Source organism: Vanessa cardui, chromosome 29 (genome assembly GCF_905220365.1).
Source record: "Vanessa cardui chromosome 29, ilVanCard2.1, whole genome shotgun sequence".
NCBI lineage: Eukaryota > Metazoa > Arthropoda > Insecta > Lepidoptera > Nymphalidae > Vanessa > Vanessa cardui.
The window spans coordinates 4,984,794-5,056,882 of record NC_061151.1 but is presented as its reverse complement, the minus strand read 5'-3'; the positions used below and the strand labels follow the sequence as shown (position 1 = coordinate 5,056,882).

General features: G+C 34.5%; 1 protein-coding gene across 1 annotated transcript; it reads left to right on the top strand.

Annotated features, from left to right (window-relative positions):
- Positions 1-43,980: 43,980 nt before the first annotated feature.
- Positions 43,981-70,648, top strand: LOC124542000 (MAP kinase-activated protein kinase 2). The gene is made up of 8 exons (XM_047119950.1): positions 43,981-44,311; positions 59,772-59,897; positions 63,979-64,116; positions 64,613-64,819; positions 65,784-65,915; positions 66,302-66,424; positions 67,912-68,064; positions 70,040-70,648. Exons 1-8 carry the CDS (start codon positions 44,219-44,221, stop codon positions 70,109-70,111), a joined length of 1,044 nt encoding a protein of 347 aa, XP_046975906.1. The 5' UTR covers positions 43,981-44,218; the 3' UTR covers positions 70,112-70,648.
- Positions 70,649-72,089: the final 1,441 nt, after the last annotated feature.

The following is a 72,089-nucleotide window of genomic DNA, read 5'->3' as shown; positions in this document are numbered from 1 at the left end:
AACAGGCAACCAATATAATTATATGTATAGATATAAATTTGACACTCGTAAATTTGAACATATTAAACATACATATTTTTGGGTTTTCTAATTTACAAAATGGCGTAACTTAAAAAAATGTATATCTATTTATGTTAATAAATGATACTTATTTTGTAATGCCTTACTAAAACTTCTAAACCAAATACATTTATGTAACGTATCTCTAATATCTCGAGTATACGAATTTTACGTATATAAATAGCGTCGACTAATAAAAATCACTATTGTTTATCGATCTATAATGGTGGATACGCTTTTCTTTCGGGGCTTATTAGACCCCGTAACGTTTATGAAACTAAAACTCTATGTGATGTGATCGAATTTTACTTATGTACTCCATAACATTCGCCTTACAATAAGCATATACTAATCACTTTCCTACGATATATCAAATATATGTTACGGCCCCCGCTACAAAGAGAAATCTATGTTTTACTTAGCCGCATCGCAAGGAAGACACATACGGGGTCTATTAGACCTCGCTCCGCATTAAACGTGTTAATATAGAAGTTATATTATAAATAAATAATATTGAACAACATCACATACATTACTCTGATCCCAATGTAAGTAGCTAACACACTTATGTTATGAAAAATCAGAAGTAACGACGGCACCAAACACACCTAGACCATCGACTCGGTCGGAAACCGAACCTGGGACCGTAACCATGAAAACCGGTGTACACACCACTCGACCACGGAGGTCGTTAAGGTTATATCAACAACAACAACAACAACAGCCTGTAAATTCCCACTGCTGGGCTAAAGGCCTCCTCTCCCTTTGAGGAGAAGGTTTGGAACATATTCCACCTCGCTGTTCCAATGCGGGTTGGTGGAATGCACATGTGGCAGAATTTCTATGGAATTTGTCACATGCAGGTTTCCTCACGATGTTTTCCTTTACCGCTGAGCACGAGATGAATTATAAAGACAAATTAAGCACATGAAACAGCGGTGCTTGTCTGGGTTTGAACTCGCAATCATCGGTTAAGATGCACGCGTTCTAACCACTGGGCCATCTTGACTCTTTAAAGTTATATCAATAAACATTATATAAGGATGATTTATACATGTGAGATTACTGGTATTTGTTTACGCCATTCACCAAAAAAGGCTAGGTCATATCTCCGAATTTATGTTTAAAACGATGATACCGTCTTATAAGGCGACGGTGGATAAAATGAAAGCTGCTGGCGTCTTGTTTTGCTTATGACGTGATTTGATTACGAAGTTTCTCTTAGGTTTAAATTTGACAATGAATTAATAATAATAATATAATATGAGACAACATCACATAAATTACTCTGATCCCAATGTAAGTAGCTAAAGCACTTGTGTTATGGAAAATCAGAACGAAGGTACCACAAACACCCAGACCCAAGACAACATAGAAAACTAATGATAATCTATATCGACTCGGCCGGGAATCGAACCCGGGTCCTCGGAGTGGCGTGCCCTTGAAAACCGGTGTACACACCACTCGACCAGGGAGGTCGTCAATCGACGAATCAAAATGAATAAAAATCTTTAGTAGTATCGTATCATCATCATCATCCGCCCTTATCCCAATATTATTCGGGGTCGGCGCAGCATGTCTTCTTCTTCCATACTTCTCTGTCTGACGTCATCTCACAAGTAACATTCTTTCTAACCATATCGTCTTTCACACAATCCATCCATCGTTTCCTTGGCCGTCCTCTACCTCTATATCCGTCCACATCCATGCTCAAGATTTTTCTCGCAGTATGTTCCTCATTCCTCCGCATTACATGCCCATACCATGATAGCTGCCTTCCACATAACTTCTCGGCTGTCGATGTATTTAATAGTATAGTAATAGCCCGTAAATTTCCCACTGCTGAAAACCACATGTCCATTTGAGGATAAGTTCAAGCACATATTCTACCATGCTGCTCCAATGCGGGTTGGTGGATTTACATGAGGTATAATTTCGTTGAAATTAAACACATGCAGGTTTTTTCACGATGTTTTCCTTCATTTCCGAGCTAGAAATGAATCATAAACACATATTAGACAAATGATAAATAAAAGTTTTAACAAAAAGAAAAACCGACTTCAAACAAAAAACTATTTTAAAACAAATAAATATGCACTATAAAGTAATAAAAATAATTGCGTATTCAACATATTTTTAGTCCTCACAAGTAAAATGAAATTAAAAATATTAGAATACTTAAAAGTCGATTTACGATTATATAACGTACTTATAGTTATTGTTATATTTGGAGCCGGTGTCAGCCAAAAAATTCAGTGATGCTTGCCTGGGCTTGAACCCGCAATCATTGGTTAAGTTGCTCTCTAACCAAAGGGCCATCTCGGCTCTATAAATCTATAAAACTCTTTAAATGATTAAATCAGACGTTTCCAAGTATATTTGAATTGACAAAAGTTACCATCAGTTACGCAATTAAGATGAACCAGAAAGAAACTCAATAGTTACCGTTCAACTGTTCGCCATAGCTTAATTAGTCATTCAATGACTAGCCTAGCCTTTTCAGATGCTGTTCAACTAGTGGCCTATATGGCATTTTGTCATTACGTTGATTGTAACATATTATATAGCATTATAAAAGCTAAACGGCTGTTAGGTTTCTAAAATGGCACACTAATATAAACAACTCTTGGATTGTAGAAAAAACGAAAAAAAAATGTTTAAAAAAAATGTTTTTTTCCGGATAGCATTATCTTTTCGGGCTCACTCGCCCTTAAACCGGAACACAACAATACTGAGTACTGCTGTCTGCTGGCCTTGCACAAATTGATATAGTATGATAAAAATAGAATGTTGAAATTATTTGCTTTTCTCTACACTAATATGCATTTATTATACAAATAAACCTTCACCTTGAATCACTTAGTCTGTTTATTATAACCGCCTTTAAAATCCGTTTCGTAGTTTAAAACGGAGGCGCAGTTATATACGACTTCGTTTTATACTATGTATGTATGAGAGCTGAGATGACCCAGTGGTTAGAACGAGTGCATCTTAACGGATGATTACGGGTTCAAACCCAGGCAAGCACCACTTTATATATATGTGCTTATTATATTGTGCGACGGTGAGGTAACCTGCATGTGTCTAATTTCATTGAAATTCTGCCACATGTGCATTCCACCAACGCGTATTGGAACAACGTCGTGGAATATGTTCCATGCCCTCTCCTTAATGGAAGAGGAGGCCATTAGCCCAGCGGTGGGTAATTTACAGGCTGTAAATTTCCCACAGCTGGGATAAGGGCTTCTCTTTCATTAAGGAGAGGGCTTGGCTTTTCCTTCACCGCCGGGCACGAGATGAATTATCAACACAAATTAAGCACATATATATAATGGTGCTTGCCTGGGTTTGAAACCGAAATCATCGGTTAAGATGCTCGTCTGCTAACCACTGGGCATTCTCGGCTCCATAAACTAAACTAAAACAGATTCAATTCCACTGTGGAAATTAATCTAATTCAATTAAGCTGAACTATACAAACAAACAGACAAACACAACAAGTTAAAAAACGCTTATAAGATTATGTAATATATTTAAATGACATATTAAAAGTCGTTAAATTGCTTGCAAAATGCAGCGACGTGTTTAAAATGACACAACTTAGATGTAGCATCGGCTAATTCAATAAAACCGATTACTGCCGATTTATACAACCAATATAAATAGCTCCCTATCGCGCTGTTCGACGCTATTCGTCGCTATAGATTATCGCGCCAGTTCGACCCGAGAAATTAAGTGCATGTAAATCAACGTTTCAAATTGATGAATATATTAGGTCATATGATATTACAAGTTATTAAGTTTGTTTAAAGATCATATTCACATAAGAAATAAATGTTAACAATTTAGGATAGCGTACTCAATTCGGATGTGATCGGTTTTACGAATTTTACCGATGCTACATCTAAGTTGTGTCGTGCTATATCTACGTTTCTTTTGTAAAAAAAACGCATGAGAGAAAGGCGATGCACTTGCCAATTTCTGATAGCATCGGCCATTCTAATGTTGACAAACGATTATAGACTTAATTCTAGAAGCATTAGAAGTCAAAATCGAGTTCAATTAAAAAGAAATACAAAAAATCGTAATACAAAACGGTACTGCATCTTGAATTTTAATCTGTTGCAGTTTTTTTTTTAAATTGTTATGTAATAATTATTCGATTGCTCAAAATTATTTCTTACTTAAATGATTTGATATTTTGATGTTATGTTTTTTTTAATGAATCGTGAAGGCAAAAGCTTGGTTTGATTTGTTTATTTTTATTTTTAATGTTTCTGTGACAGCGGATGTATCCGCAGTTATTTCAGTTTGAAATAAAATAAAAAGAACATTATTAAGAAGATACATTATTAAAAAGCCTTTTTTTACTCAATGCATGTCTATACACGGTACATATACCAAAATAACATTTTTACAATTTTTGTTTGTCTGTCTGTTTGTTCCGGCTAATTTCTGGAATGACTGGACAATTTTTTGACGGGACTTTTACTTGCAGATAACTGATACAATAAGGAGTAACTTAGGTTTTAATATTACAAACAGACACTCCAATTTTATTATATGTATGTGTGGATCGATCTAACAGATACAGATTTTATGTATTTCGAAAAAAAAATATTCTTAATATTAGTATATAAGAATCGACCGTATTATTAGTCTATCCCCCCATCTATAGAAAATACGTTTTACATTTCAAATTTCTTACTTCAAAACATAGGCATTTCATACAAACTAATCGCTTATTAACATAAGAATTAATAAAATTAAATGCTTAAATATATATATATATATACATATATAATTTTCGTTTTTTGCCCAGAGGATCGGAATTGCGATTCAACAGGGAAATGCTGTTAGCATTTTTGCCACTATTCCACGCGGTCAAGATTTATACAGTAACTAGTTTTAGTTCATAAAAACTGAAATACCCCATTATTTCCCCTCAGGGGTAATTCTTAGCTAATGTCTACAACCAAAAAGGAACCTACCTAGGTGTTACAGTTTGCGAAATTGTCAGTAAGTTCTATTTCGCCACTATTCTGTTTTAGTATTGGTTGGAATTACATAATAATAACTAGAATGAAAAATTCTACTTGAACTAAAATGACTAAACGTCCTAAAATATACAAACGATCTGCATGGCTTATACCCATTTGAAACTATTGACTAAATTAATAATATACTTTATTTATTTATGAATTTTGGCAATACATAAGGAAAAGAAGTAAAAATTTCTGCGTAACATTTCAGGTTTAACTTTTGGGTGAATATTTTAGTTAAAATGACCAAAAATAAAAACTCATTTAAATTCAAATGTTTCCTTTTGATATTTTTCGTTTATTTAACATAAACAGCCAGCTAACTGGCCCGCCACCTTTTGACCATTTCAATCGCGTTTTAAGGATTGATTGTCATGTGTAACCTTCTTATGTGTTCAAGCTTGTTATATATCAGATTTTATCAAATTCAGACCAATAGTTTGGCCCTGAAAGCGCAACTTCCCATTTATAATATTAATATAAAATTCCCTTACTCCACCGACATGCAGACTAAAACGATTCATGTGCCTGTAGTTACATTACTTATTTAATCTTGTTTCTAGGACGCGACAATACGAAGTGCTTGGTGGTTAATTTTTTTCCCACTGCTGGGCTAAGGCCTGCTTTCCCTTTGAGCAGAAGGTTTGGAACATATTCCTCCACAATGCGGTTTGGTAGAATACACATGTGGCAGAATTTCGATGAAATTAGACACATGTGTTTACTCTCGATGTTTTCCTTCACAGCCGAGCACGAGATAAATTATAAACCCTTTAACACATTGAATCCGCTATCATCGGTTAAGATGCACGCGTTCTAACCACTGGGCCATCTTGTTTTGGCGGTAAATATCTACCTAATAAGATATATACACAGCGAACAGTCACTGACCAAGAAAAACGCCAGCTGTTTATTTATAAACAACGTAGTTGTTCGACGCAATTACAAATATCAGTAGACTTGAATCAAGTAAATTGTTAATATAGGCCAATCGCAGCGATCGTTTGTAATCGAGATCACCGCTAAGGTTACAAATATAGATAAATAGGACGATTGTATAACGAAGTTGTTTGGTAGCCTATAAAATGTTAATTACCTGCATTTGATATTTACATAACTGGATACGGAATGCTAAGGAAATTACTTCATGTTGCTATTTGGGTTTTGATGGTTTATCCTAAATTTTTGGTGAAGTGTTTGATGGTACATTGGCAATGATCACCTTCAAAATTACGAATTGTTAAGAAATAATTAGTACAATACAAATTGTGCTAATTATAATACATGCTAATCCAAAATATGGCAGATTATTATATTTTACATTTTCACAAAATGTGGAAATCTGCTTAACGATATGAGATAAAATTATTAATATTAATTTAACAAAAAAAATATTGTAGCCTATACTCCTTATTATATCAGTTATCGTCCTAGAGATTAGCTGGAACAAACATACAAACAGACAGATAAAAATTGTAATTTTTTTTTTTTTTATGTACCGTGTGTACATATATATGCGTTGAGTAAAAAGGACTATTTTAATATTACAAACTGACACTCCAATTTTATTTATATATATGTATATACTCCAGCCAAATTCGATGTGGAATGTTTAATAACAAAGCGTTGCTTAGCAACCAACGTCAGGCAGATGCTCAAAACATTTTTAGAAATATGTAAAACAATTATTTTTGATATTAATAAAAATTAAAATTGATGATGAATAATAAAATATTTAAGACAAAGGACTAAGCGCATTCTTGGTTATAATTATAATACTTATGATCATCTGGAATAATGTAGATCTCAAAAATAATACCTCCAATTTTAAAATGATATCAGAAATTACCTCGTAGTTATATAATTTACTTTATTAACTTTATCTATCGCCTCCCAAACGACAGGTCTCAGTTAGATTAATTTTGTGTATATTTGAATGGGGTCAATGGGAGGTTTGAAATTACAATTGCTCTAATACTGGAAAAAGCAACGTCTGTTGGTATTCTAGTGTATTAGTATGTTTTTTAAGCATTAATATTTTATACTTTATTAGGAATGCGCGATAAGTATATATTTTTATTTAAATTTAAAATTATGTGACTAAAAATATACACCACCAATTACGAAGATGCTGTATCGCTATTATATACCTTCCTAAATCTGCCAATTGCTTAAAACACACTCCAAATGTTACAAACCTGCGATTTCTTTACGTCAATACTAAAATATAGGGTTGTTAGTTTTGTAGTAATATTATAGTGGTAATTAAAGATGTTTAAACTTTTATTTTAAGCAAATTTTCATATAAATTATGTATTGACTGGCTAAATAATTTTTTTGGATTCTGTATTAAATTAAATTTTTTGTGTTTAAACAGGAAATTGTGTTATAATGAATATAGTTGTAATTTTAATAATAATTATTTTTTATTAAGAGTGTATCAACCCTAATTATGATGACACATGGTTTGTTTACTAAAATTCCAGATCGAATGTGGCTGGAGTATAGATGTAAAATTTTTCTGTGTTAAAAAAATACTATCTTACTAAATTTGTGGTGAAATTGACTTTCAATTTTACTCATCAGATATCTGTTTCGATTTGATGGATGAATAAGCTAGTACCTAACTGCAAACATTATTAAGTATTAAAATGTGATAATAATGTGAAACATGATCGCCAGACTTTTCTTCTTTTTGTATTTAAATTGGGGTTATGTAGAAATAAATTGTACAATTTGGTGTGCATAGAGAATTAAAGGTACAGCCGGTTCAAATCCATAAAAACAACACTTAATTATCATGTGCTTAATTTGCGTTTATAATTTGACGTTCACGATGAAATCTGTATGAGTCTAATTTCAATTTTATTCTGCCATGTTTGTACCCATAGCTCATAGAACTGAACCACTGGGACAAAAAGTTCTCGAAGGACCACCAGAAAACTTAGCATGGTCGAAAAAAACTGACGATCTTGTAAGGGTCGCAAGAAGGCATTGTATGCAGATAGCACAAGATGCCATTGTAGAGATCATTTGGGCATATTTTTGACCAGCAGTGAATGTCTTCCGGCCAAGATTATGATGTATATAAAAAACTATAAATATTTTCAGCGCATCTAACAAAACTATGAATATCATTTTGGTACGTCAAAGCATTCAAAGTACGATAACATTAAAATCATGAAATGTTCGCCCTATCTCTATTAGCTTTACAGAATTTGCGAGAAAGAGATGAAACGAATGTTAAACCAATTTCGTTATCACATCCTTCATTCATGCTTCATCTCTTTCTCACATATCGTACAATGTTAAGTTAAACAAAGACAGCGATATCTGAAATTGGATGTCAACACCGTTATTTAATTCAAATATCCGTTACACAACCGATGTCACAAAATTCGAATATCGCACATGCCTAAAAACAAAGCTCGAGTGTAAAAAGATAAAAAAACATAGTTTTGGTGGCCTTTAAGTAAGTACAATCCACTCATCAGATATTTTACGGCCTAACAATAGTAGATAGTATTGTTGTATTCCAGTCTGAAGGGTGAGTGAGCCAGTGTAACTACAGGCACAAGGGACTAAACATGTTAGTTCACAAGATTGATGGCGCATTGGGGGTGTAAGGAATTAATGTTTTTTACAGCGCCATTGTTTATGGGGGTCTGGCCACTTACCTTCAGGTAGCCCATATGTTCGCCAAACTATAGCAAAAAATCTAAAAATCAAATAGGTATTTCGTGTTTCGAAGACACTTTAAAACAGTCTCGAAAATTACAAAACATTACCTCTGCAAATCCGATTATCAACCTCAAGAACAAGTCATCAACATTTTCGAATGTGTGGAACATTGATTTGAGATCAAAGATTAGGCAATAACGCCATCCGTCACATCCAATAAATCGCTCGCAGTATACCTCATTGCACATGACTTTGGCGAAATCTGTTGTTGTATTAACTGCCTTTCACCGTTTTATTTCTTACGGCATACTTTGGGGTAACGCTCCATTATCCGTCCGATATTTGTATTGCAGAAGAGAATTTACGACGTCCATCATGTATCTAATTTTTTTACGCTATTCTATGGTGAGAGTTGGACGAACATATGGGCCACCTGTAGTTAAGTGGCCACTGCCCATAAAAATCAAAATTAACCATTCCTTTCATCACCAATGTTCAACCAACCTTGGGAACTAAGATGTTACGTCCTTTGTTCCTGTAGTTGCACTGGCTTACTCACCCTTCAAACTGGAACACAACAATACCAAGTACCGTTGTTTGGCAATAGCATATCTGATTAGTGGCCCCATCACCAATAAAAGTTATTAGTCCAGTCGTTTGTTATAGGGCTACAACTCCCAAGGTTCTGTACCAAAGGTTCAGTAACAGCTTGGAGAGTAGAAGATGGAAGTGTGCCTGAGAAAGCAGATGATGCCGTTGATTCTGTGAGTTCTTGAGAACTTCTGCACTATAATATGCCCTGCATAATGTCAGTAACTCTTTTATAAGAAAAACATATACAACAAGATATACATTAACAACAGGATCTCAGATAATGCCGGAAAATTTTCTTAAACACTAAAAGTATTCATAGATGATAGCATATTTTTGGAAATAAAGGATGGCTTCGTTGCCTGTTAGTGTTCCACTACTGGACTAAGGCCAGAGCAGTTCCTTAAAGGATATGTTTGAAGCTTATTCTGCCATTACGTTTACAGACACTTGTAGCAGAATTTCATTAATGGTCAAGGCAGGTATCCTTACGATGTTTTCCGTCACCACTAAACACTAGATGAATTATCAATACAAGTCGAAAACGTTTACAAAAATAGATGAAAAAACCCTCTGAGTTTCTTTCGCCAGTTCTCAGATTATTATTTTCTTTTCGAAACATTTAGTATCTTTAACTTTGATTTTCAATGAGTCAGTGTTATACTTCTTTGGTGATCAAAGAAATTTGAATTTAATATAAATTATCTTTTTCAGAGATATTCTGTAAAAAATTTAATTGAAACACGTCGCGGTAAAGTATGCTACGTTAAATACTAGTTGTGGTCATCGGCTTCTCTCGAGTTTTACTAGGCAAAAACGTACCCTATGTCCTTCCTTGAAGATCGAGTTTGCTTCACAACAAATTTCATCAAATTCACAACAACAACAACAGCCTGTAAATTCCCACTGCCGGGCTAAAGGCCTCCTCTCCCTTTGAATAGAAGGTTTGGAACATATCCAACCACGTTGTTCCAATGCGGATGGTGTAATACACATGTGGCAGAATTTCTACGAAATTTGTCACATGCAGGTTACCTTACAATGTTTTCTTTGAGCACGAGATGAATAACAAAGACAAATTAAGCACATGAATCAGCGGTGCTTGCCTGGGTTTGAACCCGCAATCATCGGTTAAGATGCACGCGTTCTAACCACTGGGCCATCTCGACTCTTCGTTTTGTCGTGAAAGAGCCACAGACAGACAGAGTTTCACATTTATAAAATTAATATAGATTAGTATACTTCATTTGTTTCTCAATATTGTTCTAGATTGAGTTGCTTAATTATGTTAAATGATAATTTGTAATCAATTGACGATCGCTTAAGTAAAATATTTATTTACTAACACACCACAAATTCCAAGCCAATTTTTACATATTGTGACCTAAATTCACGCGTTCAAATTTACAAGCTAATTAATAGATTATACTAAACAAAATTACAACCCGGCTTTGCTTGAAATGAATAAAACAAATTTAATAACTTCTAATATAATGTTTTTATAAGCGTTACGTTCATAAAAATCTATATTTTTTTTTTGTTTAAGTGGTGAAATCTAACAATAATAATTCTTTGCACACACTGAACGCACCCGTAAACGTCAAACATGGCCGGCCCGTTGAACTTTCATGTCATTGAATGTCATGGATTTATTACCAAAATATTTCGATTATACGAATTTTACGGATATATGTTGTCGACTTAAAATTATTATATTTTAACGATTTATAATTGTGGATAGGTTTTGATCGAGTCTATCGCAGACTTGCACGAAATTAATCAAAATCAAAATATACTTTATTCAGGTAGGTTTTTACAATCACTTTCGAATCATTTAACAACTATTTTAAGTGAATCTACCACCGGAAGAAGAGCCGGTAATAAACTCAGAAGTTTTTCACCATTTAAAAATAGGTAACTAACAGTCATGTTAGTTAAACACAATTATATATTCTACGCTTTTTTATCGTCTGCATGATCCTGCACTGAATAATATGCCTTCTTCACCAATGTATTTTTTACAAATAATTGAAATTTATGAAACGGCAAAGATAAAAATGTCTGTGGAATTTTATTATACAAACGGATACCTTGCAACAAGAATGATTTATTGACTTTGCAAAGTCGGAAACTTGGCGTTATAAGCTTATCCTCACTTCTTGTGCACTTAGAATGATTATCACAAATTTTAAGTGATCAATATTATGAATATACATATTAGTATAGATAAAACAAAACACATAGATTACTTAAAAAAAGGCTCAATACATTTAACCCTGTGCAATTGATTTTCCAGCACCAATACTCGTTCACATAAAAAAAACAATGTCCAACTTTTTTGTTGACGGTTCAATGAATCGTGACGTCACAATAGACTGAATGAACAGCATCATTCACGGTACAGATAGCATGTGGGGCGCCTTGAATTGTTCTCTAAATTTACGATTTTTGTTTACTGTGTTTTGAGTGACAATGTTTCATTAATAACAGTGCAATATTAATGATATATTTTTATGATTTCATCAAATTATTAACATATGAACTAAAACTAGTTACTGTATAAATCTTGACTGCGTGGAGGTGGCAAGAATGCTAGCAGCGTTTCCCCGTTGAATCCCAATTCCGATCCTCTGGGCAAACGAACCAGCCCTCCTGTCTCCAGTGGACGCAATAAGGCGAGGTGTTATAATTTTGATGAAGCTTTTTGTCCCGTTTCTTCGAGGGCCAAGGGAATGGGACAAAAAAGTAATTTGACGTAAGACGAAGTTGCTTGTGCATCTTTCTTGAACATGACTAAAATTTGCGTTTATTGGTCGTAAATAATAATTATTTTGATTTAATTTATAAATAAATTAAATGTTTATTAGCATAAGAATTAATAACATTTAATTTAAGCATTATATTAAAATATGAACTATAACTAGTTACTGTATAAATCTTGACCGCGTGGAATGGTAACAAGAATGCTAGCAGCATTTCAAATTTAAATTTAATTTATAAATAGAAAATTAACACAAGTTTAATTGTGATGCTGCCAGGAAATCAAAAGCGTACAGTAACTCTAAATTAAGTTAATCTTAAAGGTAATTCAAGGTCACGGAAATCTCTATGGAGCTAAATTATATAAAGTAACAATCTCTCATTGTCAGAATCAGCCTTCTCACCTTATTAAGAAGATAAGGACGTTATTTCGCCAAGCTGCTCATGATTGTTAGTGGGGTCAGGTTTCCTCACGAGGTTTTCCTACATTACCAATCACATGGATACAGTATATATGTATATTTGGCTTGCTTTATTAATTGTTAATATCCAACCAGCAGTATGATTCCGTAAGGATAACTTCGTATCTCACTTTGATTTGATACGCTATTTTGATAGGTAAATCGAATAAATTTTATAATTGATAACATCTGTGCTTGTGTGTTGTGTACACCGGTTTTCATGTGTACGCCACTCCGAGGTCTAGGGTTCGATTCCCGACCAAGTCCATGTAGAAAAAGTACATTAATTTTCTATGTTGTCTCGGGTCTAGTGTTTGTGGTACCGTCGTTACTTCTGATTTTCCATAACACAAGTGCTTTAGCTACTTACATTGGGATCAGAGTAATGTATGTGATGTTGTTCAATGTATATTATTTCTTATTATTATAGTTATTAAGGTCAATATCGTATATCATACAGTATTAAAGAAGTTTAGTTGTTAATAAGTAAATAATTACACGGTACAAAAACAAACACAATTATTAAGAATATTTTTATATAAAATATTTACATTATTTCATTTTTTTCTTACATTAATAATTGCTACGTATTATAAATGTTTTAATCAAACAAGACTAGTTTAATTCTTTTACCTCGCTTATCGAATAAACAGTAAATTAATGGAAATTAAATTTATTCTACCGCCAAAGAGTATTTCTCAGTATTGGTTTTTTTCTAGTTAGAAGGGTAAGCTAGTATAACTACAGGCAAGGGTCATACCATCATCATTTCCAAGGTTTGTTATACAGCACGATTTTTGATGTGATAATATTGACCACCTACCATTAGTCGATCCATTTGCTCGTTAGCCTACATATACATATAATTCAAAAGAAATTGTATTTGTTAGTCAACCGGATCACATCAACCAAACTGCATCACACCAGCCATGTACAAACACGATGTATGCAAAATATATATTTTTTTAATTTAAGGCAAATGATAAATCAGCCAATTGGTAAAGGTTACGTTCCCTCATAAAAGCCAGTTGTTACCGCCCCCCCCCTATTCACCCTCTATTCCGTAAATGAAAACACAAATCTTTGCCACACGTTACTCGCCAGATAATTGAGAGCTAGGTCGATGTAAGGACAGGATAATATGGTTTTCCCTGGATTCAAACTCCAGACCTAACCTAAACACCAGACGAACAAAGCATTACTAACCCCATAGATTGTCCTATTGGTAATTAATCCTTGTTTACTAACATACTCTATAATTAAAATGTTAGGAAAGAGTAACTACTGATTTTCTTGCTAATTCTTCTCTACATTTCGAACCGACGGTAGTTATAAAACAAGCCTATTTGAATAAAGAATATTTTGATTCCAATTTTAAATTCGGCACTATTCCCACAAACACAACATAAACACTATATTTATATAGTTTATTTGGAAAAGAGTTACTACTTAGTTTCTTTCTAAGTCATCTCTACATTTCGAACCGACGGTAGTTTTTATATTTTGAATCTTTTTTTTATGGTATAGGTTGGCGGACGAGCATATGGGCCACTTGATGGTAAGTGGTCACCATCACCCATAGACAATGATGCTGTAAGAAATATTAACTATTCCTTACATCGTCAATGTGCCACCAACCTTGGGAACTAAGATGTTATGTCCACTCACCCTTCAAACCAGAACACAACAATACTGAGTACTGTTATTTTGCGGTAGAATAACTGATGAGTGGATGGTACCTACCCAGACGGGCTTGCACAAAGCCCTACCATCAAGTAAATTTAAAATTATAATTTTAAATTCGGGACTATTCGCACAGACACAACATAAACACTATATTTATATAGTTTATTTGTTATTTATTAATGTCAATGCTGAAATAAATATGTATCAAGCTCTTGAATACACAGCCTTGTATTATTTCCTGCTTTTAAACCACTCCACTGAGACATTTTATCCATGCAGATATTATTACATATAATTTAATTACGTGGTTTTAACTGTAACAACAATAACATAGATTACATCATTCAAATAAATAAACAAAATGAGTTTGTATGTTATTTGCTACTTGTCTAAATAATCCATATGTTCTCAGCAACAAGCCAAAACTTTAGTGATTTAGTTAGTTTTTTTAAAGGAAAATTATCCACCAATATTGGACTAGACCTCACTTTTCCAGTCCCAATATCAGTGGTGACCATTTTCTTATTTGTCTTTCAATTATTAAGTCCTATTAAACATAAGCAAGAGCCTGTTAAAATCTGACTGATGGACTAAGTCAGAGTCAGATTTAAAGGTCTGGTATTCTGGGCTACAAGGGTGTAGATGCCCTAGACTAACAGAACAGTGATGATCCTAATAATTATATTATAAATAAAACAGAATATTTTACATTTAATCAGTAGGCTATAATTTGTTAGCTCATATCGGTAATTTTTGAAATATTAATTAATAACATAATTAGAATTTGACTGTATCAAACAAATTAATCGGAATCACTCTTATTATCTCACGTGCAAGTTTCAGGGCAGTCGCCCTGATTGCCTCCCCTAAATCAAACCATGGGAAAAGTCCTCCTTTTCCTTTTGAGGAGAAGTCGGACTGTCATGATGCACGTGGCTAATACACGTAGTTTATATTCGACAGCCACTTAAAGGCTTCAATTATAAATACAAATTAGCACATGAGCCCAATAGTGCCCCAGGTTTTGAAACCACTCAGCTATTACGGTCTGAAACTAATTGTTCGACTCAACTCCGAGTTTCCTATTCTGCAAAATTAATGTATCCTTTCTGGAGTAATGTATACAGTTCTATAATAATCCTATACATACAGACGTTTATATTTTTTAATCTTAATTACTAATTAAAATCTAATTTTAGAAAGATATATATATATAAAACATACTTTTCTATAAAAGATTCTAAAATGATAAACTTAAAATTTGCTTATATGCAGGATATGTAAATTCAATTGTACATAATAATTATAATTATATATAATTTAAATGCTAAAATTAAATTTAACTTGACTTCCTGTTGTTGGTGGTACATTCCGAAACAGTAAGTGTTAATCTTATATTTTCATAAGACTATAAAATGCTTGTAAGTCCAAAACGAATGTACAGTCGGGCTAAGAAAAGGTTCGTCACCTCAAGATCTATTTTCGTGTGCTCAGTGTGAGCGATTATCTGCTTTACCGATCGACAATTACATATTGTGTCACAATAATTCGATGTTTAGATTCAAAAGGTACTAAGAGTTTAAGACTTGATAAAGGAATTTGAAAACTGACGAAGGTTTTCTTACTCTGACTGTACAATCTAGATTGCAATAGAACGGTAGAATAAGATCAGATCTTTGCCTTTTACTTTTTTACAAGATCAAAAACGTATAAAGAAAAAAAATATTTATATAATTCCTTTCATTAATTTACGTCTCATAACAGTTGTCGCATATAATTAATATTTAAAATATAATCTTTGGCCTATCTATATGGTTATAAACCTATGTTCCATAAGGAGTTCCTGTACAAAATTTAATTATTTTTGATTCAAAGTTTGTTGTTGTATAACGTAATTTATATGTGGTAAAAGGAAGCCTGTTTGGTCAGATACCACCAACTCATCCGATATTCTACCACCAACCAGCAGTACAGTATTCTTGTGTTCTAATTTGAAGGGTTAGTAAGTCAGTCTCCACGGTTGGTGGCGTATTATTATTGTAATAAACGTTTATATTTCTTATGGTCCCAATGTCTTGGGGCGACGGTGACCAACCCATGACCCATGTGCTCATCTACCTACCACACTTCAAACAGCAGTTTATTATTAAGAATCGTTTTACTACGTAGCATAATTAATCGGCCTTGAAATTTCACTTTTAAACTATACAATTAAAATCATTAATATAATATACATCCTGTTATTTTTTTTAACGATATTTTTATTAATTACAGTAAAATATATATTCAATAATATATTTCTTTGACATTTAATCGATGTCTTTTTAAAAACAAAAACATTTTAAACATTCATGTCCGTTGTTTTCGTAAAAGTCAATTAATGTTAGGAAAAATTGAAAAGTCTATCAAACGTTTATAAATTATTGTTTCTATACATATAATAAAATTGGGGTGTCTGTTTGCAATATTAAAATAGCCATTTTTACACAATGCATATGTACACACGGTACATTTACCAAAATAATATTTTTTATTATTTTTGTCTATCTGTCTGTTTGTTCCGTATAATCTCTGGAACGGCTGGACCGATTTGACGGGACTTTGACTGGCAGATAACTGATATAATAAGGAGTTACTTAGGCTACAATATGTTTTTGTTAAATTCAAACGCGTAGAAGGTCGCGGGCACAGCTACTATATAATATGTAAGTCACCGTAAAATTGTAGATACTGTTAGATTATAATCTATGTCGTGTATTGTAAACTGTTGGAAGACTGTGAACGTTTATTTAACTTATAATCCTTACATTGTATAAAAAAAAAAAAGTCGCTTACAGTTGTCAGTCCCTATGTATGCTGAGATGGCCCAGTGGTTAGAAAGCGTACATCTTAACCGATAATTGTTGGTGATCCAGATCTAACACTACTGAATTTTCATGTGCTTAATTTGTGTTTTTAACTCAACTCGTGCTCAAAAAACATCGTGAGGAAACCTGCATGTGTCTATTTTCAAAGAAATTCTGCCACATATGAATCTAGTCATTCACACTGGAGCAGTGTGGTATAATATGCTTCAAATCTTCTCCCCAAAGGGAAAGTAGATCCAGCAGTGGGAAATTTACAGGATGTTGTTGTTTGTTTATAAAAAAATACACATAAGACAAAATATATTTTATTAATTCAAGTATCAATAAATATTTACGATTGTTTTTCTTTTGTTTATATATATACGATTTATTATTTTTGTCCAATTTCGACTTCCGCTGATTAAAAGCCTCGTAACCTTTACAAAACCTGTCGCATTGAATGCAGTCATCGACTACAATGTAATCCTGTACCTTAACCATATATAGTAACCACATATAGTGCGACACAACTTAGATGTAGCATCGACAAAATTCGTAAAACCGATCACATCCGAATTGAGTACGCTATCCCAAATTATCAGTATTCATTTCTTATGTGAATATGATCTTTACACTAACGTAATAACGTGTAATATCATATGACCTAATATATTCGTCAATTTGACGCGTCGATGTACATGCACTTGCTTTCTCTGACGTGTGAATCTATAGCGACGAATAGCGTCGAATGGCGCGATAGGGAACTATTTCTATTGGTTGTGTAAATCGGCACTAATCGGTTTTATTTTCATTCCATTGCATTTTCCGATGCTACATCTAATTTGTGTCTTACTATACGCTATTCCGAATTATCGATATTTATTGCTTATGTGAATATGATCTTTACACAAACGTTTTAACTTGTAATATCATATGACCTAATAATAATATATTTGTCAATTTACTTGCACTTGCTTCCTCGGGTTGAACGGACGCGATCTATAGCGACGAATAGCGTCGAATGACGCGACAGGGAGCTGTTTCTATTGGTTATGTAAATCGGCAGTAATCGGTTTTATTGAATGTGCGGATGCTACATCTAAGTTGTATCGTACAGTACGATTGTAAATAATATATATCATAATATATATTTCAGGGTCAGATGCCTTAATACAATCGTATTGCGCACTTATCTTCTTATGTATATGATGTAAGGTTGCATACATAACATTTAAATGTAATTACTTGGGGTTTTAAACCCGCCTGGGTTGGTCCCATCCAGATATAGTCATACTTAGTATTGTATATTGTGTATCTTTGGACCCAAGGTTGGTGGTGTATTGGCGATGGAAAGAATAATTAACTTACTTAAAGTCTTAATTTTTATAGGCATATGATCCACTAAACTTCAGGTGGCCTATAAAAACGTCCGCCTACATGTCATACTAGTAGTCGCCCGCTGTGTTTCTCGTGTTTTAGGGTGTTGGTTGTTATGTGTTATGTGTAAAAGTAGCCTATGTTCGTTCTTGGAGTTCAAGTTGCTTCGTACCAAATTTCATCAAATTCAGTTCAACGGTTTGGTCGTGAAAGAGCAGTCAGACAGACACACAGAGATACTTTCACATTTATAATATTTAAATAATAAAATATAATAAATTAACCATTCTCAAAATTTAAAAAGATTATTAAGACTAAATTAATTATTATTCATTAAAAGAGTACTTTTTTTAAGAAACGCCTGGAGATAGGCTCGGGTTCCATCATAGGACACTAATTACTGTCAATTGTACATTTACAACAGCATTGTAAATCTGTTGATTTAAAAAGAGCAACTATGCATGTTTCTTGCCGTTTCTTCTCGCTAGAAGCTGCTTTCCGAAACGGTGGTAGTATTTAATTGTTGACGATTCAAAAACGCTTCTTTGTGAAGTTTACTCGAATAAATTGATTTGATTTGATTTGATAATAATATAGATTATATCTCTGTCATCATAAATATATTATTTATTATAATAATAAGAGAAAAACATTTATTTTAGCTACATAACTCTATGATATTCCTTACATTAATTTAATAGTTTTCTAAAAAATTTAATGAGCATTTGTTTGGGCGTTTGACACGTCTCAGCGTGTCGGCCATATTGTTTTCAATGTCACACTTGTCATCTAGATTTTTGAATGTCTAGTCTATAAATAGATAAATAGATATTCTTCTATTACACTAAATACATAAATGGTACACGGAAGCGCTTAGCATGATAAACACGTTTGCACGTTAGCGGGCGTAACGCTTAATAAAGATTAGTTCTACCATAGAGTTATATATTCTTTTAGATTTGAAGATGGTCAAATGTTAAATGAACTATGAATATAGGGTCAGATAGATAATCCTACTAGTCCAGTTTGGGTTTAGTCTCATCGTCACGGTAGCATGTGTAAGCGATCCCGTGATGATCCCCGTAAGGGAAGAGTGGGTACCACTTATTCTTAGTGCATATTCCGGCGCCTTCAGTGTTGACGAATCCCACATACCCCCCACTTTACGTGGGGAAAATCGAAAGAGGATTTTTTTAGCAAATAAAATTGAGCTAAGGCTCGCCATCAATAGTACTTGGCTTTGTACCCAAATGCTTAAGAATCAAACACCGTTAATGTTGTTTACTTTGTGGTAGGCCTTTGTTCACGTCAATTTGCCAATATGGGTAGATACTCACTCATTAGACATTCTACCGTCTAATAACATAGAAGCAGTTGTAACCACTGTTTATTCTTTAGTAGATATTCCAGCGCCTTCAGTGCCAGCGAGCCCGACATTCAATACATATAAACATGTAAAGAAATTGGACTAAAGCTTGCCATTATTTGTACTTGGATTTGAACCCAAATGCTTAAGAATCAAATGTCGTAAATGTTGTTTAATTGGTAGTAGGCTTTTGTTCATGCCAGTCTAGGTAGGTTCACCTACAATGTAGGTAGGTTCAGCCGCTTAAAAGATATTCTGCAGTCTAATATTGTAAAAGCATTTGTAACCATTCTTTAGTCTGACTCTCCTTAATAATTTTCATTAATTTTAAATCTCATACATATATAAGAATCCGTTATCTCAAGAGTATATATAGGTAATTTGATTTCATGTGAATTTCTCTAACAGAAATCCACTTAGCTGTATACAAAACAATCGTTCTCATCCTCAATAAAAGATCATTAAAAATTATATGTACATCACTGAATACAACTAAAACAGAAATTCTGTGATAAATACATTTCAAATGAATATTTATGACGGTTTTTAATTATCAGATAAGTATTTTTTCATTAATGACTAATATATTAAACAAAGGACCCAGTACGTTGCCTTGCGGTACCCCGAGCTCGAACAATAGAATAATGACCTGACGGGGTCGAGTTTTAATGCGATCGCTGTACAGCAATCGACATTGTTATAACCTTTTGTTTGTTAGATTCGTGAGATTCATTTGATTCGTATAATTAACCAAAACATTCACGATTTACTTGGAAATTCGCTAAATATATTCATATGTATATATTATGATACAATTGTATCAATTTTGTCTGTTTATGGAGTTTTTATTGAATGATATTTCATGATTTTAATAAATTGGATTGAATGTACTATACTTCTAAGTAATTTAGTTTAGAACAAAGTAAAAGTCTGGTAAATTTCCCACTGCTGAGCTAAGGCCTTCGATCCCATTAAGGAGAGGGTTTGAAATATATTCCACCACGCTGTTTCAATGCGGGTTCGTGGAATGCACATGTGACTGAATTTCAAAGAAATTAGACACATACAAGTTTCATCACGATGTTTTCCTTCATCGCCGAGCACGAGATGAATTATAAACATATATATAGATACTCTCTTTCTAAACTGGAATCCATTCGAAACTATTATTTCCAAGGAAATCTTTGGTATTTCTGATAAACTAATTTCTCTTCTAAGTTTACTTTATTTAAATAAACACGACATTTTTTTATGGTACTGGTTCGTGCACTAGCAAATGGGCCACCTGGTGGTAAGTGGTCAACACCACCCAATGAAAATGGCGCGGTAAGAAATATTTATCATTTCACACATCGCCAATCGGCCATCAACCTTGGGAACTAAAATGTTATGTTCCTTATACCTAAAATTGCACTGGGTCAGTCACCCTTCAACATGTACACAAAAATACTGAGTACTGTTGTTTGGTAGAATATCTGACGAGTGGGTGGTACCTACCTACCACCTATGGTGATTGAAATCGACGCAAGAACTTGTCTCCAAATATTGTGACTAATTGCTTAAAATTTTAACGCATTGATTCTCATGGAAGTAAGTAAAATCTAAACTTACAAATATTTATTTTTAAATATTCAGACATGGTCTGTCCGTGACTAATGTAGCGAGTTTATATGACCGATGACTGTTATTAGACATTTCTTTTTTCAAATAGAAGTATTCGACTTAAATCTTGCGTTGCAAATTGAGACCCATCAAAATATAATTTGAAATAATCGTCAGGAAATATTTATATAGAATGAGCAAGATTAAGCTTTTTTATATATTGCAACACTAGACTTCTTTTTTAAAAAAAATAAAATCAATTAAATGTATTCGAACTTGAATATAGTAACTCAAATGAACAATTTGAAACCGTTAAAATCTTTGTCACAATAACTTTTCATATTATAATTCACTTTCGAATCGTCAATCGAAAACATTCGGAAAGTAGATTCTACCGAGGAAAACCGACGTAGTAGTTACTCTTTTTCAAAAATAGAGTCATGTTGGTTAAATACAATTATATATGTATGTATGTAACATATCCTGCCTGGAAGTCGACAAGAATTAATTCCACGCTTTTTTATCGTCTGCATAATCTTACACTGAATAATATGCATTCTTTACGTATGTATTTTTTACAAATAATTTAAATTTATGAAACGGCATAGTTAAAAATATCTGTGGAATTTTAGTATAGAATCGGATACCAATATATGAATGTAATAAACCCTACTTGGAAGTCAACAATTCCACGCTTTTTTATCGTCTGTACAATCTTGTATTGAATAATATGTATTTTACCCTGATTTGATACCAAAATATTTCCTTAAACACGTGTTCAGCTCAGCAATATCATTGGAAACGATTCATTATCTAAATTGATTATGTTCATGAATTACAAACAAATGAATTTCAACCAAGGTATCCGTTACGGTCAGTATAAATTGAAAACTATCATTACGATTCTCGAGATGAAAAAAATTAACGATCGTACTTACTTCCTACGGAGCGTTAATTACATGCTATTAGGCCATAATCAGCGAAATAAAGACCATCTGAAATGATCTCGTACAATTTTAATATAGATGGTTTAAGGCCTTTTTTCGGACGCGACCATGTCTGATAATAAGTATTGTATTAATGATGTTATGATGGAATTTGTTTTTATTATAACTAGTAATCCGCCCGGCTTCGGCTGCAATGCTGATACTATATATAATACAGATACAGAATGTCTTACAACGTTCACAGTTATTCAGTCATTAGACAATACAAAGCTCTATGACCAGATCTATATTAAATGCGCATTGTATTTAAGGTATTTAATGGGATAAGGATTAATGCTGTATTAGATTTTAAATGAACATGGTTATTTTTATTATTAAAGGTATTAATTTCGGGATATTTACTATGTTTTTTTATTTTTGTTCGGTAGAGGTCGATATTTCGACATTATCTACGAATGTCCTGTTCATGAGACTCAAGCGAGAAATATCGAGGTCCACTGAACAAAAATAAAAAACATGGCAAAAATCCCGAAATGAATAACTTCAATAATGCTGTATTGCTTAAAATCGCTTCTTTCTTCTTCTTCTATTATAAATATATATTTAATAAACTCATATTTTTGTTAGTGTATCCGTTTTCGTAAAAGTGGTTTTTTTCGTTTCGTTCCCGCGCAAACGGATTATTAAAAAACAAAAGAGAGTCGCTCATGGAACGACATAAAAAAAATATTGTAAAATTAGATTGTTAATCTTACAGCAATAATATACAAATAAAACCAACAATAAATATATACTATACATTCTACTGGCGTATTTATTAAATGTAAAGATACACCCGCTTTTCAAACTGGTTTCGAAGAATCAGCAAGAAACTGTGGAGATACAATTTTTTCTGTAATAAAATTACATATTAAATCACCTACAATTATATATCCTGTATTAAAATCGACGAATACTAATCATACGCTTTTTATCTTTTATATATATTATAAGAGTCGAGATGGCCCAGTGGTTAGAACGCGTGCATCTTAACCGATGATTGCGGGTTCAAACCCAGGCAAGCACCGCTGTTTCATGTGCTTAATTTGTCTTTATAATTCATCTCGTACTCGGCGGTGAAGGAAAACATCGTGAGGAAACCTGCATGTGAGAAATTTCATAGAAATTCTGCTACATGTGTATTCCACCAACCCGCATTGGAACAGCGTGGTGGAATATTTTCCAAACCTTCTCCTCTAAGGGAGAGTAGGCCTTTAGCCCAGCTGTGGGAATTTACAGGCTGTTGTTGTTGTTATCTTTTATATTATAACAATTTATTATATAATGAGTCATATATATATATATATGTCGCAGCGTCAGATAATTAAGTACTTTGATTGAAATCACATAGTATAGAGATGTAAGCCTATTTACTCAATGAAAAAAATAAGCGATAAGGAATAAGGAATAAGGAACGAGAAATAAGGAATAGCGGAATCCAGCGATGGCAGCACCGTTAATCAATTCATAATTCAAAAATAAGGAATAATAAATAAGAATAAAATTTCCTTCGCGGAGGTAATTTGTTTCTTATTTCTTATAGCGAGCCAATCGCAGGGCATTTTTCAACGAAGTGTCGTAAAACTAACAGCAGCACGTAACTAGTAGCAGGTATTCAATAGCTGTGATTGGTTAAATATTGTAGCCTATTGCTTATTGTGTTTTGTTTGTTGTGATTTTCCTTATTCCTTGTTCCTTATTCATTATTCCTTATCTCTTATACCTTATTTTTTTCAATTGTGTAATGGGCTTTAATTCTTGATGGCCAGTGAGAATCGTGTTAGAAAAGCAAGAAATGTCAGCTGTCAAAAAGGATATGACATAAGGGTATAGCGGCTTATAAAAATATTGTAATAATCAGTATACGAATCCCGCTATAGATTTATTGTATTATTTCGTGAATATGTATATCGAAGATGATGAACCCAAAACGAACCATCTTCGCGTCTATCTGTCATATACATATATATGTTGTTTTACATAAGATTGAAGTTTATTAATGATAAAAGGTTTATCATTTCGAGCTTTCTATTTCTGATCCGGCTCGAAGGACCATTATTTATTCTGTTATCGCTTTTAAAAAACAAAATTCTTTATCGTGTATAAATATTTACATTAATATATTTGAATATGACATTTATATCCGTTTTATAATAGATAAGTCCGTAGTAGTCGTAAGATAAAAAAGTTAAAAATATATAGACATGCAAATTGATCTATATGAACGCATGGTTACTTGTTGATGAATATGTTACTTATATGTTATATCAAGACTAGTTGTAACCCGCGTCTTTATTCGCGTTTTAGTCGGTTGGTTGTCACGTGTTTGGCAAAAAACGTAGCCTACGTCCTCACCATATGTTCACACCATATTTCATCAAATTCGGTTCAGCGGTTTGGTCGTGAAAGAGCGACAAACACACAAAAATAGTAACTTTAACATTAATAATATTACGAGTCGAGATGGCCCAGTGGTTAGAACGCGTGCATCTTAACCGATGATTGCGGGTTCAAACCCAGGCAAGCACCGCTGATTCATGTGCTTAATTTGTCTTTATAATTCATCTCGCGCTCAGCGGTGAAGGAAAACATCGTGAGGAAACCTGCATGTGACAAATTTCATAGAAATTCTGCCACATGTGTACTCCACCAACCCGCATTGGAACAGCGTGGTAGAATATATTCCAAACCTTCTCCTCAATGGGAGAGGAGGCCTTTAGCCCACCAATGGGAATTTACAGGCTGTTGTTGTTGTAGTAATATTAATCTAGATTATAGACTTAAAAATCATTGCAGAATTCCAGTGTATTATTAGATCAGAGAAAATAATAAATCGTTCGAGCAATATAGCGGACATACCGCTACGAAATTATATATATTTAGGAAATGAACTGAGTCACAATTAATAGGTTTTGTTGTGAAATAGAACACATAAATCTTACCCGAGGCTAACGTTCTAATTTGGGCAAGCATCACTGAGTTTTGATTGTCTTATGGTAACAGTAAATTGGGTGTACGCTTCCCTACCCTTTGCGGAGAAAGTTAGAAGCATATTCCACCACGCTACTCCAATGCAGCTTGATCGATTCACATTTAAAATTAAATACATGCAGATTTCCTCATGATGTTTACCTTCACCAACGATCACGAGATGAATTATAAACACAACGCGATTTGAACCCGCAATCATCTGTGTAAATGCACGCGTTCTAACCACTGGGCTATCTCAGCTCCTTGAAATGTCTAAGTATACATTTAAATGTTATATCAGATTAAGTATTAAGCTACTTACGACCAATAATTAATCATCATAATCAAATGTCAGATCTGTTAAAATTTTAAACTTTCATTCTCAAACTTGTGCCATTTATGCTGACATTGGATTTACTGTTTTGACATTTTAAATACTAGTATATATTTATGTACTGGGTTTAATGGTAGTTTTTTTTATGAGTAGTACAGGTAGTATGACACAACTTATTTATTTATTTATTTATTTAGGAACACCAACAGTACACATATGCAACATTTATATATAAAACTACAGTCAAAAGTATCAGGTCTTCATTTATGTACACCTATTACAGGTATTCACAACATTGTCTGAGAAGTTTTATAGCAACGATAACACCTTAATCTAACTAAATTAAATTACTACTATATAAAAAAAATAAGTAAAGAAACTACACTATATAATTATATAAAGTTATTTAAACAAGTACACATAAATTAAAAGTGAACAGTTACAGTTTTAGAGAGTATGGTATACACATGTGGCAGAATTTCTATGAAATTTGTCACACGCACTTCCTCACGATGTTTTCCTTCACCGCTGAGCACGAGATGAATTATAAAGACAAATTAAGCCCATGAATCAGCGGTGCTTGCCTGGTTTTGAACCCGCAATCATCGGTTAAGATGCACGCGTACTAACCACTGGGCCATCTCGACTCATGCTGGTAAAGAGTTCCATTTTTTTGGAGGTGCGACAAAGAAAAGAGATAAGTGAAAACCGAATGAAAATCGGTTCAGTAGTTTCGCAGGTTATCGAGAACATACAGACAGATGTTCGCGATTGATTTTGTTTTATAATATGTTGATATTTGAACATTTCACAATTGTATAATAATGTATTAACATATACAAACAAACGCATTATCCCTCGTCACAACTTAATCACGCTATACTGACATAATGTCATAAATATTCATAATTATTGCGTTATGTATAACAAGACTTCTTTAAAACAGTATAGAAACTTGTTTTTTGCATAATATTTGAATTCATAACACGCGATGAATGAAAATTATACTCAATCAATTTTTAACTCTATTTATATAGCTTTAAAGTACATATTTGCGAAAAAACGTGCCTGGTAAGACTTTGTGCAAGTCTGGTAAGTGGGCTCTTGGAAGACACTCAAGATAGGTAGTTCAAGATAGTAGGTATGTTCTTTGGTGAGTATTCATATATTCTCCTGACAGTAGTGAGCCAGTGTAATGTCATAAGACTTCAATCATACCGAGATTTAATATGAAATTGAATTGGTGATAGAGCTTAGGGTAGGTACCACTCATCAGATATTCAACCGCCAACAACAGTACTCAGTATTGTTGTGTTCATGTTGAAGGGTGAGTGACCCAGTGTAATTTCAGGCACAAGGAACATAACATATAAGTTCCCAAGGTTGGTAGCGCAGTGTTGATTTGGGTTGGTTGGTTTAAGAACACTTCTTAAGGCGCCAATTAGGTATTGATAATTACCTTCAGGTAACATAATCAAATCAAAATATACTATTCAAGTGAGCTTCTTCAAGCACTTTTGAGCAAGTGAAGCTACCACCGTTTCGGAAAGTAGATTCTACCCAGAAGAACCGGCAAGAAACTCAGTAGTTACTCTTTTTCAACATTTAAAAAAAATACAGTCATGTTAGTTAATACAATTATTTAAATTAATATATCCTGCCTGGATGTCAACAGCTATTAATTCCACGCTTTTTTATCATCTACAAAATCTCGTATCGAATAATACCTATGATATATTATATATAGTATATGTAATCTATATTTATATTAATATTATAAATGTGAAAGTAACTTTGTCTGTATGTCGCTCTTTCACGACCAAACCGCTGAACCGGATTTCATGAAATTTGGTGCGAAGCCGAGATGGCCCAGTGGTTAGAACGCGTGCATCTTAAACGATGATTGCGAGTTCAAACCCAGGCAAGCACCGCTGATTCATGTGCTTAAATTGTCTTTATAATTCATCTCGTGCTCAGCGGTGAAGGAAAACATCGTGAGGAAACCTGCATGTGACAAATTTCATAGAAATTCTGCCACATGTGTATTCCACCAACCCGCATTGGAACAGCGTGGTGAAATATGTTCCAAACCTTCTCCTCAAAGGGTGAGGGGGCCTTTAGCTAAGCTGTGGGAATTTGCAGGCTGTTGTTGTTGTTGTTGTTGTTGAAACTTGAACTCCAAGAAAGGACATAGGCTACTTTTTTGCCGAACATATGTCAACCCTGAGATACGATCGAAACCGCGGGTGAATACTAGTCCAACATAATTACAAAGAGTTCCAACAGCTTTGCGTGCTGTCTGAGGCATATAAATATAAGCTGTTAATTTCCAAGTATCAAACTGTTAAAAAGATTACCCTAAATCAAATAACTTTTATTGTTCCGTGATTCGAACCAGGAACCTCGCGATTTATAACTACAATACATTTTTTTATGTTATAGGTTGGCGGACGAGCATATGGGCCACCTGATGGTAAGGGTCACCATCACCCAAAGACAATGACGCTGTAAGAAATATTAACAATTCCTTACAACGTCAATGCGCCACCAACCTTGGGACAATGCTGAGCACTGTTGTTTGGCGGTAGAATAACTGATGAATGAGTGGTACTTACCCAAACGGGCTTACACAAAGCCCTATCACCAAGTAAATTATTAAAAAACAGACTTAAAAAACGTCTATTTAATATTATTAAAAGCTTAATATTTAAATAATATAACAATAATAGCAATTACATTTTAATTAAATATCTAAATTGTAGTGTTCGATAAAATCTTTGTGCTATAATAGTGCAAGGTATTTCCTTATGGACAATTCTAGTCCAATTATTTATTTATTTTCAAAGACTAAATCATGTCTGTGGTTTTACCTTCATATACCTTCTTTTCTGAATAGTTTCCCACATACCTTCTAGGTATTGTTTACCAGGATATGCCTCAGTTCAGTGAAATACCCTCCAGTGGCGTAGCTAGGTAGGCCAGAAGTCCAGTGCATAAGAAAATAATCGCCGCCTTACACCTTTCCACCCCCCCTTTAATTTACGTTAATCTTCAAAATTATAGAGAGAAAATAAACTTGTAAAAATGATTGAGGTTGGATAGGATAGAGGAGGATAAACACAAAACTGAATTTCACGAAATTTGTTATGAACCGAGGAAGGCTTATATGCATAATACCTTTAAGTTAGTTACAGCCTGTGAATTTCCTCCTGCGGGGCTAAGGCCTCCTCTTCCAATGCGGGTTGGTGGAATGCACATGTGTCAGAATTTCGATGGAATGAGACACATACAGGTGTGCTCACAATGTTATCCATCACCGCCGAGTACGAGATGAATTACAAACACAAATTAAGCACATATATATAGTGGAGTTTGCCTGGGCTTGAACCCGAGATCACCGGTTTAGTAGCACGCGTTCTAACCACTGGGCCATCTTAGCTTACACCTTTAAAGCAGCTTATTCAAAGGTGTTATGACCTTATTTCACTAGTAAATATTATCAATATCGACTTAAAAAATCTTTATTGAATATAAGGTAAAAATTATACTATATATTACCAACAATAATCAAATTTATATTTCCGTTATTTGAAATAAGCCTGGTCGCGAGCGTCATTCCCAAGGTGTGTAATCAAAACTCATTAGTTTTGTAATATCCTTTAGCACGCAAACTCTTGAATCGATCCAACGTAAGAAAACTTTTGTAAAACCGTATACATTGTCCCACAAGGGAGTTAATAACCTTATAATTTACAATTAACCATACCATACCAAAACAAAAAAAAAATGTAATTTATTCCAATTTCAGATTATCCAGTCGATATGAGATAAATATGCTTTATTCAAGAAGGTATTTAGGCCCCTTTGAATCGTTTAACAACTCTATTAAGTGAAGCTACCGATTCGGAAAGTAGATTCTATCGAAAAAAACCGGCAAGAAATTAAAAATACAATCATGTTAGTTAAACACAATCGCATTAATTATCATTGATACTTAAATTTAAATTAGTAACATTAAATAAATTTACAAATAAATAGTTATGTACTTAAATAACTGTTACTCCACTAAAATGAGATCTTATGATGTAATTATTGTAAAATTATAAAACTAAAACGTTTATAAAGCTAAATGTTGTATTAATTCGTGTGATATACTGTGATGCGTAATGTCGTACCAGTTTAAAACGTTGCTCAACAGACATGGAGTCTGCGAAGAACGATATGGTCACGAAATCAGTGACTTAGTAATCATTTATTATGAAAATGGTGTCTGGATTAAACCTACATCAATAAACCTATTTTGTAAATGTAAAGGTTTGTTTTTGATAAGTTTTTTTTTTTTTATTTTGAGTTCCTCGTTCCGCTCTGTGGCGTGAAACCCACCTGGATCAGATACCATGGATAGTAATCCACCCAGTGTCCCGACTGTAGTTGTAGACGGCGTTGCCACCACCGTAGGGGGCCATCGCCCCGGCCTATAATCCCAGAGCCCATGCGGACCTTCGTGGATATCTCAGTGTTCTTTGTGGAGTCTGACCGAGATGGCACAGTGGTTGGCCCAGGCACCTCTGAATTTTCATGAGCTCAATTTATATTCATAATTCATCTCGAACTCGGCGGTAGATGAAAACAACGAGAGGAAACCTAAATGTGTTTAATTTCAACGAAATTCTGCCACATGTGAATCCATCCAACACGCATTGGAGCAGCTTGACGGATTAAACTCCTAGCTTTCTCATTAAATCGGGCTGAGGGCTTAGCCCAGCAGTGGGAAATTTACAGGCTCTTATTATAATTGTTATATTAAAGTTTATTGATGTGTTGAAATGCATAGAAAGCACCACTTGTTTCATGTGGTTTTGCATTTATATTGCTCGAAGCGAGAAAAACATAACTAATACATTTAAGGGTATGTAGGTATAGTACGACACAACTTAGATATATCATCAGCAAATTCAATAAAACCAATTACTGCTGATTCACACAACCAATACAAATAGCTCCCTATCGCGCCATTCGACGCTATTCGTCGCTATAGATTCTCGCGTCAGTTCAACTCGAGAAAGCAAGTGCATGTAAATCGACGTGTCAAATTGACGAATATATTAGGTCATATGATATTATTACTTATGTACAGATCATATTCACATAAGAAGTAAACATTGATAATTTGGGAGAGCGCAGTTAATTAGGATGTAATTTTACGAAATTTGCCGGTGCTACATCTAAGTTGTGTCGTTCTATATGTCGTTATTTATCTATACTTACTGATATTATAAATCTAAAAGTAACGCAGTGGAGCAATGATGTACGGAAGATGTCTGGTAGAACGTGGATGAAAGGCCGAAGGTCAGGATCAGTGGCGCCCTTGAGGAAGTCTACGTCCAACAATGGAATAATACAGGCTGGCCACGATGATGATGATGGTAACTATTTCTTTTTGGAGGTAGTACATATGTCATAAATTACACAGGCGGGACATAGAACTACAATTTATGCAGTAAGCATTTAAATCATTCCACGTTTAGTGATGTAAATTAAAACATCATAAATATATTCAATATTTATTAATAACCAATTTAATCATAGTCGTTACAATCTATATTATTAATATTATAAATGTGAAAGTAACTCTGTTTGTCTGTCGCTCTTTCACGACCAAACCGCTGAAGCGAATTTGATGAAATTTGGCATGAAGCAAACTTGAACTCTAAGAAAGGACATAGGATACGCATTTCCTGCATAACAAATGACAACCAACACCCTAAAACGCGAGCGAAGTAGCGGGCGGCTACTAGTTATACATTCAATAGGGTATTTGATAATGCGAAAAATAAATTGTGAATTATTGTATGTATATTATGAGTTTGAAAATGATTATTTACTTACGAAACTTGAAAATAATACTTAATTTATTCAAAAATCAATAAATAAAAATGCAATTTTTCAAACGTTTGTCACGTGACACAAAACGCTCCTGATTGGCCGAGTTTATGATGAAGTCACTTTGTTGTAAACCTTGCTTTTCTACTATATGTACCACAGATTAAAATACAGCGAAGTGACGTCACCGACTCCATCGCATTACCATATTGTCCAAGTAGCGTTTTCGCGCGTTATTTAAATATGGAATTTTTAATATGATATTTTTCGGCAAATATGTACTAGAAATAAAAAAATCAACTTATACTGGGTTCCTTAACCTCTACTAAATAATATAAAATGGCTTTAAAAACCAGTCAAATAGCCTATTATAGCGCTTATTAAAAATCGCTTATTCCCTGGCCACAGTCATGAGTCATAAAATAGAAAGTGGTCCCTGACAACATCGCAGACTCGAACCGAATTCAGATTAAATGCTCGTACATATTAGTTTTGTTGATTTGTACGTCTGTTACGGGAAAATAATAAACTAATTATATTCATTATTTGTTATCTCAGGTTTTATTTAAAGGTTGATCAAGAGCAACAGACAGACAAACGTAAGGAAACCTGCACGTGTTTAATTTCATCGAAATTCTGCCACATGTACATTCCACCAACCCGCATCGGGACAGCGTGGAGGAATATGTTTCAAACCAGAGAGGGTTTGAAACATATTCCTCCATAATTAATGGAAGAGGAGGTCTTATCCCAGCAGTGGGAAATTAACAGGCTGTTACTTTACTTCACTTTTATCTATTTATAATCTTTATCTGTAAGTTCTAAGCCAGTATTTCTTTTACTGTATCCGACAAATTTTCGCAACATACATAAGAGATTTGCAATTCAGAAGTAGGTACATATTATTTTTATGTAGCTTACCTAATTTCGTAATGTTCTCAGACGATTTGGGAGACTATATTTTTGTTTAGTTGTAGTACTTCTCTTAATTTAAATTTGGAGTAACATATCAGTGTTATGGGTGAAAAACTAATTTATCTATCTTTTTCTTATGATATAGGTTGGCGGACGAGCATATGGGCCACCTGATAGTAAGTGGTAACCATCACCCATAGACAATGACGCAGTAAGAAATATTAACTATTTATTACATCGTCAATGTTCCACCAACCTTGGAAACTAAGATGTTATGTCCTTTGTGACTGCAATTACACTGGCTCACTCGCCCTTCAAACCGGAACACAACAATACTGAGTACTGTTGCTTAGCAGTAGAATATCTGATGATCAATCTATCTATTAAAAAAACAACATCAAAATACGTTACGTAATTTGAAAGATGGAATCGATTGCTTTGAGCTTGCTGGTGTGAGAAGAAGACCAAAACCATTCCCAAATACACCCTCCTCCATTCCAACTCCAAGGGGCCACCGGACCGGTGAGACAATAATATGGTACATATATTGATAAAAAAGGAATATTATTCGATACAAGATTTTGTAAATGATAAAATTTTTTGTAATTAATACCCATTGACTTCCAGGCAGGATATATTAATTTGAAATAATTGTATTAACTAACATGACTTTGTATTTTTTGTTGAAAAAGAGTAACTACTGCTTTTCTCGCCAGTTATTTTCGGCAGAATCTACTTTCCGAACCGGTGGTAGCTTCACTTAATTGTTAAATGACGATTCAAAAGTGCTTGTAAAAGCCCACTCGAATAAAGTTTATTTTGATTTAATTATGTCAAAAAACACTTATGATATTATATTCAATATTAGTAAAATAAATACTTAATTTTTATATGCACGTATAATGAAGCCGAAGTGTATTGCAAGTTTAGCGACTGTCCTTTGTGCGTGTAATTACACTGGCTCACTTACCCATTACACCGGAACAAAACACCACATATTATATATGTTTTGTCGGTTATATTAGACATTAATTGTGTTTTGCTTCACGCACTATGCTAATATTTAATGATGAACTGTTTCGATGGTGAGCCGAGATGACTCAGTGGTTAGAACGCGTGCATCTTAACCGATGATTGCGGGTTCACAGGCTACCATTTAAATTTTCATAGAAAGTCTAATTTCTAATAAATTAGAAACGTGCAGGTTTTCTCACGATGTTCGTCACCGCGGAGTGAGATGAATTATAAAGACAAACTAAGAACATGAATATTCAGTTGTGCTTGCATGGCTTTGAACCCGCAATCATCGATTAAGATGCACGCGTTCTGACCACTGGGCGTTTCGCCTTAAGTGATACGTGTCCTTCTATTTATTTACAAAAAAAACGCTTTTGGTTTGGTGGAATGTATTTTTATTGAATTGGAATAGCAAAATATGTTCAAGCGATCTTCTGAACATCTGATCAAGGATCTTTATTTTTCAGTGAAGCAGTGAACCTTTAAACCTGAGCCGCTTCTTCCCAGGATTTAGTTAATCAGGGGAATCTTCAATATCGTAAAGTCTATCCGTCTTGACGAGAACCGTAGACATGAAGAGCTCATGGCTTTTTTTTGGGATAACATCACATACATAACTCTGATCCTAATGTAAGTAGCTAAAGCACTTGTGTTATGGAAAATCAGAAGTAACGACGTTACCACAAACACCCAGACCCAAGACAACATAGAAAAGTAATGATAATCTACATCGACTTGGGATCAAACCTGGGACCTCGGAGTGGCGTACCCATGAAAACCGGTGTACACACTACTCGACCACGGAGGTGGTCTTATGATATTGTATATATTTCTTGGTAGTAAGAATAAATTGTATGTATGGTCATCTAAGGGTATGATGCTCTTTTATGTATGTTTGGGTTTGAGTGGGCGTGCCTCCCCCCACACTCTACTTGTGAACCCTATATCTACATAAAACAATGTAGCTCATTGCTGTATGTACGCTTGTATCTTTTACACTACAGAACAGATTTTGAAGCGGTTTTCGTTAATAAACAAAGTGATACAAGAGAAATGTTTATATGTATGTATAATAGATGCATATTATTTTGGATAAAATTTGAGAATTTTGGATTTTTCTCTTTCAGTGTTTTCTTCAATCTAAAAGTTTTATATTAACACTTTATTGAACCCATGTGGGCAAGGCCGTATTTAGGGAAGGGCAACCGGGGCAACTGCCCTGGAGCCTCCACATTAGTGGGGGCCACAGTTTTCAGCAAGTTAACAAATATAAATATAATAATCTTATTATTTAATATTTTATACAAGTAAATAAATCATAGCTTACTGATTGAAATGAAAAAAGTAATTAATTCATGATAATATAATTATTAGGTTGTTCACGCTTCTGTTTGTCTAGGGCCCCCACTGCTTTGTGGCCCGGGGGCCTCCAGACCTTTAAATCCGGCTCTGCATGTGGGACCGGCAGCTGGTCTTATATACTTCGTAGCATGTTTAAGGAAGCGTCATATGCTATCACGGCATATAACTTGACCTTACCCCCAAGAACAAATAGAAAATTGGACATAATCTACTTTCCTTAATACAAGTCCAGAATATAACATAACAATTCGACAATTAGTACAAATATGTGCAATCTCATATAATATGGACTAGAAGTTACAATAAGCTTTATATTTATTTATTTATGTACCAACAGAGTATACAGAGAATTATATAAATGAAAAATGTGTACATAGGGATAACTTATCTCTAACAAGAGATCTCTTCCAGAAACCCTGAATCTAGTGGAGATTATTTGTAATACAGATTTATGGTGTAGGTACAATATCAATTAGTTTTATATTATAAAATAATATATATATAAGGTTAGATAAGCTTTAACGTGTAAAAGCTCAGCAAGTACTAACCTTAGACCTCAGTGAAAGTACTGATATCCAAATGCCAACCATTGAGGTTAGCAACCTTATATAATATACCTAGAAATATATAACTAAGCAGTTCTATATTTGCACCACATAATGTTGAAGTAATATGCAGTTTTCGAGGAAAAATCATTAATATTATAGTTAATCATTACATAGTATATAAATATGAGACAACATCACATACATTACTCTGATACCAATGTAAGTAGCTAAAGCACTTGTGTTATGGAAAATCAGAAGTAACGAAGGTACCACAAACACCCAGACCCAAGACAACATAGAAAACTTATGGTAATCTACATCGACTCGGCCGGGAATCGAACCCGGAACCTCGGAGTGGCGGACCCATGAAAACCGGTGTACACACAACTCGACCAGGGAGGTCGTCAAATACAATCGATTTTAATGCGGTTTTATTTAATATATAGAGAGGTTCAAGAGGAAAGTTATAATATATGCTCATATTATAATACATGCACAATATAGAAGAGAGACGCTGGTTATTTTAGAGGTTTTTTAAAATAATTTAAACTGTTGTTGGATTTTCTTTTATCTAAAATACATAAACAGAATCGCAAATAGGTCAACTGATGATACAACATGTACAGCCTGTAAATTTCCCACCGATAAGCTATAACCTCCTCTTTATTTGAAAAGAAGATGAGGAGAATATTCCACAACGCTGCTCCAATGCAAGTTGATGGATTCACATTTGTCAAAATATCGTTGAAATTAGACATATGGCGGTTTCCTCGAGATGTTTTTCTTCAATGCTGGGCTTCAAATACATTATAAATACATATTAAGTGCATGAAAATTCAGTGGAGCTTGCCTGGGTTTGAATCCGCAATCATCGGTTAAGATGTACGAGTGCTAACCACTGGGCCATCTCAGCTCCATCCAATATTACACTTGCATTTTGTAATTTTTTTAATTGACGACCTCTATGGTCGAGTGGTGTGTACACCGGTTTTCATGGGTACGCCACTCTGAGATCCCGGGTTCGATTCCCGGCCGAGTCGATGTAGATACCCATTAGTTTTCTATGTTGTCTTAGGTCTGGGTGTTTGTGGTACCGTCGTTACTTCTGATTTCCATAACACAAGTGCTTCAGCTACTTACATTGGGATCAGAGTAATGTATGTGATGTTGTCATATTTGTCTCATATAAATGATTATAAGTATAATAATAATTATAAATATAAAAAATAATTAATTTGAAAATGAAATGTTGTTATTCGATAATTAAAATGGCGGATTGGAAAATTTCAAAATTTATTTTTTCAGGAACTATTTCGTGTTACGCATTCAAAACTACACAAATATTAATTAAAAAATAACGATAAATATGTTGCATTAGTACGTTTTGAAATCCTGTTAGATATTAGATATGTAATGATTATACAATAATTACAACAATGATATAATACAATGCTTATATATTACTGGCACGTAACGTAACCTTAACAATTAAGAAGTTGATACAGCGCCACCTAGTTTAGAGGAAGTTTGAAAGTGGCACAGATAACCAAGAAGATTATTGGAAGGCGGCTTTCATTGTATGGGTATGTTATGCGGAGGAATGAGGAATATAAGATAAGATAAATATACTTTATTGTACATCGAAACAGAAAAAATACAAGAAGCAACACAACAAAATATCAAACACGGTACAAAAGGCGGTCTTATCGCTAAAAGAGCAATCTCTTCCAGACAACCTTTGGATAGAGGACATTCAATACTCTAAGAAAGGGGTTCGGAGGTGTACACCTTTTAGGTAAATCACATATACACAAACATAACATATCTACATAACATACATACATACGATTAATACATGTTATATATAACGTATAAAAACGTGTATAAACAAAATAATACATATGTTTTATAAATACATTCAAATACATAAAAAATACATACTTATACATATATAAAGTATTATTATATTATATATTGTGAGGTCTTGAGCATGAATGTGGATGTATAAAGAGGGGACGACCAATGAAACGATGGATGGATTGTGTGAAAGATGATATGGCTGGAAAGAATGTTACTTGTGAGATGACGTCAGCTAGGAAAGTATGGATGAAGAAGACATGCTGCGCCGATCCCAAGTAGATTGGGATAAGAGTAGGAGGATGATAATGTACAGCGCCATCTAGTATCGAGTTGCGACAAAGTGCATTGCATAAATTCTCTTTAAAATATTATTCATATTTGAACTATTGTTGTGATCGTTCAAACGTTGCCAAGGATGATTAATATTAAATATATCCATTTTTATAAACATGAAATGAAATATTTGATGTTTTGCGTGTATTATTCATTTAAAAATGACATATTGTTATTACACGTTTATTGTATGTTTATTAATATTGTAGTGTTTATTAAATAATACCATATATTGTCACAACCCGTCACAACCAGTGGGTACCATTGAAAATCGGTGTTGGGTTCTTGGAACCCAACTTGGAAGCTGAATGGTACACCTTTTAGGACACGATAATAATCATTGTTTTGTTTTGTAGTTGTTTTTTTTTAGATTAAGTTAGTCAGTAATTATAATTAGTTTATATTAGTATTTTCTTTTGTTGTTTGTATTTTTTTATACATTTCATTCTTTTCATTGTGTCTCGTATCCTAATATACATTTCTTTCTTTCTATCTATAAGAGGTTGAGTATGAAGTTACATCTAATGTGAATCTATGTTCCACCACTACACAGTATAAAACAAAGTCGCTTTCTCTGTCCCTATATCTTTAAATCTACGCAAAGGTTGTTCGATGAGGTTTTTTTTAATAGATAGTGTGATTCCAGGGGAAGGTTTGTATAAATAATATATGAACAATATAGTAAACAAACACTGATAATTTTAGAAGTTTGCAATGTGATGTCGTAAATAAATAAATTGAATGAACTAAACTCAAAATATTTCCTCAACAGAAGAGGTATATCCACTACCACGATTCCTAAATTGTTAATTCCATGAAAGTATAACACATATGAAACTTACACAGCCAATCACCAGATAAATTATAAACTCATGAAAACTATGAGGTTGCTCAATTTTATATCCGTCACTTCCGGTTAAGATTTACTTCGAGCCAAATTTAGGGAATCCGATGCAGAATTCTTCAAGTCACAGCCTTATTACATATTATATAACCTTATTTTTTGGGTTGATTAAATATTAGTTTCGTTTCGTATTTATTATTTTATTGCATTTATATTGGCTTGTTATTAACAACATTAAATGCTTAAATATATATATACAAATATGAACTAAAACTAGTTACTGTATAAATCTTGACCGCGTGGAATGGTGGCAAGATTCCGATCCTCTGGGCAAACGAACCAGCCCTCCTGTCACCAGTGGAGGCAATGAGGCGAGGTGTTATACTTTTGATGAAGCTTTTTGCACCACTACTCGAAGGGCCAAGCGTTTCGACAGCACTTCATTGGCTTGTTTGGAATTATTGTATTATTCTATTCTATTATTTTATTTATGTAATACGTAGGCAGACTGAGTTCGAGATGGCCCAGTGGTTAGAACGCGTGCATCTTAACCGATGATTGCGGGTTCAAACACAGGCAAGCACCGCTGATTCATGTGCTTAATTTGTCTTTATAATTCATCTCGTGCTCAGCGATGAAGGAAAACATCGTGAGGAAGCCTGCATGTGACAAATTTCATAGAAATTCTGCCACATGTCTATTCCACCAACCCGCATTGGAACAGCGTGGTGGAAAATGTTCCAAAACCTTCTCCTCAAAGGGAGAGGAGGCCTTTAGTCCAGCAGTGGGAATTTACAGGCTGTTGTTGTAGGCAGACTGACAAATGTACTCAGTGGCATATTTACCAATAGACTAAATAGGCTGGAGCCTACGGCGACAGATTTAGAGGGGCGGCAAATATAGCCCAAATTGTCTTTATCTTACAGTAATAAAAACAATTATAATTATACGTACACACATTGCGTCCGTAATCCGTATACTCGTCACTACATAGCGGTTTGAAAATATAATCTAGTAACTGACAGAAATATCACCTGGTTTATAATTATACTACTAACGGGAAAAAACCGATGTATAATGGACGATAGAACACAAATCATAAATGTTGCAAAAAAAGGAGGGGCGGCAAAAATTGAATAGCCTACTAGCCTACTAGCGGCAGATTTGTAAATTCGCCACTATAGTTCTCGTCCATAGATATCAATCCTCTGAGAAAAATAACTATTCCTTATATCACACCAATGCGTCACCCACCTTGGGAGCTTAGATGTTATTTCCCTTGTACTTATTACACTGGCTGACTCGTCCTTCTGGAACACAAAACAAAACTGGAACACAATAATACCAAGTATAGCCGTTTAACACCAAGTAATGTCCATTCGCAAATTTGGTATGAACCAACACCCTGAAAGGCTGAAAGGCGGCCGACTACTAGTTCACGATAAAATATTGAAACTTAAATAGGCTGTATGACAATGCAAAAAATAAATTGTGAATTATTGTAATTAGCGTATATGAGTTTAAAGGTGGTTATTTACTAACGAAAGTTGAAAATAATACTTAATTTATTCAAAAATCAATAAATAATAATGCATTTTTTCAAAAGTTTGTCACGTGACACAAAACGATCCTGATTGGCTGGGCTTATGATTAAGTCACTTTCTTGTAAACCTTTCTTTTCTACTATATGTACCACAGATTATATTACAGCAAAGTGACGTCACCGACCCCATTGCAACGCTATATTGTCCAAGTAGCGTTTTCGCGCGTTATTTAAATATGGAATTTTTAATATGATATTTTTCGGCAAATATGTACTAGAAATAAAGAAATCAATCTTTTACTGGGTTCCTTAACCTCTACTAAATAATATGAAATGGATTTTAAAAACCAGTCAAATAGCCTTTTTTATTTAAAAAACATTTTGTTTAAAAACTTGGGACTTCATTCCTTTGTTGCCCCGGGCCAGACTGTATTCCAACTATTGAGTCAAACTTACCTTTTCTTAAAACTTTATCTATCCTAACATAATACATTGTATGAAATAACATTAAATTATAGTTAATTGTGTAACTAACGTCGTTTTCTCAATGTCGACACAAAATACACAATTATTATAATTACATAAGGAGGCAGTTAGCTTCTGAGATTTGAGGATGTATTTACACAACATATATATATTATGAGAGCCCAGGTGGCTTATTATTTCGAACGCGTGAAATTAACCGATGATTACGGGTTCAAACTCGGCGGTGAAGGAAAACTTTTTTTATGGTGTAGTTTGGCGGACGAGCATATGGGCCATCGGATGGTAAGTGATCAACAATCACCCATAGAAAATGAAGCTGTAACAAATATTAACTATTCCTTACAATGTCAATGAGCCACCAACCTTGGGAACTAAGATGTTATGTCCCTTGTGCCTGTAGTTACACTGGCTCACTCTCCCTTAAAACCGGAAAACAACAATACTGAGTACTGTTATTTGGCGGTTGGATAATTGATGAGTGGGTGTTACCTACCCAGACGGGCTTGCACAAAGCCCTAATACCAAGTAAACATTGAGAGTAAACCTGGATATATATTGGATGCACAGCCATTACTATGTTAAGTGAAGCTACCACCACACCACCCACAGTAGATAAATTACTCTTTATCAACGTTTAAAATACAAAGTTACGTTAGTTAAATACAATTACAAATGTATACAATATCCTGCCTGGAAGTCAACAGTGCTTCCTCTATTGCGCCTCGGAAAACACGTCACATTCAAATTATGATAATACTAAATACACTGCAAAAGAATTAAACTGATTTTATTTCTATGTGTGTGTATAAATACGAGATATTCTTACACTTATAAACAAAATCGATCAGAAGATAAAACGACAATAATGTTGTCATTATTAAAAGTAAATTTTGCTTACAAAAGCCTACTCCATAAAGTTTGCCAAAGTTATTAGATTTATAATGTTATAAATACTATATTTCAAGATAAATAAACATTTGGCATCAAATTGACCCGAATCATTGATCGAAAGCATGATTAGTCTATGATATTCTCTATAGATTTGTGAAAAACTCTTATCGGAATATTGGCAGTAAGATTAAAGTGGTCACAAGTAGTTACGTGTAATAGCATAAATATAAGATAGATTAATAATAAATTGTTAGTAGTGAGCGATGTAGCTGAGTTGTAATAAATGCTATGAAATACGTAAACCTAAGATATCTTTATTTCCTACTTCGATTAATACAGATTGTAGTCTGGTCCAGAAAACTGATAATCTAACACTAAAATAACAGGTAGTTGTTATTTTTTAGATTAGAAAGTTTAATGCTGTAAGCTCAACAGCCTCATATTTTAAATAAAGATTAGCATTCAATAAAAAAAAAACTTAAAAGTATATATCTAATCTATAATCCAAAACGAATCCAAACAAAAAAACAAATTATTTATAAACGAACGTATATAGTTGTCTAGCAATAAGAAATAAACTTAAAAAAAAATTGCTTCACCTCCAAAGGCATTGTAATAACTTTAACTATCCTAATATTCGAATATATTTCAAAGTTAGGTACTTATATCTTTTTTTATTTTTATGGACACAAAGAACAGACATTGGAGTCAAGGCTGTAATTCATAATTCTTACCATGAAGGTTTATTTCAGATGACCATCTATTTTTTATACGGTAATAAGAACCATAATAAAGTCAGTACCAACCTTCAAATTTTAATAATTGACTCTTGTATAATTTGAAAAGTTTGGCAACATGTGCTATTCATTATTATAAGGATTTAACTTTTGTAACGTTAATTAAATGAGACATATGAATTACATAGCATATTTATGACATTTAACGCATTTATCACGATATATTAGACATAATACTCAAAGACGGTGTTTCTACGGGACATTGGCGAAATAATCTGTGCCCTGTGCACAAAAACCATTAAATTAAGAATTTAATTTTCCTCCTCTTCCTTTCGAGAAAAAGGTGTGGAACTTATTCCAATACGCTGTTCTAATGTCTAATCTGTGGGACGGTGGATACACATTGCCAAATTTCGTTGAAATTAAATATATGTTTGTTTTCTCACGATGTTTTCCTCCACCTGCACATGAGAACTATAAACACAAAATAATTAATTAATATACAATTCAGTGGAGCTGAACTAAACAAAATATCAACATTATGACGCTCTTTGCTACACCTCCTTCGCCTAATTTAGTATTATTCATAAAAAAATACGAACTAGAAAGAGACATTACATACACATAGACAACACATTTTTTTTAAATACCTTTTTGTCTTATTGGGTTTGAATTCTCAAATCAAATATTCGATTTCAAACACAAATTTGTTCATTTTCACCGTCGTATTACTGAAATACATATTTATAGACATATTATAGAATTACAACAAAATCATTCATATGTAGAAAAAACAATGTAGGTCACCGCACCATTGCAAAATACCAGATTTGACAAGTTTTAAGAATCTCACCGGCAACAACGACCTTGGTGCTCGATCTGCCAAAGACTTAATGATCTCGTTGTGTAATTTCCCGGGAAACTCTTAGGAAGTAAGTTTTTCGAAGAAACTCTTTGGATGGAGGGCCTTCACTGTGAGTAAACTGGATGCTGAGATTTGAAATAACAAATAGAAAAAAAAACTGAAATGGTTACGAGGCTTAAGAGTCATAATCATCCTCTAAATTAAAGTACCATATCAAATTCAAAATGTAACAACAACAACAGCCTGTAAATTCCCACTGCTGGGCCAAAGGCCTCCTCTCCCTTAGAGGAGAAGGTTTGGAACATATTCCACCACGCTGTTCCAATGCGAGTTGGTGGAATTCACATGTGGCAGAATTTCTATTTCTTGTTTTCCTTCACCGCTGAGCACGAGATGAATTATAAAGACAAATTAAGCACATGGATCAGCGGTGCTTACCTGGGTTTGAACCCGCAATCGTCGGTTAAGATGCACGCGTTCTAGCCACTGGGCCATCTCGACTCTTCAAAATGTAAATCAATCTAATTTTGCCTGCCCAGCATTAGCGACGTAGTATAGGGTAATTTTACATTTTTGTATGAATTAATGATATAATTAACTACTTTATACATTTCATATAGCGAAAAAAAGATGTAAATAAGTAATATAAGTTACTAAAATAAATTTAAAAACGGTTTTATTATGAAAATAGATCATTTTGTTGAATTTGAAACTTATTGCTGTACATACTTTACGAGCACTTTACCAGATGTTGTTACTAAATGATTAATAAAAGTTATCTGAAAAAGAAATACACTTTTATAATAATTATTCAATATTCAAACCATTTTCAATAAAGAAAGGAAATTAATAAACTTTACGATTTTTTTATATTGTAACACAGTATAAAAATTCTAATGTGAGATTGAGTCTGTGAAAATTTCGTTCGTTTAGTTGGTAGCCTTGCTAGTTTATTCGTCAGACGATCTTAGTGGTGTGTTGCTCAACTCGATGTAAGATTTGTCATCTACGAAGTATTCAGATAAAATATACATACTTTTATTGTAAAGACCATTTAGTTTAATTACTAAATATTCTGTGTATTTAATATACCGCAAATAAAGTGCAAACAAGAAGCGATATTGTGTAAATTTGTGTTTAAAATATATGGTGCGGACTAAAATCGATACAAGATGAATTCTATATCAAGAACACCAAAAACTTCGCCTATAACGGACGATTACGATATATCTAACACGGTCCTCGGCCTTGGTATTAACGGAAAAGTAAGTTTCTTTAATAATATTGCTTTAAATATACATACAAGGAACTATAGCGTAAATCACCTATTGTTTACATAAATGACGTAAATGCACAAAATTAGATTTATCTGTAGGTTTCTTACTGTGACCAATGCGACAAAATTAAAACATGCGATTATTATAATATAATTGCCTCGTTTATATTTTTTTATTTTATACATTCTCTGAATGGACGTTAAAACGAGTATTATGAGCTAATAGTCGAAGCATTTTTAAATATTGACTCATTATTATGTTTAAAATCTATTATTGGAAACAATGAGTATATAAGAATATATTTAGTAGCTCCAGTACAACTTTGTAAAATTTAATTACAAACAAATTCTATTTTCAAGTGAAAAATTGTATTAAAAACTTTTTCGTGATTCATAACACCAAAGAGTCTTTACTATTTTACAATGTTTAAAAAAAGAATAATATTAGCTTATTCAAAAATGGATGTTTACTTATTCTAACTTTGCAAACATCCATTCAAACTGCAACTATCATCTTATTTAGATTAAAATATACATTATTTAGTTTTGATGTAGCAATTTATAAACCCACATATACATAATATATATAAAAATACATATTTCTTTTTTAAAACCTTTATCTTATAGCAATATTTATACTGAAACTTTAATATGTTAATGCCTGTGTGTATATTGTGTATACTTTTTATTAAAAAGTATACACAATATACACACAGGCATTCATAATATATGCACACAGAAAGCAATGTCTATCTTTGACTTAAATTATATTGATTAAGTAATAAAATAAACTTGTATACGAATAATAGATAAGTTAATAATATATTATTTCATAATACATTCTATGAGAAATAACTATAATTTACATTTAAATATTGTATTGGAAAATCAAATAGAGAAAAATAATCATGGAAAATAATCCTTGTTAAAATATTATTTAAGTATACACAGAATATTCTATATATTATATTCTATACTAGCTACCTTACTAAACTATACCTTTGATAGACTGGAATAAACATTTTGTAGAGTTTGCCCAATTGTTATACACATATATGTGACTCGAAACATTGCTTTCAAACTTGGGCACATTATATATTTATATGTAACTTACACCTGTCTTATTCAATACACAATTAGTTAAATCAATACACCTTATAGAATTCAGATGAAAATAATTAAACTTGAGCGAACCCATGAGTAGGTAACGGATGTGATATGAATGGCAATATGGAAGCCATATCAATGAACAGGCATTAAAATGTTAAACGCTTATAAATACTACATAACATTTATCTAAAGTAATATCAAACAAAAATCAGCTCTATTACTATATTTAATAAGGTGCAGATTAAAATTACTCAATAGCATCAACAATATTGTCTCAGAACTCATGACTTTCAAGGAACTCCTTAATATTTGAAAACAATCAATGAAATATTTAGTATTTAATGTCCTAACCATTTATCATCTTTAAATAACTTCTTAGAAGATTGATATGGAACAACAGTTATTTAGGGATACGACAACTATGTTGGAAATGTCCTATTTTTGCCCGTTCTAATCTCCGTAGATGTGTTGTCCGTCTATATAATTTATCTTTATGTTACATCAAGTTTAGTTCTCTGATGAACTTACATTGCTTGATGATTAAATCCAAATTTCATTACAATTTTTTTTCTTGTTATGTGTTATTTGCCTCTGTTGTTGTTAACAAGCTTAATTATAAGTATAACACCTTATTGCCTCCACTGGTGACAGTGGGCTGGTTCATTTTATGAGAAGAGTATCAGATTTGTATTTCAATGGTTTAATGCTCCTAGCATACTTGCCATCATTGGATGCAGTTCTTATTTCTATGGTAATTCTTTTTTTATTTATATTGATTTTAAAAAACCGCTTATTTTAAAAAATAAGTATTCCATATAGATTGTATGGGTTCCTAGACTAGCATATATTTTGTTTAAATATAATGTTATGTTTTTAAAGGATTACTGTTGTAACAAACAAGCCAATATATCTGTGGAGGAAAATAAGACAGTGAAATGTTCCAATGGATAGTGAACGATATCCAGTTGAAAGTATTATATCTAGAATAATAAATTATAAACATGTGCGTATAATATTATCTATGGGCGCCTTGTTGATAACGTATTTTATCTGCAATGATAAGCATTTGATATCACAACGACGGAATTAGTAAAATTGTTCCATCATTATTATAAGAATTAGTTTAAATATATGTGGATATTTTTTTTTAAATATTGTGGACCCCCGATTATCTGACAAACCTTTTGCATGGCATTGTTGGAATATCGAAATATCTGGTTTAATCATGGGCGCTCTTTGTAATATAATAACTATGAAATACAATTATTAATGAAGATCTGAAGTATAATTTGACACACACAAAAGCATAAGCGCCATGGAACTCCGGCGCTTACGACGTTGTAGGCGCGAGAAACTAGTCAATTTAAACGAGCTAGCGCTTTACGTTTTAATAGTTTGATTAGACATAATAAATATTTATCGCTGCAGCGATCTTTTGTTTTAAACCTTACTTCTTTTTACACATTTCTCACACTCTCGCGAGATCCATGAATGTGGAACCGCTCTGCGGGTTCTTGCATGGTTCTCGTCTTGTTCTCCGATTTTTGTCGGTTTTTGGCCCGCGACAAAAGAACCGAGAACGCTGTAATGAGAACCTTGTGAGTGTGTACCCAGAATAAGTTCTCGTGCGAGATTCTTGTCGAGATTCTAGCGAGAAGTTTTCATTTGAGTGTGGAGCGCCTATTAGGGTACCCTAAGATTAAAACCACCCAATACAACAACAAATACTGCCTGTAAATTCCCACTGCTGGGCTAAAGGCCTCCTCTCCCTTTGAGGAGAAGGTTTGGAACATATTCCACCAACCTGTTCCAATGCGGGTTGGTGGAATACATATGTGGCAGAATTTCTATGAAATCTGTCACATGCAGGTTTCCTCGCGATGTTTTCCTTCACCGCTGAGCACGAGATGAATTATAAAGACAAATTAAGCACATGAAACAGCGGTGCTTGCCTGGGTTTTGAACCCGCAATCATCGGTTAAGATGCACGCGTTCTAACCACTGGGCCATCTCGACTCGATGGACCCCCAATACTTTAGAACTTTTTACAAAAGAGTACCTTGTAATCTGAAAAATTATCAATTGATAAGATTCTATATGTTGTACTGTAAGCAATCAGAATCAAAACAAACAGTGGAACAGGTTGTAACCTGTTCAATCGTGCATTATCTTCAGAAGCGAAGATTGCCAAAAAAAATATTCATTAGCAATAGATATGTCGGATTACAATGGGTACCGGGAGTTTACTGTACATTTAGATACCCAGACAGTGGCAGCAGCAGGCTAGTGGCAAATGGGCTACCTAATGGAAAGTAGATATGGGGTCATTAAAAATTAATTATTCCTTATATCATCACTAAGATGTTTTGTCAATTGTGCCTGTGGTTACACGGGGTCACTCACTATTCAAACCGTAACACAACAGTTCTAAGTATTTAGCGATAACCCATAAGTGGGTGGTACCGTCGTACCGTAAGTAAATATGTCGTTAGAATAATCGAAAGATATAAGACAAAGACTTGTCAAAATATTAAATTGTTAAGAACAATTATAAATTTGAACTAAGAACAGATTCGTCGCTTTTTATCCAATCAGCGCGTCCGTTAATATCGTAATGGTAATATCAGCCAATCAAGGCTGGTAACGTGATGTTCATTATATATTTACCTAAGACAAGTCAGTCGGATTTGTGGAATAATCCTAAAACGGATGATTGTGAAAATCAATTTAGGATTCTAATTATGGTCCTAAGATTTGGACACTTTGATGATGTAGGTACCAATTTTTTCGGTTATTCCACAATAATACTTGTGAGGCTGTTTGTTTATTGGAAAGATTCATTGAACAGTTCATATCTTCATTGGGCTTGAAACTCACCCTGAATAGACTCGATAGGGAACGCGATGGTCTTGTGGGACAACTCGAAGATCTTCAGCGAAGATAACAGGTTCGAATACAGACATAACATCTCTTTGATTTCACGTGCCTATTTGTACTTATGGTCTTGAAAATATTGTGAGATAGCCTGTATGAATTTCTATCAGATATGTACGGTAGCCATACCAATCTGAGGTAGTGATCGGTTTATTAAGGCTGGCGAAGTTATAAAAACTACTATTTTTTGAAATTTTAATCATTTTTTATTAATAAATTTTCGATGAAGATATTTTATAGATAAACTATCGACTTACCCCAGCTTCGCGCGGGTGCAATACTGATACTAAATATACTACAGAATTTGTTTATTTACGACATCACATTAGAAACTTCTAAAATTATCAGTGTTTCTTTACTAAATCGTCCACATATTACATACAAAAACCGTCCTCTCGAATCACTCTTTCTATTAAAATAAACCTCATCAAAATCCGTTGCATAGTTTTAAATATTTAAGCATAGATGTGGATATAGGGACAGAGAAAGCGACTTTGTTTTATACTATGTAGTGATATTTATTATTATCAACCAAACCGCACTAGATCAGCGTGGTTAGATAACCCATCTATCTTCTCAAAGGGTTTTTAAGCTTCAATATCGAAATGGTTTACAGCTCTAGTTATGTGAAAAGTCACAAGTTCGATCCTGACGCCTTGGGCTTTTATTGAGCACACTATTACAAAATCTTTAGACCTAAATAGAGGTAGTAAAGTAAAGTAACAGCCTGTAAATTTCCCACTGCTGGGATAAGGCCTCCTCTTCCATTAAGGAGAGGGTTTGGAACATATTCAACCACGCTGTTCCAATGCGGGTTGGTAGAATGCACATGTGACAGAATTCCGATGAAGTTAGACACATGCAGGTTTCCTCACGATGTTTTCCTTCACCGCCGAGCACGAGACGAATTATAAACACAAATGAAGCACATATATATAGTGGTGCTTGCCTGGGTTTGAACCCAAAATCATCGATTAAGATGCATGCGTTCTTACCACTGGGCCATCTCAGCTCATAAATAGAGGGGTAAATAGAAATATTTATAACTCCATACAGTGGGTCATTGTTACTATTCTATAATTAAAAAAAAGTTAGAGTATGTAGAACAGCCCATATTTTACTTTATAACATATTTACATATAAAACATATGCAATTCTTCCGTAATATTGAAGTATCATACGGGTATGCAATTATTTACTATCAATGGATCATTGACCTTATATGTCTTATTAATGCGAGTTGATTCATCTCATTTCACTAAATTATCAAGACGAGTTAAATTAGCTACAATTACGGTTACTCAATCAAGATTCTTAATTTGAATATTTATTAAATGTATTTTTTAAGCAGGCACAGGGTGCATGCCACTCAACAGATATTCTACTACCAAACAGTAATACTTACATACAATAAGTGCTGTTGTTTTATGCTTTGAAGGGTGAGTTAGCCAGTGTAACCGGCACCGTCTTCGTTCTCTGACGACCTCCGTGGTCGAGTAGTGTGTACACCGGTTATCATGGGTATGGCTCTCCGAGGAGTCGATGTAGATTATCACTAGTTTTCTATGTTGTCTTGGGTCTGGGTGGTACCGTCGTTACTTCTGATTTGTACTTCAATTGTGCATTTTAATATGTCATATATCATTATAATGTGTTAAATTAGGTGGTAGGGCTTTGTGAAAACCGTCTGGGTAGGTACCACCCTAATATAAGAATAATACACGGATACAACAATACCAAGGGGTATTGTTGTGTTCCAGTTTGAAGGGTGAGCCAGCCAGTGTAACTACAGGCACAAGAAACATAACATCTTAGTTCCCATGGTTGGCGGCGCATTGGCGATGAAAGGAATGGTTAATATTTCTAACAGCGCCTTTGTCTATGAGCGATCATGACCACATAGCATCAGGTGGCTCATATACTCGTCCGCCAACTATGATAGCGTGTCGTTCATAGTTGATCGTGGTCGAAACTGATCAGGCGGATATCACCTTATGTAGTTGAACTATTAATGTCCCGTGTAATCTTGTCAGTTTTAATTTATGTTTGATCGTATCCTGTCGTATGCGGGTCGTCTTTTGAAGTTTATTTTTAAAATCTAAAGATATATGAGTAACATATCCGCTGTGGGATGATATGTTGTCTATCATCCCACAGCGGACTGTAGACTAGCTATCGCCGGCGGTGTTTCTCACGTTGATTGTAAAAAAGTAAACATTTATTATACATATAAATCGAAATATTATTTTTTTTTAACAAAAAAATAATGATTATTGCAGCCTAAGTTACTCCTTATTATATCAGTTATCTGCCAGTGAAATTCGCGTCAAAATCGGTCCAGCCGTTCCAGAGATTAGCCGGAACTAATAGACTGACAAAAATTGTAAAAAATGTTATTTTGGTATATGTACCGTGTATAAATACATATGCAGTCAGTAAGAAAGGGCTATATTAATATTACAAACAGACACTCCAAGTTTATTATATGTATAGATTTGTATATATTATTAAAAATCATAAACATAATTAAACTACACTACCCAGGCATGCACCTCAGAATTTTCATAATTTGTTTAATATGTGCTTAATTTGTGTTTATAATTCATCTCGTGCTCGGTGAAGGAAAACATCGTGAGGAAACCTGCATGTGTCTAATTTCCAAGAAATTGGTGCACCGTGGTCGAATATGCTCCAAAACCTTCTCATCTAAGGGAGAGGAGGTCTTAGCCCAACAATGGGAAATTAACAGGCTGTAAATAATTACTAAACAGTTCTAGTCTGGTATCTCAATATAGGTGGAAGTTTGTTTGTGTCACCAACCTATGTATAAATTTATTTTTATTTGCCTCATGAGCAATTTAAATAAATATCCGTATTAAGTGATTTCGCAATCGCATTTTTTAGCAATATCACTCTCCATAAAGGCATACCTTGGCACGGTTTTGCGTAAGCGATGTGACGTCATCAATTTCACAATATGACGTAGCGTTTATAGCCTCGTTCTACGTATCAGTTGCGTGTATGATGGCATTTAAACCCTTTGGACTTTTGGATAACGGTTACGTATTGATATCTGAAGGTCCAGTGATCGTATTCCGAGTTGTGATTATGACGTCATTGATTCATAAGGAGATTATCGTTGAAATATATTAGAACTAGCGATCTGTACCGGCTTTGCACGGATGGACATGTCTTTTTTAAAATTTTTGTTGCTTTTCCCCGACGAAATAATTGTAGTTCTATTTCAACTTGTTTACACAAAAAACCTTAATAAATTATATACCTTAACCTTCCTTATGCATTTGATGATATGAAGCAAACTCGAACTCCAAGAAAGGACAAGGGCTACATTTGCCTAACACATGACAACCAACACCCTAAAACACGAGAGAAGTCGGGGGTGACTACTAGTTGGGTTATACAGGGTTATTGGTAATTCGACATACACAATTTACATTTTTGACAAATTTTGAAAAAAGCTAAAATACACGATAACTCAAAATTGGTTCACTTTTGGATTATGCATATGTAACCCCCAAAATTATTACAAATAGTCACCCTTATAACCTCCTAACAGATATACATCGAATTACCATTAACCCTGTATATCCCGAACTGGTTTTTTTTCAGTTACGATTAATCTAAGGATTTTTGTAAGTATAGTCGACGTTGATTCGGTATAGAATCTCGATCGTGTCGTAACAGTTATAAGTTAGTGGAACCTGCTATTCACATCACTAGAGCTGCTGATAGAAGATGGTATTATCATTTACATATTTACCTGTTATAGATGATTACGTACGACCTTTTATCTCTAGCGCCGTTCGTGACTAATGCTGGTAATTTTCAGATACAACGTGAATAGAAAATCGATAACGCGTTAGTCACGATGACACCGAGGATAAGTCTAAATCGATAATTAATTCGTTGGAATATAAGCTTTGATAGCATTGCAATAAGTGTCACAATTGGTCGCGTACATTATGACGTTGAAAGAGAATCCAGAGTTGTTCTAGTCTGGTCATATCAAGACATTCATTATTCTATCAGTACTATTTGATTCACACAAACGATTGGATATGAGAATGGCCGTATTTTCCGTAATCGTCACGCTAACTGTACTAATATTTTAATTACAGTAGTAATACTATCTGTGGTCCATTGAAGACCAAATTATTGTACTGTATTTGATGAAATTGATATATGCAGCCAGCTACTTGGCTCGCGTTTAAGTACCCAGTAATGGGGGTTCGAGCTAGTTTCATACAAAATTTGGCTGAGTAACAGAGTTACTTCCTTATTTATTATGTAACAAGCTCAACCTGCTACATTTCCCCTGCGAAATCTATAAACTTGTAGCACAGAAACCGTCAGTTTCCATTTGAGAGGTGAATGATAAAAAGTGGCCTGTGCCCTATACTCGAACTATTTACATACAGAATTTCATCCAAATCGGTTTACTGTTATAAACGTGAACTACTTTGTAAGAGTTATTTTTTTGTTGTTTATTACTTTTTTTAAGTGTGTGTGACTAATATTTATCACGTTTTCCCTTCTCGTTACGTTAATATGTGACTGCGTATTATGTGTCGCAATGTTTGCTCGAAATGTTTGTACTAGATAATATCGCTGTCGACAAACAGTGAAAAACACAACTTATGCATAGTATACTCGCTGTGTTTATATACAAGAGAACCGTGATGGTCCAGTGGTTTGAATGAATCTCAGATCAAAGTTGTGAGTTCAAAAACGGTAGGGAGATTATTTACTTTCGTGAATGGCGATGAAGGAAATGATATTACCCGAGAAAGCCTTCATGTGACGTCACTAAAACGTATACAGGCGACGGTAGTTTGTTTTGGTTAGGCTTTTTTTTTTGGAACATTTGTCTAAAAAAAGTTATGTCAGTCCCATTTCAGACCCATTATTATTTTAAGTGTTAGATAGAATTGCAACAGCATTCTATCAGATTCTGATAAAGAATCTTATAGAATGCTGTAAACTAATCCAGTAACTTTCCAATGTTATTGTACCTTTTGTCAAACTAGTTATCCGTTTTAGCGTAGAGTTAGATCAAGGTTTGGCCTGTAATATGTCGTCTTTACATAGTATGATACAAAGTCCCCTCCCGTACTCTGTACGCTTAGATCTCTTAAACTACGCAATGGATTTTAATCTTTTGATCCCGCTGAGTTTTTTTCGCCGGTTCTTCTCAGGTCTGGGGTGTTAAATTCCGAACCGGTGGTAGGTAGTGTAATCACTTCTACTTTGAGTAAAGATTTTTGACTTTGACTTTGAATCTGGTTATCATCAATGAACAGAATGATTCAAGAGGAATGTTTGAATGCTACATATTATAGTTGAGATAGGCAGAGTTATTGAACTCTTATTATATAGAAACTAAATTGTAACGTTAATATATAGTCCTATCTGGTTCCTGTGTGAAATCGTGACGATTTTAAGCAATACACTTTAAAGAACGGCTCAGCGATTCCTCAGGCGGTATTCCAACAGCAGTCATCGTCAAATTTAAGCCAATGTACACATATTTCCAATGACATATACACCTAAATGTTTCTCAAGAATCACCAATATTTTTAAAAATCGAATTTTGAATTTATCATTTACAGACAGACGTGGAGAAGATCTGTTTTTAATATGTAGTGATATATTTACAAATAATTTGTACATTTTTGGGCATTCAATGTATTCAGTGTTTGAAAATGTAGTAACTATCATTTCTAGATAACGTTATCTATACTAATATTATAGATTTGAGAGATACTTAGTGGCAGGGCTTTGTACCACCCACTCATCAGTTATTCTTCCGCCAAGTACTCAGTATTGTTGTGTTCCGGTTTGAAGGGTGAGTGAGCCAGTGTAACTACAGGCACAAGGGACATGACATCTTAGTTCCCAGGATTGGTGGCACATTGACGATGTAAAGAATAGTCAATATTTCTTACAGCGTCAACGCCTATGGATGATGGTGACCACATAGAATTAGGTGGCCCATATGCTCGTCCGCCAACCTATACCACAACAAAAAGCTGCCTGTCTCTGTGTCAAGGTCATTTGATGAATTTTAGTATGAAGCTTGAACTCTAAGAAAGACCATCCCAGCATCTGACGATAAACCCCAAAGCCATAATGACTTGTTGTAAATGTTAAATGAGTTTGACTCACCCAATGAAATTCTGAATTACACGATAAGATCGGACATTAAGATAAAAATCAATGCTATATCATTCCTTTTTCAATAGATAGATAGATAGATAAATCATTATGGAACTCAATTATAAGTATAAAGATAAATAGATTGTAATGAGGATTCTGACTTGGAACCTTAAATTGAAATAATATGATATGGTGTCGGAACAGCGTGATAGAGTAAGGTCCAAAACTTCTCCTCAAAAGGGAGAGGACAAGTTTTAAACCATTTTGTGGTACCAGCTTTTGTTGGCGGTTTTTCCGAACTGATACGTTTGGGAAACCTTCGTGAAAGGAGCCTTTTATTAAGAACGAAACTGACCACTCTTCCGGTGTTGCACATATCGCATCTACTATTGAGTTTCATGTTAGTTCTTCTCGATATAATCTACTATCAAAACAAGTGGTAGCTTTATATTTTATTGAACACCTGTAACACGAATCCATTGACATTGCTTTTTATGAGCCTACTCAACTCAAATTCAATTTACTTTATTCAACGTAGAAGCATTTACTTATTGATGGTGAAATTAAACATTACCACGGGTTCGGAAAAAGGAACACCCTGACCTGAGAAGAACCGGCGAAAGAGACTCAGCAGGTCAATTTTTTGCCAAATTAATTACATAAATATTGTATATTATAGAATATATATTAAGAAGCAATACGTTAATAAGGAATACTTTGATTTTGATAAAGTTATAAATTTTAAAGTAGTATTTTTGCAGCTGATCCTTATTTTTTTTTTTTTTTAAATATTTAGATTCATCTAACAATGGTGCTTTGATCTTTAACCTTCAGTCAAACTAAGAAAAGAACCAGTGTAACACGTTTGTTAGTCAAATTTATTTTTAAAACGTACGCGGAATATCAGCATCTATATATAAACATACAAGGTCGAATATTGTATACAAATAGTTGCGGGAATACTCGTACGAAATAGCATTTTTTACGAGAAAATCTTAGTCACGAGCTAATGAAATTAGTTTAAGAAATATTACTAAACATTGGTTTAGAGAAACGTTGGAACACGCAAATTATTAGCCGATTCGTGGGTGTGGTGGCTAGATACATATAAATAAATAAAATAAGCATTTATTGCTGTTTTGTAATTTATAGAACATGGTTAATTAAGACTTAACTAATCAGGAATACTTTTTGGAAAATAATACGCCTGGAGCATCTTTTTCCATCATGACTGATTTAACAATAATTGTGTATTGTAAATGTCTTTATTTGAAACTAGCTATGCACGCGACCTAATACGCGTTTCAATTTAACGAAAATAATTATTGTAGCCCAAGTTACTTCTTGTTTTATCATTTATCTGCCAGTGAAAGTCCCTTCAAAATCGGTCCAGCCGTTCCAGAGATTAGCCGGAACAAACAGACAGACCGACAAAAATGGTAAAAAAAGTTATTTTGGTATACACATATGAATTGAGTCAAAAGGACTATTTTAATATTACAATCAGACACTCCAATTTTATTAATTGTATAGAAGAGAAACGAGTCTAGCTGTCTCGCTAGCGTCTGCTTTCCGAAACAGTGATTGGTTTAATATATTGACGATCCGAAAATGTTTAGTTGTAAAGTTTACTTGAATAATATACATCTGAAGACATTTATTATAGACAATCGTTTTTTCAGTCAACAGCTTGTCCTTCGACAAAGGCCGGTAAGTTTGTCGAATCACGGCACGACGTCTCCATTTTTTCTTCTACCGTTGTTACTAGTAGTATTTAGTATTCTACGTAATATTAAGGAGGCGTATGGATTTAACATGGCATTGCATTAATTAAAAATGATATTAACATTAGGTTAGGATTTCACAGGCTTAGATAATTATCGGACGGTAACGATTGGCTAAATAACAGTCAGTGTCAATAAACACAGTGGCAATAAATTCACTCTTAGGCCTCACAGACTCCCTGTCTAGGTCTGCATATCTAATCCATTCTGGACTGACACCTCTTTGGGGACACCAAGCATGGGACCATTACTTCTTTTGCCATCCGTAGAATACCACTTCGATAACATTTTTGACCATTTCTAATTTAGTCTATTAGTATGTGCCCAATATTCTAAATAAAATAGTACACTCCTGTTCCTCTGAAAATACGGTATTTCGTTGGTCTTCTGCCAGTTTTTTTCTATCCCATCTGATTGTGAGATTAAGGGTATAAAGTGCACCTGTCCTGTGTATTGACTAGTTTCCCCTTGAGTCCCTTCAGATAAGTCACCGTTTAACAAACCTATCTCCCAAATAGGAACAGCTGGGACTTTGAAACCACACATATGATATAATGGGTCAATGAAGTAATTATTTTCTGACGTCATTACACTTGAGATTGATAATTAAAAGCAACTGCAAGGTGCTGCGAATTAATTTCGCATCGACATTGCTCGGTAATCTTAATCACCTTGGCATAAAGTGGGGCTTTCCCCAGCAAATGTCTACGTAAGTGTTATAAATCTTTGAATGCGCTATTTTTAATTTTAATTGAATTAGGACGTCATCCATGTCTGGCTGTGTAAGTACCATTCATGACGTATTCTAATACAAACCAGCAATGTATCGTTGGTATTGTTGTGTTTCAGTTTTAATTATGAATGAGATGGTACACGGGACGTAAAATAGTTCCCGAGTTTAGTTGCTTGTTAAAATTCCCTGTAATGCCAATGTCTATACCGATTTGCCAGACTGCTTGCCTGTTTTAAATGAGAAATAATTTTGAACAATTTTGGTGCTGCATTATCGTTTAAGGCGAAAGTGCGCAAGGCTAATTTCCAATTAGTGGGTATTGCGTTAATTCCAATTAAATTATTAATGTATTGCTTATCATAAATATCCGAGCTAATTTATTGGTATTTAAAATAGTAAAATTAATTATTCTCTCACATAGAAGAGTTTGACACACACAAACACGCTTGTAAATACATAAGATTTGAATTATATTTAGATTAATTAGTACTTAGAACCTCGTGATTGTCTTTGTGTAAATGCGTCTAGGGACCATCCATTGTATAATTCTACCACTAAACAATACTTAGTATCAGTGTGGTACGCTCGCAAAGGTTAACTACAGATATAAGGAACATAACGTCTTAAATCTCAAAGTCGTTAGGCACAGTGGCAATGTAAGGAGTAGTTTATATTACCTACAGCCCTAAAGTTTATGGGTATTGGCGACTACGTCCTACCACTATCATAAAAAAAGATTCATATAGCGTCATTGTTTAATGTGATTACCAATACCCTTATATAGGCTACGGGACAATCTACGCAACTTTATAAAAAAAAAAGAAATCATCATCATACTCCTGCCTTATCCCAATTTATTGTGGTCGGAGCAGCAGCTTCTTCCATGCTTCCCTATCTGACGTCATCTTAAAAGTAACATTATTTCCAGGCTTATCATCTCTTTCGCACAATCCATCCATAGTTTCATTGGTCGTCCTCTTCCTCTATATCCATCCACAAAAAACATTATTTACAACGTATTATGATGCCTTTATTAAAATTAAACTATTTATTATTGTATAGGAAGGTACGTACTTCTGACGCGCGGTTGATTCTAGTTCAGATGTCAAGGTCGCTTGTTGTTTTGTAATAAATAAATTGTTTAATATTACTGCCCGGTAATTCGTTCGTCTGTTGTTAATAAGCGTGGTGGGCCAAGCTCTCAATTGCCTTCTCTTCTATGCTCGATTGTAAGGAGACTTTGGCAAATTGTAATTTTATTGACTGTGTTTAAAACCGATGAATAATACCGACTGTGGGTTCAAACCCAGGCAAGCACCACTGAATATTCATGTGTTTAATTGTGTTTTTAATTCATCTCGTGCTCGGCGGTGAAGGAAAATTTCATCGAAATTCTGCCACATGTGCATTCCTCCAACCCGCATTGAAACAACGTGGTGAAATATGTTTCAAATCTTCTCCTCAGAGGGAGAAGAGGCGTTAGCCGAGCTGTGAGAAATTTACAGGCTGTTGTTGTGTTTAAAAAGGGTCAGTGAACCCTGTTTTAAATTCCATAATTATGCATCGTAACTAAATATCAGAGGTTAATGTACCCTGTCCTTCAAAAGATCGGGAACCACTGCACCGATGTGCTGTATACAGGATGTTATCTGATTGACGTCAGTATAAACAAAGAATCTTTTGTCGTTATGTGCGTTCTCTTATATCTCATAACGGGAAATTGATATTTGTTATGACTCATACAATATTAGTGTCTATTGACACGCTACTTCCGTTATCATTTTTATTAATAAACATGCTGTATAATTGACCATATTGTTTATTCTGAAAGTCATCTAGTTTTGGCCATAAGAATGGTCACGTTTTTTGGCGATTTTAAATATTATAAATGTGAAAGTAACTCTGTCTGTCTGTATGTCGCTCTATCACGACCAAACCGATGAACCGATTTTGATGAAATTTGTTATGAAGCAAACTTGAATTCTAAGGAAGGACATATGCTACATTTTTTGCCTAATGAGTGACAACCAACCCTTAAAAGGCGAGCGAAACAGCTGGCAATAACTAGTGTATATATGTTTACTTTATGCTACCCTGTCTGAGTAGGCAGATATTCTGCCGCCACACAGCATTACTGTTGTGTTCCGGTTTGAAGGGTAAATGAGACAATGTAACTGCAGGTATAAGGAACATTTTGGTTTCCAAGGTCGGGTGCGCGTTGGCAATATGAGGAAGGATTAACATTTCTGATAGATTGTGTCCATGAGCAGTGGAGAGTACTTACCATCAGGTGGCCCATTTGTTAGTCCACTTTCCTATATCATAAATAAAAATAGTTTTTGTAATTATAATGAATCGCGTTGAGCCGAGATGGCCCAGTGGTTAGAACGTGTTCATTTTAAACGATAATTACGGGTTCCACCTTAGGCAAGCGCCACTGTATTCTCATTTCCTCGATTTGTGTTTATAATTTATTTCGTGCTCGGCGGTTCGTGTGTCTAATTTCAACGAAATTCTGACACACGTGAATCCACTAAATCGCATTGATGCAGCGTGGTGGAATATGCTCCAAACCGTCTCCTCAAAGGAAGGAGAGGAGCCTTAGGATATTTATAAGCTATTGTTGTTGTCTTGCATTGAACCAGTATGATCCAGTTATCAGTTCTCGATCAAACTTCCTTGATAACTTATTTAAAATATATTGTTCACAGGTTGTAGAATGTCAGGAGAAGAGGACCGGTATAAAACGAGCGCTGAAAGTGCTTCACGACAGCGCTAAAGCAAGACGAGAAGTTGAACTACATTGGCGTGCAAGCGGCTGCATTCATATAGTCGAGGTATTTAATTAAACATTCAACAATCATTAAATCCAAACTCTCTCACGCTAAATTGCATGGATGTTACTGAAACGCTAAAAGGAAAGAAAGATTTTTATGTATGTTTTTCAATGTTAAAGTTGTATTATATACACCCTGACGGAACCCAATACAAGTTGGTAGCTAAATTACGGGTTGCTAGTAATGTATACAATCTATATTAATATTGTAAAAGTAACTCTGTCTGTCTGGCCCTTTTACACGACCAAAGCAATAAAGCGAATTCGATGATATTTGGCAATGAAGCTTGGAAGTGAGTCGAGATGGCCCACTTAACCGATGATTGCGAGTTCAGACCCAGACAAGCACCGCTGATTCATTTGCTTAATTTGTCTTTATAATTCATCTCGTGCTCAGCGGTGAAGGAAAACATCATGAGGAAACCTGCGTGTGACAAATTTCATAGAAATTGTGCCACATGTGTATTCCACCAACCCGCATTTGAACAGCGTGGTGGAATATGTTCCAAACCATCTCCTCAAAGGGAGAGGAGGCCTTTAGTCCGGCAGTGGGAATTTACGGGTTGTTGTTGTTATCAAAATATGTCTGTCAGTGCCGTATATTCTGAAGCAGATTATCGCTCATACTGAGCACACGAAAATAGATCTTAGATGACGAACCTTTTCTTACCCCCACTGTACAAAGTTTTCATTCTTCGTCGACTAATGGATCGATATTTGATCTTCGTTCTCCAAGAGAAAACAATACAAATTCCCATACAAAAATGCCATTTGTCAATAGACAATCATGTCGTTTATGATTCCATTCTAAGCGGTTGTAATCGTTTCCTTATCTAGCACGGTAATGTGTGTTTATGAAAAGAAATGCCTTTGGATGTAAGTTGATCGATATCTGTAAAATGTACAGTAGCTACAAATAAATATGACTTGATAGATTTGTATTTATGATTAAGTAAATGTAATGTAATGTATATGTAAGTGCCGATATTGATGCACGAGATTCTTGCAAAGTCGATGGATGTGTTTGCAGGGGTTCCGTATAAAATCCAATCTATTATATATTTGATTCCTTTTTTATTCGCTGGAAAAACGTTTAAACGTGTGTAAGTGGGGCAGGGAGGTGGCATGAGGGATACAACGATGCCTTGGACGCCGATTGCTCCCCGGTACCCCGGAATTAAATCAATAATTTTCATCTCTAATTATTGATTATGTTTAATTTATATTTTTAACATATAGTATGCAATGTGAGTCTACCTGTAAATAGGAGAGTATAAGCCAAGAAAATTTTGAATTGTACTTTTTTTAAGTGTTACCATATCTACTGTTGGTTGTCTTAGTAACAGCCTGTACATTTCCCACTGCTGAGATAAAGCCTCCTCTTCCATTACTGAGAGGGCTTGGAACATATTCCACCACGCTGTTCCAATGCGGGTTGGTGGAATGCACATGTGGCAGAATTTCGATGAAATTAGACACATGCAGGTTTCCTCACGATGTTTTCCTTCACCGCCGAGTACGAGATGAATTATAAAGACGAATTAAGCACATGATTCAGAGGTGCTTGCCTGGGTTTGAACCCGCAATCATCGCTTAAGATGCGCACGTTCTAACCACTGGGCCATCTCGATTCATTGGTTGTCTTACTGAAAAACTAAGTGATGCTGTCATGTGTTAGAAAGCGCAATCGTAGGTTTAAATCAATCCAAATTATAATTTCTTCCGCCTACAAGACTCTCTGCGTTCCCAGGCATAGAATATTCTCAGATTTCCCAATTGAAAAACGAATTAAACCTGTTTACGTAAAATTGATTTATCCCTATTTGTAATTCACCTTTGACCTTCCGAAAAGATCAGGTTATTTTTAATAATCCAATTTTATCGATAGCGTGAAAAGGGATCAAATAACCATTATGTAATGTCCTCGTAATGTTACGGTATCTTTCAGGGTTTATATAACAAAATTATGTAATAAAACTAACTGTGCTCGTGACTTCGGGCTCAAGTTATCGATATAGCCTAAGTTAATCCTTATTAAATCAGCTTTCTGCTTGTGAAATTCTCGTTGAAATCGCTTCAGCTGTTCTAGAGATTATCCGGAACAAAGAGACAGACAAACAAAATTGTAAATAATAATATTTTGGTGTATGTACCGTGTCTACATATGCATTTAGTAAAAAATGGTTATTTTAATATTACAAACAGATAGTCCAATTATATTAGATATATGTACATATCTCAAGGTTTATATAACACAATTATTATATTTAAAAAAAACTTTTGTTATGGCTGTCTATCAACGTCCAACAACAGCCTGTAAATTCCCACTGCTGAGCTAAAGGCATCCTCTCTCTTTGAGAACACAAATTAAGCACTTATATATAGAGGTGCTTGCCTGGGTTTGAACTCGAAATCATCGGTTACAATGCACGCGTTCTAACCACTGGGCCGTCTCGGCTCGAACCAAGAAAGCCGATAGGTATTTGGAACTTGGGTTTATTAATGACCAAAGCATTCCTTAATAAGGGATTTTCCGAAATTTCCAAATTAAGGGCGTAATCTGATATGACTTTTATCGGACGTAACGACCTCGCGACGACTTGCTCACGAGCCGTATTATATATCCTCACGATATTACGATTGATGATCTCTTTCGGCATATTTTATTATTAATGCCGTAATTTATCATACGATCGTATTTCTACACGCCCACGCGTTGGAATCATAAATTATGTCTTGCGTGAAAGTGACTGGGCCGATTCTGCAAATGTCACTTTATTGCATTTATATTATAATCGAAAAGTTATCGTTTTTATATTATACTACGATGGAATTTCAATCGATGTTAGATCGGAATATAATAGATAAAATCGAAAATGCTATATCGTGTGTAAATTATAGATGTGTGGCGAATAAAACGCCTGATATATAGTTTTATATTTGATTTATTAGCATAAGAATTAACAACATTAAATGCTTAAATATATATATACAAATATGAACTAAAACTAGTTACTGTATAAATGTTGACCGCGTGGAATGGTGGCAAGAATGCTAGCAGCATTTCCCCGTTGAATCGCAATTCCGATCCTCTGGGCAAAAAAGGAAACCAGCCCTCTTGTCACCAGTGGAGGCAATGAGGCGAGGTGTTATACTGTACATGTAAACGCCTGATACATGTAGATGATGTCAAAACTGTATTGGACCAGCGTGGTGATGAGTAGCATTGACTCCAATGGTGAGATTCCAGTACGACCATAACAGGCGATTACTCAATTTTTTATGATATAGGTAAACGCATGTGCCACCTGATGGTAAGTGGTCACAACGCACAACTGCCCACAGGCAATGGAGCCATAAGAAATTGAAACCATTCCTTATATCTCCAATGCGTCACCAATCTCGGGAACTAAGATGTTATGTCCTCTGTGCTCACCTTTCAACACAACAATACTGAAGTACTGTTTGGCGGCTATCTAATTATTCAGGTACCAAAGGGGCTTGCACAAAGCCCTACCAATTAAAGTTTTTTTTTGTAGCTTTTATTTTGTGCCGAGTCGAGATGGCCCAGTGGTTAGAGAGTCGAGATGGCCCAGTGGTTAGAACGCGTGCATCTTAACCGATGATTGCGGATTCAAACCCAGGCAAGCACCGCTGATTCATGTGCTTAATTTGTCTTTATAATTCATCTCGTGCTCAGCGGTGAAGGAAAACACCGTGAGGAAACCTGCATGTGACAAATTTCAAAGAAGTTCTGCCACATGTGTATTCCACCAACCCGCACTGGAACAGCGTGTTGGAATATGTTCCAAAACTTCTCCTCAAATGGAGAGGATTTTACAGGCTGTCATTGTATTGTTGTTATTTGTGCCAAAGAGGCACAGATATTAAAGTTCTTCTTCCCGAGCTTCATTACTGAAGGTCGTCTCGTTCTGAAATGCTTTCACTGATGTGTCGATACATTCGCTGGTATCTCAACTGTCTAAGAAAGGGTTAAAAAAAAATTAAAGTTTCCTTGCAGGTTGTGACGTTGACAAAAAATATCGAAGACAAATGAAATAGGTCTAAATTTTTGTTCATAGATAATAGACGTCTACGATAACACATACGGTGGCAAGCGCTGCCTTCTCGTCGTGATGGAGTGCATGGACGGTGGCGAGCTGTTCCAGAGGATACAGGATAACAGAGAAGGCGCGTTTACGGAGAGGCAAGCAGCAGAGGTACGAATTGACCAGCTCTATATAATACTAGCGGGCCGTCTCGGCTTCAAACGGGTTGATACAAGTTTTTAGTTTTAAGATTTTGAAATCTGAAAAAACACTGGCAGTTTTTTATGAACAAGGGTGAAATGATAACGTCAGATAAGGAAGTATGGACCCCAAGTAAATTGGGATAAGGGTGGGAGGATGCTAATAATGTTAACTACTATAATTTCAATAGATATTTATTTATACTAACTATTTATGTATTTAAGTGTTATAGTTTTGATATGAATAAAAATAAAGTTTCGTCGATACATATATTCTCAAATCCACAGTGATTATCATGGATTAATCAAGCTCTCGATCAACGATATCGTGTCAATTTGTTTTCAATTGTTATTTGGTTTTTTTTCTTATTCTTGAAATAGAGTGTATATTTTTAAAATTTTTAACCCTTTAAAACGTGTCCTTTGTCAGATACCAAAAAAACAGCTAAATGTAATTCGAATTACAGATCATGCATTCGATATGTGTCGCGGTACGTCATCTCCACGATTCGAATATAGCACATCGGGACATCAAGCCAGAGAATCTTCTCTACACGAGCATGCAGCCGAACGCGATATTAAAGTTGACGGATTTCGGCTTCGCTAAGGAGACACTGACACCAGCTGATACACTGCAGACTCCTTGCTACACGCCCTACTATGTCGCTCCAGAGGTAAGAGCCCAGTCAGATAAGCCAGAGCTCCAAGATCCTGTTCAGATTTGAGTTGGACGGGTCATTCTCGTTGGCCGATTGTGAAGGTCTTATCAGCTGATTAGCCAGCTCTCAAAGATCCTGTTGACACTTAGGGTCATTCTCGTGGGAAGGAATTGTGAAGCTGGTCTAATTTGTTATATCATTCAAATTAAACTCATAGTTAAATATATGAGATGAGATGGCCCAGTGGTTGGAACGCGTGCATCTTCACCAATGATTGCGGATTCAAACCAGACAAGAGCGATTTAATTTTCATGTACAAAATTTTCCACTGTTGGTTTAAGGCCTCCTCTCTCTTTGAGGAGGTTTGGAACAAATTCCACCAAGCTGCTCCAATGCGGGTTGATGTTGATACACATGTGGCAGAATTTCAGTGAATTAATCAATGCGAGTTTCCTAACGATGTTTCTTTTAAACGCCGAGCTCTGAATGAATTATAAATACAAATAAAGCATATGAAAAATTAGTTTGCTTGGCTGGTTTTAACCCACTATCAGTTTAGGTGCACGCGTTCTTACAACTGCGCCATCTTGGCCCTCAGCTTGGAGAGTTATTACAGTCTTCATATTATACCATTGTGATGCAATAAGTTATAGTTATTTATTATTGTATATTGACATTATAAAAATAGAAAAAAAATAGATCCCGCTGAGTTTCTTTCGCCGGTTCTTCTCAGGTCTGAGGTATTGTATTCCGAACAGGTGGTAGATTTTTGATAGTCAACAAGAAAGTGTAAACACTGCTATTTTGAATAAAGGTTTCTGACTTTGACTATAATCTTAATTGCAGAAGCATTTGCCCAGCCTTAGGTACTTTACATAACTGTTCCTGGTCTTGTTCACAGAAAATGTTGCCAAATATCACCAATTATTCAAGATTCCCTCTCAGACTTCATTTGAATGTTAAAAATATGTAATTCCAGGTGCTGGGACCAGAGAAGTACGACAAATCGTGTGACATCTGGTCATTGGGTGTCGTCATGTACATCCTCCTGTGTGGTTTCCCCCCATTCTACTCCAACCACGGTCTGGCCATATCGCCGGGGATGAAAAAGGTACACATAAGGCTCGTCTCACATTATATCTCCCAGATGGGTTGCAGATATCACAACAACAGCAGCCTGTAAATTTTCCCACTGCTGGGCTAAGGCTTCCTCTTCCTTTGAGAAGAAAGTTTGGAACATATTCCACCACGCTGTTCCAATGCGGTTTGGTGAAATACACATGTTGTAGAATTTCTATGAAATTAGACACATGCAGGTTTCCTTGCGATGTTTTTCTTCACCCCCAACACGAGATGAATTATAAACACATGAGTATTCAGTGGCTCTTGCCTGGGCTTAAACCCGCAATCATCGGTTAAGATGCACGCGTTCTAACCACTGGGCCATCTCGGCTCTCACCATATCACAATAAAAATATGTTTTTTGTATGTTTTCAGCGTATTAGACTCGGCCAATACGACTTCCCGGAGCCGGAATGGTCGAACGTTTCACCCGAAGCCAAGAATCTGATCCGTGGTATGCTGTCCGTGGATCCGGCGAAACGTCTCACAATACACCAGGTAATATCGATAATGACGCACTCGTTGAGGTTTTGTTATGCACTTAATGCGTTTTATAATTCAATCTGTTGACCTGACCTGACATACCTGTTGACTTCCAAGCAGGATACATTAATGTAAATAATTGTATTTAATTAACATGACTTTGTATTTTTTAAATGTTAAAAAAGAGTAACTACTGAGTTTCTTGCCGGTTCTTCTCGGTAGAATCTACTTTCCGAACCGGTGCTAGCTTCACTTAATTGTTAAATGACGATTCAAAAGTGCTTATAAAAGCCTACTTGAATAAAGTTTATTTTGATGTTGATTCCGCGAAAGACATAAGTACAGCAATTTTTATTGTAGTATATGAAATTAGATAAAAATTAAAATATATGTAGATATATACTTAAATATTTTGATTTCGAGTCATAAAAGCGCATTATTAAACTATTGTATTAATATTAATTGTGAAAAGTAGTAATTTTTAGTCTGTATATCACGTGACCTAAAATACGAGCAGCCATGTTGTGACGTCAGATTGGCAAAAACTGACATTTCAAAATCATTTGGCATGTTAATAAACAAATTTTTTGGAGTTTTTAGAATATGCAGTATTATATTAATTCATTATTTTTATTCGTTTATGTAATATATCCGGCCTGGAAGTCAACGACTATTAATTCCACGCTTTTTTATCGTCTCCATAATCTTGTATTGAATAATATGCCTTTGCCAATGTATTATTCTTAGGAAGATATTGATCTTTATTTCAATTCAACAATGAACTACTTTTTAAAACATAGTACAACACCGTATCGATAAAAAAAGCCGAGATGTCCCAGTGGTTAGAACGCGTGCATATTAACTGATGATTGCGGGTCAAACCCAGGCAAGCACCGCTGAATATTCACGTGCTCAATTTGTGTTTATAATTCATCTCGTGCTTCGCGGTGAAGGAAAACATCGCTAGGAAACCTGCATGTGTCTAGTTTCATAGAAATTTTGCCGCACGTGAATTCCACAGCGTGGTGGAATGTAATAATGATAATAAAGAAGTTTATTCGCCAAGTACAAATTTCTTACTACTAAATAAAAATCACACATTAATCTATGCCGGTAAAAAGGTCGTAGATTCAGCTTAAAGCTGCTTTTCAGTCTGCACCTACTCACATACAAATGTTGCCAACACAAAGTGTTAACTACTTATTTTATACTTACAAAATTTAGAAGAAAAAATATATATATAGGGTGACAAAATATTGTGATAAATTTGAAGTTAGTAGTGAGAGATAAAATTTTGTGACAAAAAAAAAAAACAAAAAATATGTCTCAAACTCTCTTCAAAGAGCGAAGAGGCGACAGCCTAGCTGTGTAATATTAACAGGCTGCTGTTGTTGTTGTAAATTTGTCTCAAACTCTCTTTAAAGACCAAGGTGTGACATATTATCAGGCTGTTGTTGTTGTTGTTGTTGTCGTGTCGCTAACGTGGTCGCGTGCGGTGGCAGGTGATGGCGAGCCCGTGGGTGCGTCAGCACGCGCACGTGCCGCAGACGCCGCTGTACACGCACGCGCTGCTGCGCGACGCGGGCGACGCGTGGGCCGACGTGCAGGACGAGATGACGCGCTCGCTCGCCACCATGCGCGTCGACTACGACCAGGTACGACGTCAGAGACCGCTGGCCCACAAGGGGTTGTCCATTAATCACGTGATCTTTTTTTAGCATTTTTTAACCCCCCCTCCCCCATTGGTGATACGTAGTGAGGTTTAAGACCATCCCCCCTCCCCCTTCTCATCATCACGTGTATTTTTAGTACCTACAACGAATCTTAAAATTAGAGACAAGACATTATGACGACCTTCGTGGTCGAGTGGTACGTACACCGGTCTTCATGGGTACGCCACACTGAGGTCCCGGGTTCGATTCCCGGCGGTGTCGATGTAGATTACCAATAATTTTGTATGTTGTCTTGTGTCTGGGTGTTTGTGGTGCCGTCGTTACTTCTGATTTCCATAACACAAGTGCTTCAGCTACTTACATTGGGATCAGAGTAATGTATGTGATGTTGTCTCGTATTTATATTTAATTATAATAAAAGGTCTCCAGGGTACGCCGACATATACCCGACGCACGGACAGAGACCGCTACCCCCACAAGTAATCATAATAAAAGCGCTGCAGCGCTACATGTCACAGTCGTAATTGTATATAATATGTGGGGGGGCGCTCTAGAGCTACACGTGACAGTGATCGTTATCCTACAAATAATTATAGTATTTGAGGTGGGGGGAGAGGTAGTTATAGCTCTCCAGCGCTACATGTCACAGACATAATTGTGTATTATATATGGGGGAGGCGTTCTAGAGCTACACGTGACAGTGACCATTATCCTACAAATAAATGATTATAATATTTGAGGAGGTGGGGGGAGAGGGTGTTTTAGGCCTCCAGCTCTACATGTCACAGTCATAATTGAATATTATATATGGGGGGGGGCGCTCTAGAGCTACACTTGACAGTCATAATTGAATATTGTTTGAGAGGGGGGGGGCATTATCTCTAACGCTACACGTCACAGAGAACGTTACCCTACGTTGAGGAGTTGGGGGGGGGCTCTAGCTCTCTAGCGTTTCGTGACTGTCAGAATTAAGTTACAGATAGTACACATTATGTAGCCTAGAATACCATTTGCAAAATGAGTTCAATGACCTGTAAAACCCTAACAATTCTCTTTAACTTCAGACGGCTTTATTTACTTTTGAGCTTTTCAGACTGTAAGTACCGACTAGTATTTATGTGACAATATCCCTATAGTCTGTTCGTGTTAAGAATGCTGTGAGTTGTCATTGTTTACCGACCTGACTCCGCCCTCCCTTTGACCAATCAAATCTTTTCAAATTACAAATTCAAGTTCACATTTAATTAATTATTAACTTATGTTTATATAATTTAAATTTTGTTTATTTATATATTTATATTTAATTTATTCAAACTGTACACGTAATAATTAATGTAACCTATAGCTACAAGATGACGTTATGTCAAAATATGTACTTTTCTACATCGCGATGGCAAGATTCGCAAACGATTGTACCTATATAGTGTTAAGAATTTTGTTGATTAAACACCCCGGTGACGCTGTAGAAGCCAAAAGGGCCAATAGCAGCACACAGTTCGAAAAAAAAAATGATTAAATATGACTTTCAGTGGCAGCTACTGGTTTTACTATTAAGCAGGATCCTTAGGATCCTAGGTTTAGGTTTGTTTAAATTGTTCATTTATTTAAATTTTTATTATTATTGACTGATATTTAAAAAAATGAATACTTATATTATTATAAAAAAACAAATATAATTTATTGGAATTTTGACACAAATATGCATACACCTTATTGCTGTTAAAAAATATTTGATTGGTCAAGGGGCGGAGTAAAGCCGGTAAACAATGACAACTCACTGCATTCTTAACGCGAACAAACTATAGTAATATTACAGGATGTTGTATATTTTTCAGTCTGGTCCTAAAACGCCGGATATTATTAGGGGTATCTTTCAATGCCTTGACGCCACAAGACACATTGAATATTTCAAGAATTCAGTCAAAATCCATAATTGATTTTTTTTTTCTTTTTAAAGGTACAAATCAAAGCGCTGGAACAGAGTAATAACTCACTGCTGAATAAAAGACGAAACAAAGTAGGTGCTTGAAATATTATATAGTTGATTTAAATGACCTGATAGTGTGACCAGAATAATTAATGTTTCAAATGTCTTCTATACAAAATGTAAACAAACTTGTACTTGACACTTGCCAATATTGCCAGTAGAAATAATATTTATCGTGCTATTTTTGGAAACTGTATTTAAATGTATAAGCTTGTAACACTTGAGATTTTTTAATATGTATGATTTTTTTTTTGTTTATCTTCATTTCGGTGAAAGGTTTAGTATATATTGTTAATTTATAGTCTGTGCTTAGCTTCCTATATGTTTGAACTGTTGAATTTTAAGAGCGAATTTCATATCTTTTCATATTAAATATATATTCTATATCATAGCCAATAATGGTACTTTCACAGCCTTAAGGTAATATTGCCATTAAAAATGCGTTCTTGCAAAAAAAAAAATACAAAAATTATCGATAAGACATTTGTTTACATTTTGTATAAACTAATTTAAGAGTATGAGTTGATGATAAAACTGTTAAATAAAACAAGTTAATGTATACGTTAGTAATCTGTGCAACCATCAAGGTTGGTTGGGGGGGGGGGGATCGGACCTCCAATAATCTAACTTACCGGATGAAAGGCGGTGGTATAGCTACCACTTCACGCTGATTTTAAGTGAGTGGTAAAGTACGACACAACTAAGATAGCATCGGCAATTTCAACAAAACCGATCACTGCCGATTTACACAACCAATAGAAGTAGCTCCCTATCGCGTCATTCGATGCTATTCGTCGCTATAGATTCACGCGTCAGAGAAAGCAAACGTATGTAAATCGACGCGTCAAATTGGCGAATATATTAGGTCATATGATATTACAAGTTATTACGTTTGTGTAAAGATCATATTCGCATAAGAAATAAATATTGATAATTTGCGATAGCGTACTCAATTCGGATGTGATCGGTTTTACGAATCTTGCCGATGCTACGTCTAAGTTGTGTTGTACTATTACTTAAAAATATTTCGCAGTTATAGGTTCAAATATTTGCAATCATGAATATATTTAAAATTGAATTAGGAAGTGCTTCAATATTAAAAGATTTTTGCCCAGCTGTGGGAATACAATGTGTATACTTGCTCATACTCTATACACGACCTTGTGCCAACAAGTAAATCGGAGTATTATATATTATTATAAGTAAACTTCAAATCCGACTACGGACGGTTTTTCAAAATGGCTGCCGCTTTGTAATTTATTTTTTAATTCATGTCACAAGTTTCCGTCCAAATGCCTTAAAACTTGGAAATATGTAGTTTTTTTTTTTATATTTTTGTTTACTAACAAATTATTGATAAATTATTTATATAAGCATTACTTCTAACGGTTTCGTAGTCGGGTGGAAAAATCATTATATTTAGTTGGTTTTTGATGTCAATTAAAAGTTTCAATTTGTAATAACAAAGACTGAAAGTGTTCAATCATTCAATTGTTCTGGTCAGACGGTTGATAAATTAATTATTAATTACATATTAATAATTGAAAGCATGGTTGATTAGTTAATAACAAGCGTTATTCCTAAACGTATCTTGAATGGTAAGGACGAACGAAAACAAGATGGCTGATTTTTTAAGCCGCGAAATTCCGGAATAATAAATCCGTTAATATTATTGACATCACAAATTATTTTCTTAAAATATAACGAATATACATTAAAATCGATTATAAGACGCATATATCTTGTTTTATTTTTGTATTCGCTTAACATTTTTAATCTGTACACACAGATAATTAATTAAGTGTAAAGTCTGTCCACGTTTAGAGATATATTCTATATTCAAAATATTTTGCTGCCTTTTTCTTGGCTGTGGTGCCGTGGACGTAAATTTACGTTTAAAAAAATTAAATGTATATTTACAGTGCAATTGTATTATATAATTGAAAAGTATATTGTTGTGAAACTGAGTAGTAGTGTTGTTATCGATGATAGATATGTCACAATGTATCGATATTTATAT

What these genes read in the sequence shown, in the direction of transcription:
- LOC124542000 (XM_047119950.1), top strand. Translation starts at nt 44,219, where the DNA reads ATGAATTCTATATCAAGAACACCAAAAACTTCGCCTATAACGGACGAT. An exon ending in GCCTTGGTATTAACGGAAAA is followed by an intron (nt 44,312 to 59,771) that starts GTAAGTTTCTTT and finishes TATTGTTCACAG; the next exon opens with GTTGTAGAATGTCAGGAGAA. An exon ending in TGCGCGTCGACTACGACCAG is followed by an intron (nt 68,065 to 70,039) that starts GTACGACGTCAG and finishes TTCTTTTTAAAG; the next exon opens with GTACAAATCAAAGCGCTGGA.